This window comes from Lactuca virosa, chromosome 6 (genome assembly GCF_052849685.1).
Source record: "Lactuca virosa cultivar CGN04683 chromosome 6, Lactuca_virosa_CGN04683_v6, whole genome shotgun sequence".
NCBI lineage: Eukaryota > Viridiplantae > Streptophyta > Magnoliopsida > Asterales > Asteraceae > Lactuca > Lactuca virosa.
The window spans coordinates 182715002-182787090 of NC_136431.1; the positions used below are offsets into that span (position 1 = coordinate 182715002).

At 38.5% G+C, this 72089-nt stretch overlaps 2 protein-coding genes and 1 pseudogene across 2 annotated transcripts; 2 read left to right on the plus strand and 1 right to left on the minus strand.

Moving 5' to 3' along the window:
- Positions 1-10694: 10694 nt before the first annotated feature.
- LOC145121057 (protein LOL1-like) lies at positions 10695-13104 on the plus strand. The gene is made up of 6 exons (XM_079056842.1): positions 10695-10852; positions 10933-11111; positions 11529-11642; positions 12368-12481; positions 12566-12675; positions 12879-13104. The coding sequence occupies exons 2-6, from the start codon at positions 11039-11041 to the stop codon at positions 12915-12917; spliced, it is 450 nt and encodes a 149-aa protein (XP_078912968.1). The 5' UTR covers positions 10695-10852; positions 10933-11038; the 3' UTR covers positions 12918-13104.
- Positions 13105-17197: 4093 nt separating this feature from the next.
- Positions 17198-24897, plus strand: LOC145122140 (abscisic acid 8'-hydroxylase 1-like; annotated as a pseudogene).
- A 765-nt stretch (positions 24898-25662) lies between these two features.
- On the minus strand, positions 25663-27351 carry FDC2 (2Fe-2S ferredoxin-like superfamily protein). Its single transcript, XM_079054492.1, has 6 exons — positions 26991-27351; positions 26630-26693; positions 26404-26492; positions 26207-26275; positions 26056-26100; positions 25663-25847 (listed from the first exon to the last, which is right to left on the minus strand). Exons 1-6 carry the CDS (start codon positions 27249-27251, stop codon positions 25803-25805), a joined length of 573 nt encoding a protein of 190 aa, XP_078910618.1. The 5' UTR covers positions 27252-27351; the 3' UTR covers positions 25663-25802.
- Between the last annotated feature and the right edge of the window lie 44738 nt (positions 27352-72089).

Genomic DNA, 72089 nt, shown 5'->3' on the forward strand with positions numbered 1-72089 from the left:
GTTTCGGTCCAATTGAACCTTGGGTGATGATAATCTTTCCTTATTTGGTAATATTAGACACTACCACAACCGAAAGAATCAAATCCATTTTTCCAATATTGCTATCAATGGAATCTTATAAGCAACAACTTTTCACAAATGCCATTGTAAGGATACTTAAAATAAATAAAATCAAAACCTTTTTCTTTTATTTTAAAACTTTGCGGAAAAACTTATCCTTACAATCCATATGAAAACCTTGTTGTTATCTATTCCTAAGCAATATAAATATCATAACTCTTAAGTAATAGCCTAAAATTCTGATCACCGAACCATGCGATTGAAATCCATCTTCGCGATCAGAATCAGCATGTACTTAATAGAGTTAGACAATGGACTTTACCTGAAGTAGAGCCTAACTTATTGACTTTAACATCCTTAGGTAAATTTGGCAGCTTCGTAACCAATGCCCCTTCCTTTGGCAATAGTTACCTATGGACCCTTGATAATGGGACTATCTCAGACTTCGCCTCTCTCTTTACCATTGGGTCAACCGAGTTGACTATGGCCGATCCCTTTCCATTGGGAAGAGAGAGCTTTACTGGATATCCAATGTCATCATTGTCAATGTCCGTAGCGTTTTAGGAAGTTGATCTTAGCAAATAGATAAGATCATTAAGGGTCTTGTCTTAGTCTGTTTCATAGGATTCCCAAAAGAACTCACTATGTGACTTAGAAAGTAGTTGAGCCACCAACTTTCTCAAGACTTTGACACCCAACTCTCCCGGCTTGTCAATATGTGACTACATCTCCAAGATGTGATCACACCTAGACCTTGCCTTGCCAATAGGGCTTGAGTGACCTTAAACTTTTTAGGAACTTGTGGGTTAGGGAGAATAATTGGAGGAGGTGAAAGAAGTATGATATCCATGGGACATCATCTTCATTTAGGAAAGCTTGTTTCAAGAGATTTGGGAAGATCATAAATGTCTAGACCAGACATCTTTTTGGGAGATATTCAAGATAGTTGATTTAAAGTCCTTAATATGACACCCAATATGAAATATTAAGGCTAGGACCCAACAAACTATTTTATAACTTAGAAGAGGGATGCCGTAATCCAAGCTATAAAATATTTGAAGGTAGGTGAATGACGATTCACCAATTTCCACCATGAAAAATGAAATAATTTATTAGGTTTTAATTGGATTTGAAAGTCCTAGATCTTTGAGATTCATTGAACTGTTCAAAGGCATGTTTCAATCTCGAGTGTGCCCTTCAGGTTTTGTGACTGGGATGCCGAGGATCACAAAACAAGGTGTGAATAACCATGCAAATATACTTGGTACCCTTAATATTTACCCCTTAATCAGTGTGCCGGTTAACCACACACGCTCCACCGATACTATGATAAATATAAAGTTACCCTTTGCCTACCTTGTTAAGTCCAGGTTAGTGTGCCGGTTAACCACACACGCTCCACTAACGACTTAAGCAAAGTGCAAAGTGTAATTTCATGGGTTAGCACCAAATTCACATTTTCCTAAGTAACTAAGATTGGGTATTAATAAGAGTTTAGTTACTTAGTATTTATCATTAATACTTTTAATGAAAGGAGAATTATAGTCCTTGTCCTACCCGTTCGGCTAACGACCATCCACCAGTCAAGGAAGCGGTGGGTGAGAGTGTACACCCATTAAACTGCCATTTTATAGGTAGTAACCTTATACCCCCCTTATAGACCGGCTTCGTGAATGAGGCATACTAACGGTAAGACTGACTTTACTCTTATACATATATATAAATATTATTAACTTATAATATTATAAAGTATAAGGGTTGAATTTTAACTTTTAAAATTCTAAGGGCTAACTTGGAATTAAAGTATTCATAAGTGAAAACTTTTCAAATTCCAAAACTTGAGGGCAAGTTTTGAAACTATTCAAAACTAATTAATTTCATAACTTATGAGTTTAAAGTAGTTTTAATTAAAAAAAAAAAGAAAAAAAAATTCTTCAAGTTCCATAACTTGAGGACAAGTTATGGAAGACTTTAAACTAATTAATAAAAAAAAGTTGTAACTTATGGAACTAATTAAGGTTACACTTTTTTTTTAATTTAATGAAGAGACTCTTGAACCTCCATAACTTGAGGACAAGTTATGGAGTCATAAAACTATTTAATTAGAACTAGACTCTTCATTTTGTAACCTTTGCCAACTTTTATGAGTTTTATGATTCTTACATGTGACTTTTCATATAACTTGAGGACAAGTTACAAAAACACACTTTGGAATCAACTCTTAGATTAAAATGGATTGAAAACAACTATTTCACACAACTTTTCTATTAATCTAAGAACCTCATAAGAACAAGATAATTCAAATCATCAATCTTCAAGAAATTAGCATGAACATACAAACTAATACAAATCTTGAAATTATGACAATTATCTTAGAAATTGGATTAGCATGAACATTACCACATCAAAAACAAGTTTATAAGTCCAAAAACATCTTAGGGTAATGTTCCTAGTCCAATTCCAGCCAAAACAATCGAATATATGCATCCAACTCGATTTTTCAGCTACTTTTGCAAGTATAACAAGAAAACAAGCCTTACTCTGATACCACTGTTGGGTTATGAGCATTCTAACACTCCTAAGTGTGCATGCAACCCTAAATACCTTGGATCTATGTTTTCTCTATTATACATACAATTATGAACATCCAAGGTATTATCCTAATCTAGCATACAAAATAATAAATATAACAAGATAGAATACATACCTCTTTGATGTAGAATGTCTTCATGAAGCTTGAGTGCCTAGTGCCCCAAGTGTGACACCTCAAATGGTTCACACAACACCAAATACACTTGGAATAACTTGAGAGAAACTTGAACACTCCTTGAAATCGTCTAGCCCTCACACTCACACATTAGTGCACGATTTCTTGAGCCATGGGATTCTTTTATATGGTGGCTATTAGGGTTACACCATGTAACTCATAACTTTACCCATTCCTTATGCTCCATGGATTTTAACCTCCATGGAGTATCCATGGGTCACCCCATGGACTTAGTCCAACATAAGGAATCTTGGATCACAAGCCCACATATATAAGAATGAATGATTTACACAATCAACCCATATATTTAATTAGTCTCCTTTTGATCAATTAATTAATTCCAAATTAATTCTTGATCAATACTAATTAAATAACCTTATTAATATATTAGAACTTATAATATATTAACCAACCTTAAGTGTTATTTCTCTCATTATAGTCTATCCAAATGCATGATGCCATGCAACCCAAATGGACCATGCCGGGTCGGGTCAAGTCTTACCAATTATAGTTATGGACTTAGACATTAATCCAACAGTTTCATCATTCCATCTTTATAGTCCTACATTAGTGTGCCGATTAACCATGCATGCTTCACTAACGACTCATAAAGAAACGATGTGCGTTTTCATGGATTAGCGTATAATTTCATATTTTCCTTAAGTAACTAGAGTGAGATTTTAAAAGAATGTTCTAGTACTTTATAACATTATACTTTTAATGTGATTATGTCCTGTCGAACCCATTCGGCTAACGACCCTCCACCACACAAAGAAGCGGTGGATGGAAAGGATACACATTCAACGTTCATTTTATAGGTCATTTCCTTATACCTCTCTTATAATGTAGCTTCGTGAATGAGGCCTACTATTGATTCGATTGGCTTTTGTTATACATATAATATTAAAGTTCTTATACATATGTATAAGGTGTATTTTAAACATTTTAAAAACTTCAAGGTTTAAAATTACTTTTAAATTAACTATTAATTAATTAATCTTTTAAACCAATTAACGATTTATCTTTATCTTTTAGTTAAACTATTAATTAAATTAATTAAATTAAATATTAAAATCTATGAGGATAATTCATTCAATTATCTTATAACCAAAAATTATGTTTCCATGTTTATCTCCTTAACTATCAAATTAGGGTTTTTAATCATATAAGGCAAGTAAAAATCGAATTTTAATAGAACCAGGACCATATAATGACTAAAAATAGCCTACTAATCAGATAAGGCAGGAAAAACGAGCAAAAAAATGGTGCGCCCTTTTCGATTTTTTTTGTTTGATTTGATTTATCTCATGCACAATCAATTGTTAGACCATTGGCTCTCATACCACTGATGGAATTTTAAGGTTACAAAACTATATACTTGCGGAAATTCTCTTAACACTTAAGGGTACATGCAGCCCAAGGATCTATGTCTTTACAATTAATAGCAACATATTATGAACTATAAAAACCCTAAGTTATAATCAAATTCATAAGTTAAGGTTACATACCTTGATATTATTATAGCAAATAATATCCTTGAATCCTTTCCTTTTGTTATCAGAAAGCAAGCACCAAAAGTATGATGCCTCTAATGGCTCCACCCAAACCCTAGAAACCCTAGCGTGAAGAGGAGAGAAAGCAATGAGAAGGAAATTTCGTTCATATGCTTATTGGGAATGTTATGAACGAAAAATGCAATCCAATGAGTCTTATTTATAGGTTTTGGTAACTCACAGATGAATCCAAATTTAAATTAATTACATAATAGATTTAATCTCAATTCAAATCATTTCCTCATCTGCAACCAAGAGGCTTCCATAAACCCTAGAACCTCCTCCAAAACCGTCCATACCATAGATGGTTCTAGAATTACTTATTTTGTTCAACTATTGAACAATTATAATTCACCCATTGCACCTTTAATTAATTCCAATTAATCTTGAATTAATTCTAGATTAATTCTGATTAATAATTAATTAATTCTTATTTATTTCTCATTAATTTATTAACCATATAAATTAAAAAATCAATTTTTTATTGATCTCATATTAATTCATTAATCACATAATAAATTAACAAATCAATTACCTATTTATAATTAATATATTATTCACATAATATATTAACAAATTATTTTCTCTCTCTCCTAATAGCATTTGTAACTATTTCTAGTTATGAGGGCAATCCAAAAAGGAATTTGCTTTTAATTAGAAGTATATACCAATTTAGTTATGTGCTTAGATACCTTAATCCAAAAAAATATGATTTGCATAATAGGGTAGTCATACCCCAAATAAATGTGTGTCTCAACTATTTGAGGGGTTTTCTATGCATCTATATACAAATTTTTGGCAACACAAATGATTAGTAATAACCCTAAATGTACATGCACCCTAGATTCAGGTTTTACTGTTATAGAAACCTACTTTCAAAACTACAAGATTAATGCTACAAGAGGGATAGGATTACTGACCCTTAAGAAAAACCGAATTTGCTCTTGACCACTTTTAGATCTCGAACTGCTTGTTGCTCTTGGAAGATCTAGCACCCGAAGTAGAGTGCCTCTAATGAATCACACCCAAAAGTCTAAACCTTATAAAATTAAGGAGAGATAAGAGGGATTACAATAATCGAATTCCCAACCTTGCAAGTGTCTAGGATTGGATTTCTGAAGGCCGGAGAGGTCTTCATATAGTTGAGGTAACTCGCAGATAAAACTGATTTGAATTAATTAAATAATCAAAATTAATCCTAATTCAAATTCTTACCTTATTAGCTACCAGGCCGATTTCCAGAAGACTTCTAAAGCCTCTCCAAAACCGTCCACTCCCTTGGGGATTCCAGAATGTTCCTTTTGCTCAACTACTGAATAATTAACATTCAATCCACGTACCTTTAAATAAATCCTGATTAATTCTAATTAATTCAATTTAATTCCAAATTAGTTCTAACTTGTTTCTTATTAATTTATCAACCTAAAATAAATTAATAAACTATTTCCTCACTCTCATAAAACATTTTCTAGTTATTTTAGCTCTTTCGGGCAACTCTAAAAAAGCCTTGTTATTATTCCTAAAATTATACCAATTACTCATCACATTTAACAAACATTTACAAAACTATTATCTATATAAGCCTTATCATCATATTATTTTGGATTTTGGCCCAAAGGCTCGCCATGTAGTTATGGATTAGAATTTTTGAGCAACAATAACCATGCATATTTACTGCATCCAACTATTTCCTTAGATGTAGCTTATCCTTTTATATTGTACTTTGAAGGTAAGTTATGACTCACTTCCACTTGATTGTTTTCAACATCGGACCCATTTCTGATTGACTACGAACGATTACACATCGAATAATTACCACTAGACTCAGTCCTGACAGCCGATCTATTTGCAATACAAAATATTTTCATCCTTAGAAGCAAAGAAAGAACGGTTTCAAAATATCTTCCACCATGAGAATGTCAAAAAAAAAAAAAAAAAAAAAGGTGTCTGAAAATTAGATTTCATATTAAAAAATGTCCGATTTTCGAACACGATGGCTTTTTTCAGGATTTTCGGTTTATAAAGTTAATATGTAATACTTCGTTTCTCATTGCGGTTATTGGGGATGAATATCTCACAAATAAATAAAATGGATATCCGCCTAAAAAACCAAATCTCATAAAGAGATATTACATATTAACCACAATTTTTTTTTTTTTCCAAAAGCTATCATATATCCAAAAAATTTGAAAAGTTACGATTATTGAATTACTTCTTTGACAAAAAATAAGTTCAAAAATTAATTATTCAGAATATGTAGTTCGAAATTCCAAACTTTTTTTTTGGGCGTTTCAAAAATCCATGTATAGTTCGCAAGTTCATGTCCAGTTTGAAAATTCTAAACTTGTTCATGATTTTCGAACTTATTCTTCATGTTTTTTGAGTTGAGTTCGAAACTAATTTATAAATTTCGAACTTGTGCTTTTGTTTCAAACTAGTTTTCATGTTAGATTTACATTAAAATTACGTAGTAGAGAGGTTAGCGGAGAAAACAAATCAAATTTCTTCATTAAAAAATGAAAAAAAAAAAAAAAAAGGAGAGAGAGAGAGAGAGAGTATTCAAAAAATACAATTTTAAGATAGATGGTTGTGTACATAAAGTTAAAATATAAGGTTATTACTTATTTCCTAAAATCATTGAGAAAAATGTTATTCGGACGAATATACCTAAATAAAATGATGATGGCACGTGTGGTCCATGCTTGGTTGCTTTCTAACTTCCAATGCATTTTCCTTTTGGTCCTATCTTTTTTTTGCCTTTCATTTTCATAAATTTCATGGGCTAGTTACCTGCTTTTGATTGTACATTTGTGGTATTAAGTATAAATTCAAATTTTCATTTTACTTCGTAGAAAATCATCTTGTAAGATGTTTACAAACTTACTAGCAACATTTGGAAAAGATTTCATAGTTTCATATATTTGACTATATGCACATAATATGTGTTAAATGCCTTTGATACATCCATGAAGAGCAGAAGAGGTAATGATGTTATTTATGTCTTTGTATAATTGTATTAAAGCAAAATGTGTTGATCTATCTATGTCCACCTAAAGCAAAGTGACCTTTGGTTCACGTGCTATTTGCCCCCCTTAGAGTGTAAATTACTCTATCATGGTCATTTTCAGATTCTAGGGCCATATATATTAATAGTCTAGCATAAATCATACCATTATTTATTCTATTTTGACCATTTTTATGTATACCTATATAAATCATATATAAATCATGAATGAGAAATTAAAAATTCTTTTATATTTTATTTCTACTATCATTCTACTCATATTAAATTGTGACAAATGAACTAAAATATTATCATTTTCGTTAAATGTGTTATTAAATGTGACACATATCTACATTTGATATGGTTGGAGGATATTTAATTTCTCATCGTGAATATAATGACAAAATGGAAGCCGTCTGATTCATTTACATCATGTATGATATAAAAAAAGAAGAACAAATTTAACCTGGAAATAATTAACACAAGTGATTTTCATATGAATTTGTTGTTTTGTCTATTTGAATTTTTAAGAAATTTTATAGTAATATGTCCGACCAAAATTAAATGTATATTCATAAATGAATTATACGGTTCTCTTTATATATAAAATTTTACAAATCTATTCATATATCAATAAAATTATATTTATATAGTTTAATTTATATATTGATATTCGTACAATTATAATGAATATGACTAAATTCATAAATGTATTCATAAATAAATCCAACTTTATTCAAACAAAAATTAAATCGAAACAAATCAAACATGTTTAATTCAAAAGGCCACACCTAAAATTTTAAAAGAAAATCATATACATATCAACTTCATAAACATAAAATTCACAAACCATCGATTAAAAGAAACAATTCAATAAAGTAAAAAACCAATAATTCAATATATTTTTGTTTGATTTTGCCAACATTTCCATTACTATAATTTTTTGTTTGATCTTCTTTTGCTTCAATTTGATCTTGCATCGTCTCAATTGCGTGAACGAAATTCGATACCTTGGCCAGTAAGACAAATGGATAATGTCATGAAGACGAGATGAATAATATGTGAACATTAAAATCGATAAACAGTAACCATGAGGTATTGTGTTAATGATCTTATGAAGACGAGATATGGTTGTCATTTGATGTGTGAATGAAAAGCGGACGCAAGGTACAAGATGTAAGAATCATATGTTAAAATGTAGAGTGTGATTTTAGGAGTTGATAAAATTAAGATTATGAATAACTGTTGTATGGTTGAAATGAATTTACAAATGAAAATTTTATTTGAATTTTTGAGATGTTACACTCATGTTCGAACTCTCCCTTCTTATTTGGACAACTTTTTACTATATCTCATAACCTTAATCCTCCCCTATCTATCTCTCTCACATGTTCTCTGTTCATTTATTTGAACCATTTTTTATTGTGATTGTTTATAAAGTAAAAAAAAAAGTCTTTTATCGCTCTTACTCATAACCCTGTCCCTATATCATTTAGGGTTGTTTGTTTTTTTAAGAAAAATCATTTTGACTAATTCTGGCTGCGGTGCTCAGCACATGCACAACATTTGTTCTTTCGCAGTTGTTTGTCTTTTAGAAGACTTATGACTTAAAAACTGTTACGCGTGTGCCGCACACGCAATACAACACTGGACCCTCATCTTCAAACTACTTCTCATATTACTTTAAGTTATATTACTAAACATAGATTTGTTTAATTTTTTTTCAACATGTTTCTTATTATAAGAATATTATGAATGATATTATAAACAATGCAAGTATGTTTTACATAATTTCAAAACCATTTGGTAAATTTCATATAAATATTTTTTTGTGTTACATTGTCTATAACCAAATATTAATATATTATAAAGTTAATCATTAAAATTACCATATTTACTGAAGCTAACCAGCAAAATAATCAACGTTTTCGAAAATTTAACAAAATGAACATGTTGTTCATTAAATTAACAATTTTATTTATTTTTATTTAGTAAATATTATGTTTGATTATTTTATATAAATATTTTTAAAAATCATATCATCACAATAATCTTTATATTTGATTGTATATCATCAAACTAAATAAAATTTTGATACAAAACTTATTAGCGCATATGAAAAAACTTATTAGCACAATGTGACTTTTAACAAACAATTTTTTCTAAACTCTATTTTAATACCACCACATAAAGTAACAAACAATCCCAACTGCGCCGTCAAAAGTCGGCCTGTTAAAAAAAGTTTAGTAAAATTTACCAAAAGTAGCAATAAATTTGTGGCCAAGGTTTTTCTTATAATAAGACAAAAGTAAACTTCCCCAATATGGGGCAACGGCTTTTTTTCATTGAGTCAAAGGGTAAATTTCGATTCCAAATTGCACATTACACCCTAAACTTTGGGGAAACTATACCATTATTACAATTTGAATGTCACTATAAGTCAACTAACTACAAAAGAATAGTCCCAAGGTCAAAACTTTTTACTTATTTTAGAAAAATTCATTCACAATAAGTCAATAATTAACCACAAAAGAATAGTCCCAAGGTCAAAACTTCTTAGTTATTTTAGAAAAATTCATTCACAATACATCAATGATTTTTATATCACTATATGTTACATATCGAATGTTGGGCCATGAAAACATAAAGAGCAACAAGACCAATGTTTTTATCAGAATCCATTTTTAAATTGTTAGTTGACATATGATATAGCTACTCTGAGATATAATTGATATAATTTAAACAAACAAAAACTTGGAGCTAATCGGAAACTACAGAAAGTATATATATAAATCTTCTTGTAAACTACTAAAAACGTGTATTACAGTTTTATCATTTAAAAATATATATATGAGACAGTTGATGTCAGTCAACAAATGGTGTTAGCATTTTCATATTAGATGTATAAATATACAGTCGACCAAAGTTCCAATCATACCATATAGACTTCAACTTTAGTATCATGCTCTTCAAAAAGAAATTGCACAAGTATGGTATTTATATCCCAAATGTTAGGGACCAATTGTGCATTTTTCACAATAAAGAGGTGTGTATTGGCAAATTTCATTGTCATACTACGTGGACAAAAAGTACCCACTCAATGTTGGCTTAAGAAGAACGTGTGGCTTTGGAATGTCTTTGTTTTAATTTTCTATAAAACACATATCAAGGGAAACATCAATTATAGCATATTGTAATTCTTTTATGTTAAACCAAATAAAACATTAATTTTTGGATAATTTATATAAAAAAATATTTGTTTTAAAAGTTAAATCATTTTTGTATTTAATTGGAAGTCGACGCGTGGGAATGAATGCAAGTTGATAGCCTAATAACAAAGGTGATGCCCCCTCAAAAACTACCAAAGTATGTGCTTGCCCTACTCCAAGAATAATTGAAGTCCATTTCATATCATAAAGATATGCCACTAAATTACTCTACAATGGCTTCTTAAACACAAATCTTCATGTGGGTGTTTCAAATTTCACTACTTTATGCATTATTATAACACTTTACAATCTCCATGATTTGTTTCTTGAATTTCACAGGTAGATGTTGAGAATGGAAGTGAAAAGGTTGGACTCCATGTTTCCAAAGTAGTAATCTTTGACTATTGAGAACTTGAAGTAGAAATTTGAGTTTGACTTTTTATTCATGAGATTCACAATGCCAGTTCCTTTAGCCCCATATCCAACTCCTCATGTACCCTTTACACCACCTGCAACTGGTACGATAGCTTTATTTTCATCTTGATTTTTATAACTCACTTCTTTTTATTGATTTTCAAGGACATAAAAATATCAACAAGTTTAATCTTGCCAAAAAATCTGTTGGTCTTGATGTATAAAGTTGACTAGTTCAAGAAAAGCTATTGTATAAAGATTCTACATTTCTTGTTATAAACTGAACTTGATTCAACTTTTGATCTTGAAAAGTCAAAGTCATACTCAGTACTATCAAATTATAAATCAAGATTTGTGTTTTCATGGTTCTAAATAAAATTTTCTCAGTTTCAAATTATATATGGGTTTTCTTTTTTCAAAACTAGAAAAAAGTTGTATGGATTTTGTAACTGAAATCAAGTTTGGTTGAATCTGAAAAGTCAAAGATAGTAAAAAAGAGCACAATGTTTTTTTATGAACAGGTTCTGAAAGCCAACTTGTGTGTTCTGGATGTCGAAATCTTCTTCTTTATCCAATTGGAGCAACTTCAGTTTGTTGTGCTGTTTGCAATTCTGTCACTGCTGTTCCTCTTCCTGGTATGCATAAAAAAGTTGGAAGTTTTCTGTATATTTTTTTATAAATGAAATTTTTATCTGGTTAATGTCATATATGAATAACGAACTATATATTTTTTCACAAAACACAATTTTTTTAAAGGATATTATAAGAAAGTATTCTACTTGAACATCTTTTTCTTCATAAAATATCATTCAAATAAGGTATTTCGTTAACAAAACGTTGTTCAATTGCTTACATTCTGAAAATATTTTTAAAAAACCAATGGTGGTGTTTGAACATGTTAAGTAGTTTGTTAGCCACTTAATTTATACTTTTTTATTGTTCTTTAATAGATTTCCCCTAGTATAAGATTATGTCTTCTATACATTATGACAAATTTATAATATTTGTCACTACTAGGGATGCTGAATATGTTTAGCTTCAAGTATATACAACACATTTTTTTTCCTGGGACACTGCAATTTATCTCTCTATATTGGTCATGTGATTGGCTTTTAGCATTTTAAAAATGTATATGCAACCCTGATGTCTTCACCAACCGGTCCCACGACTAACACGGGAAACATAAATCGCAATGTCCTCAAAATAAGAAGTAGGATGACTAGACATGAACTTAATACCTTAAATTTACAATGAAAACTAGATAGAAAATGTATAAAATTCAAAAATTCATATCGATACCCAACATTTTTGTTATCTAGGTTTGTCTTTTTATAGTCGGTTAATCCCTATATTTATGTAGGTACCGAAATGGCACAATTGGTATGCGGAGGTTGCCACACTTTACTCATGTACATTCGTGGGGCTGCAAGTGTACAATGTTCGTGTTGTCACACCATTAATTTGGCATTAGAAGGTATCGATACCCCCCCCCCCCCTACTTAACGGTCATTAAAAGAAGTTCTTAAAACGTTTAAAAAAATGGTTAACAACATTTCAGGAAATCAAGTAGCACATGTCAATTGCGGGAATTGTAAGATGCTATTGATGTACCCGTATGGTGCACGATCCGTGAAATGTGCGGTTTGCCAATTCATTACATCTATTGGGGTAAGCAAGAATCTTAACTTTTCTATTTCTTAACAATATTTAACGTAGTTGAAGTTGCAAACTTATATGAACAATAATGTAGTATGTTGTTACCATTTAAGTTTGCAACTTGTCTTTGTTAATATTGAGGTTGTTGATACTACAATCTCAATATTAACCAAACAGTAACGTATAGTTTTGATCTATTGTTGTCATAAACACAGGCTTCAACAAGCACTGTAGAACAGAAGCTCGTCACCTAAAACTTTGCTATGACGTTACACCTATAGAGTTATAAAATTTCTCGTACGAGAGATTAACGTTATTATTAATAACCGTTGTTTTATTGTTAATGTTGAATAAATTAACTTCGAAAGAATTTGTATATATATCTAAATGTATATTGCTTCCAAACCACAAATAAAATGGTAAGAAGTTCGGATTGGGTGATTTTGTCTTGTTTTTCGTGAATATTTTTGTTTTTTTTTAATAGTTGAAAACGTCTTGCAACTTAAAGATTTTATATTCGTATTTTTTTGTCTTCATATTTCTTTTAAAGCTTCTACACTATTCTTAACGATCTTTCTCGAGTTCTCTTTTGTGTCTATCTTTGTATTCAACATAATTATTCATCATATATAATTTGTATTTGATGATAAATATAAATTCATATAAAGCTTTAGTCCCTAAAACAAAACTTGATTTTTTTCATCAGTATAATATTTAGATGGGATAATGACTTGAAAGGGTAACGAACTTTCGACTTTGTTCACATTTAGTCACTAAACTTTTTTTCGTTATCTATTTGCCATTGAACTATTGAAACTGTTCACATTTTACCCATATGACCGGCTGTTACCGGTCATAAGGGTAAAATGTGAACAGTTTCAATAGTTTAGTGGCAAATAGATAACGAAAAAAAGTTTAGTGACTAAATGTGAACAAAATCGAAAGTTTGTTTCCTTCTAAAAAGTTCAATGACTAAATGTGAACAAACTTCCTCTTGTATTATGTTTTAACAAATTATTTATTTTTGTTAAATTGTAGCAACATTTGTTGATGAAGAAATCTATGAAATAAAAAAAAAAAACAAAACCCCGAAAAATATATTAAAAAAAACGAAAAACCGAAACCGAAATAAAAACCAATGGTTTGGTATTTTCCAAAATAAAAAATCACAATTTTCCAATCTGATTTTGGTTTTACAAAAATTCAACTTTCAGATTTCTATATCTAAATCCCTCCCCCTTTTTATAATCGACAAATGATTATAAAACCAAAAAGGGAATGAGAAAGCGCTCAATTCAGAATTTTCTATCCAAAACTTCCCCTTTATGACATGAGAGTTAGAGAGAGAGACATGTAAACACATCTATATAAGGTGGGTTCATACCACATGTAGAGGTGTGCTTGAGAGATGTAAAATTGAGAGTGTTAGTGTGTGTTAATTATGTGGATTTAGATCTAGATCCTTTTTTGTAAACACCTTTCATAATCGAATGCATCTCTTAAACACCCAAATCACTGTGTTCTTTGTGTGTTCTTTAATTCCGCATGCCAAACAAATGGTCATAATTCACATCAGTGAGAATGATTCATTTTTTTTGTAAAACCAAAATCAGATTGGAAATTTTGCTTTTTTATTTTGGAAAATGTCAAACCATTGGTTTTTTATTTCGGTTTCGATTTTTTGTTTTTTTTTAAATATATTTTCAGGGTTTTGTTTTTTTTTATTTCATAGATTTCTTCATCAACAAATGTTGCTACAATTTAACAAAAATAAATAATTTGCTAAAACATAATACAAGAGAAAGTTTGTTCACATTTAGTCATTGAACTTTTTAGAGGGAAACGAACTTTCGATTTTGTTCACATTTAGTCACTAAACTTTTTTTCGTTATCTATTTGCCACTAAACTATTGAAACTGTTCACATTTTACCCTTATGACCGGTAACAGCCGGTCATAAAGGTAAAATGTGAACAGTTTCAATAGTTCAATGGCAAATAGATAACGAAAAAAAGTTTAGTGACTAAATGTGAATAAAGTTGAAAGTTCGTTACCCTTTCAAGTCATTATCCCTATTTATATTTTTAAAAAACATCAAAAAGTATAAAAGGGAATCAAATTAAACTCAATTTCTGAGTTTAGTCAATGTTTCAAACTTCAAACTTGAAAGGATTCATGTTTGAAAAATATATGGTTTACATTAAAGTAGAATCCTATAAAGTAGAAAATGACTATTCAGACAAAAACAGATAAGCATCCAGTGAAAAGTTGAATCAAAGCATCGTGAATCATGGGACCTTTCCTTTTTTAGAATAAAGTTTACTTTTTTCACTTGATGATAAAATGCATGAAGTAGGAATATTACCCCTCTTGATACAAACGATTTATTATTTAAACAATATGTTTCCTATGTAAACTCACCAAATAATCTGTTTTCCTAATAATAAGAAGAAGATAAACAAAAGTAACAGACCAATCGACAACTATTTTAACTCTAGATGCATGTTTTCTAGGTGTTATGTGAAATTGTTTGCCTCATTATATGTAACATATACGATTAGTATAACTATTCCCGAATAAACAGATAACCATAGAATAAGTCTGCTATCTTAATAAAAAAAAGTCTGGATAACGAATTTATGATGATGAAAACGACATAAATAATAGCATCTATAATTTGAATATGATTCCGCTAGCCAGGGAAAAAAAAAGTCTAACCGGTGTCGGTATTTTTTTTCAATGTTAGAGTGAAGAACGTTTATTTTTCAATGATAAAATACTAATGTTTTAAAAACCAATTTTTTAATAGAACTCGTATGATGACGTGTTTCCTGTTTCCAGTTCGACCGCCGGATCTGTTGGATCAAAAATATGGTTTATACTTTGCTTTTCTAGTTGATTGTAATTTTCTGTAATATTATATGTGTTTACGGTCAGGTTTACGGCCAGGTAGTGTTTACGGCTGTAAACATGTTTACGACCGTAAACCCTGTTTACGGCCCAATGGGTGTTTACGACCGTAAACTCCGTTTACGGCCGTAAACCCAGTTTGCTGCCCAGTCAAGTATATATAGGGGTGAGGGGTGTGAGGAATAGATTGATGAACAGTAGAGAGTGTACGGTAGAGAGAAGAACAAGTGTGTGTTGTGTGTGAATCTTGTAAGGGAACTCCATTCTAATCAATTCAAACAAGATTCATATTATTCTTCTTCTCCTTCTCTTCTATTTGATCTGGCATCATCCAATTGATTGGGTTTCCGCACCATCAATTGGATCTGATTGATACACAAGCATTTTGGGGAGTTACAATTGGTATCAGAGCTTGGTTGTATCAGTCAATTTTGTCAGATTTGGAGCATTATTTGATCTTATTTTCGAAATATTCTTGCGTTTTTGGATAGATCTATGAAAAATAAGGGGGGTTTGTTCTTCGTGTTTTTCATAAAAAATGGTTTTTGATCAAGTTTTGGAGCTTCAAAGTCGAAAAATCGGTGTTTTTGGTCGAAACCTGCGAGGGTGTGGCGGAGTTTGCGGCCGGCGGCTAGGGTTTCGGAGTTCACGGCCCGAGGTTCACGGTCCGAGCTTGCGGCCTCGGAGTTTACGGCCGGTCCGAGTTTGCGGTCTTCGGTTTACGGCCTCGCAAGCAGCAGCCTCGCAAAGCATCTTAATTAAAAAAAGGGGGACGCGATTTTGAGGGTGCAGGGGATTGAACCCGCGACCTCCAGCTCAACAATTCAGCGCCTTATCCAACTCGGCTAACAGACTATTTATGTCTTTCCTTCGAAATTTAAATTATAACCCGTTATTCTCGGTTCAACTTTCAAAATTTGACACTTTTAACCCAAAATTCAATTACTTTTATTTTTAAAACCTCTCTTTCAATTAAAAATTAAAAAAAATAAAAAATAAAAAATAATAATAAAAATAATAATAAAAATAAAAAATTAAATAATAATAAAAAAAATTAAAAAATTATTAACTTTTGATTATTTTATTATTTTTAACTTTTAACCTTAAATTTTGACTTTGATGCTTTGAAGTGTGGAAATAAAATGAGTTCTACAAATATCCCGGTCAATGAAGCTTCATGCTCTCAAGCTTGCAGTGATTATGTTAAATCTCTCATTGAGAAAATTGAAACCCTACGTAGTGAAGTAGAGGACCTTAGGTATGAGGGTTACCAACTTAGAAAAGGACAGAAACCCCTAAAGGCCCAATTAGAAACAAAGATAAAGGACTTTAGAAGACTTCAGGAAGACTACAGTAATAAATGTGAGAATTATGACTACATAAAGAGACAGAACGCTGAATTAATTGCTGAACTTGACACATTAAGGAGCAAATTTGAGACTGCTGATTTTGATTTTAGAAAATTTGATGTATCAAGTGAATTAGTTGCCAACATGATAGACCATTGCATGCAATTTAAGCATAATCAGTCAAAGGGTCTAGGGTATGACAAAGTGCCTCCTTCTTTCAACCATTCATATCAGTTTCAACCTTTGTCCAAGGAGGAGATTGCCAATGAACCATTCATGGTTTATGGCAAGCCATCTGGATTTGTTTCAGGAGGTATTTAAGTTGAAGATTCTTATGTTTCTACTTCCAATGCAGATTCGTTAGTAAGCAAGGGAAAGGAAAAGGATGAAAAGATTGTGTCTGATAATGAGACTATGTCAAAGACTGATGACTTGTTTGATAATCCTGATGCTCCTGATGTTTCTGTTACATGTGCAGGTAATGTAGCAGAAGATGCGAACAAGGAGAACACTACTGAACAAACCAATGACTCCTTGAACTCAGAATCTGTTGCTTCGAATTCTGTTACTCCTAACAAACCTGCCGTTGAGAAATACAGGCCACCAATTCCAGTGAAACAGAGTGCCTGTTATAATTGTGCATGTGGGAGCAATACGAGACAAGGCAAGGATACGCCACCAGGGGCAGGAAGAAACAACTTCACAGTGAAGAAAAAGACATGTTTTCACTGTGGAACACCTGGACATATTGCCAAAAATTGTCCTAATCGCGCATACGTTCCTTACTATGCACAAGGCTGGCAGAACGCGCCAAGAGGGAGATACTTCAAAAGAAAACCCTCAAGGTCACGTTCAGACCATGATGACTGGAACGCGCAGAAGGCCAAGAATCAAACCTACAAGGCCAAGAATCTGAATCCCAAGGACAAGAAGGGAATGTCGGCCAAGAAGCCCAATCCAAGAGATGCTCCCGTGAAGCCAAAATCAAAGTCATCTCAACGGCCGACATCAAGATCAAAAGCAAGTACTGAGCCACCCATCAGATCGAAAAAGAAATGGGTTAAACCCAACTACAAATGGGTTCCAAAGGCTCACTCTCCTAAATCAACTAATGACTCTAATATTTCTTCATCTTCTGTTTGTGATAAACAGGATATGGCATGGGAGAGAGTACCATGCAAGGATGACAAAGGTCGACCCAGTTTCAAAATGGACTGGGTTCCAAAGACCAACTAATCCCGCTCTGTGTCGGAGTAGCTATGGAGGCATATCATCAGACTTCGGTTTGTTGGTAGTGGCTGTTCCAGGCACATGATAGGGGACATCTCTCAACTGTACAACATTCAGATCTTTGTTTGAGAGTATGTGTCCTTTGCGGGAAGGGAAGAAAGGAAGGGATCACAAATGGGGTTAGTGCTTAATGACATGGAGAATTTTTGGATCTGTTCTGAGACTACGCGTGCTGTTCTCAGACCTTCTGGATGCAAATTCAATCGGTGACTTATGGTTTGAGTTTTCTTCTCTATACTCCTGAGTTTTTCGTAAGCTGATTCGCTTTAAAGACTAATTTTTTTGTTTTAGGATAGTTTAAATTTGCGCATTTTCTTTCGTTTCTCTTCTATGCACAAATTTAGGGGGAGAAATAAAAACAAAACAAAAATTAGAAAAGTTTAAAAAAATCCAAAAACATTAGAAAATCAAAAAATCAAAAAAAAATATGTTGGTTAATGAAATGAGTTTGAGTGAGATGTTTTGGGAAGTGATATTATCAAGTGATAACAGGCAATCTGAGTCTGCGTAATGTACCCAAAATTGAATTGTCTATGCTCTGGGTTTGATGCGTCGGTAGGCACGAAAGATTCTAAATGGACTTGACTAGGCAGAGTTGAACTTAAGGAATTCATAGACTTAACAAATCTTGACCTAGTTAGATCCTTTTAGCCTGACAACACGACGCTTGGATAGGTTGAGCAGGGAGATATATATGAGAATCTACTCGGCACATTAAATGAACCCGTACTTGGAACCGTGGATTAACTTTTCCTCGATGTGCGGATTCTGTCCTTAATTCCGGTATTGATGGGGCGACTGGTAAATTCCGATGAGTTAGGTCTGTAGAAAATCGTTTTCTTTCTCTTCCTATCTGTCAGTCATATGTTGCATCCTTTGCGTGATTGGAAGAGATCCGACCTGGACAGCAACATATGCAAATCTATTTCTCTGCATATTATTTCTGTGAAACTCTTCCTATCTGTTAGCCATATATTGTCTCCTTTGCGTGACTCATAATCTGACCTGGTACACAGTATATGCACCATTCTACTTCTCAATCCCTCTAAGAGCTATAATTAATAATAATCTGAATCCATTCTCTCTCTTAATGATTGTCTGCTCACCCGATGTAAGGAGTACTCTGGAAGTTCTTGATTACTGGAGCATATCAGGAAGCGGGAAACATGTTCCAGTACAATTAAAATTGAACACTCAAAGATTGTCTATAGATCTCGCTGCTCAATTTAGGTGGACAACAATATCCCTGGTCGTCGTCAGCTGAATGGTCCTTAAGAAATAGTTTCTAGAAACTAAGGATCACTTTTGTCTCATAGTTAATAGTATGTCCTAATTTTGTCATAATTTTTCGTGTTTAAGTGGACCACAATACCGGCGATCGACCAGACAAAGACGTGAAGATAAAAGGTACCGACAAGCGGATAAAGGCTGTCTAAAAACTTTGATCCCAAATCACTCTTAAAGTTAGATATCATTTTATTTTTGTTAAATTTGTTCATAGTTTCTTCTAATTTAAATATTAGGAGAGAATTAAAAATTTTGAAAAACCAAACAAAAATCAGAAAATTAAAAATCCAAAAATAGTGTTATTTATGTTTTATTTCTTTTTCAGAAAATATGAAAAATCCAAAAATATTGTGTGCTAAATTTTTCTTTTAGTTTTGTTTTGTCTTGAAAAGTGAATTCAGGTGAAGATGAAACTCATGGAGTTTGTGTCGAAGATTTCTGAGCCAAGGCTTCATCTGTGATCATCGAAGAATTCTCATTCGAAGGAGCAAGAAATGAAGATTATTCTTTCGACATTCAATCTTTCAACCCCAGAAGCAAGGTGAAGCTGAAATTGAAGATTATGTGACGGATTGCATTGAAGCCTCCTCAATCAGTCTGCTGCTATCTATGAACCTGCTGAAGTGATCCAGAAGATTAGTTCTCTCTGATATTCTCTCTGAAGATTCTCAAGCTGAAAGCGCTATCTTTCAAGAATCTTATCAAAAATCCTCCTCACCCAACGTACGTTCAAAGCCAAATTCTGAAGAAAAGCCCAACTACTCAAGATGGAGTCATTCATTGAAGATTCATATGTTCATCTTGAAGTCATGAAGATATCGAAGATTAAAGCTGAAGCCAAAGCTCCCAATGAAGATTAACAAGAAAAGCCAGCTACTTTTTAGGGAGAGCTTGTTGAGTCAATTTAAGAAAAGAAAAGAAAGCTATAAACCAAGGGGGAGATTGTTGGGTCAAAAATATGGTTTATACTTAGCTTTTCTAGTTGATTGTAATTTTCTGTAATATTATATGTGTTTACGGTCAGGTTTACGGCCAGGTAGTGTTTACGGCCGTAAACAGGTTTACGACCGTAAACCCTGTTTACGGCCCAATGGGTGTTTACGACCGTAAACTCCGTTTACGACCGTAAACCCAGTTTGCTGCCCAGTCAAGTATATATAGGGGTGAGGGGTGTGAGGAATAGATTGATGAACAGTAGAGAGTATACGGTAGAGAGAAGAACAAGTGTGTGTTGTGTGTGAATCTTGTAAGGGAACTTCATTCTAATCAATTCAAACAAGATTCATATTATTCTTCTTCTCATTCTCTTCTATTTGATCTGACATCATCCAATTGATTGGGTTTCCGCACCATCAATTGGATCTGATTGATACACAAGCATTTTGGGGACTTACAGGATCAAACCGTTTTCTAGCAATCATTTTCATGTTTTTCTTATTTTGGCACACATACATACATACACCACCACACACATGCACCAAAAGGAAAATAAATTCTAATACTGAAACAAAATATAAATTTAAATGAATACAAATGCATCAAAAAGCTTTATAATATTTACATGTGTTTTTATTTAATTTAAAAGATATATATTTAAAAAAATATGAAAAGACCACCAAAGTTTGTTATACAAAATGCTTATTTTCAATGTGTTTTTATTCAAATTAATCGGTTGAACTGGGTTTTTTTTTTAAACTGGCCGGTTCGTTTCAGTCCAAAAATAAACATAAAGTTGGTGCTAGTTAAACCGCTCTCTTTTCCGGTTCCCGGTCAAATCGGTTTGACCGGTCGGTTCGAACCGGGTTTTAAAACATTGATAAATATTTAAATGGATCTAACTAGAATATATACATATAGGCAAGCCTACATTAAATACACCTTAATTAACAGCATGTGCGGCTCACACTATGATCGGGAGGTCAATGACGAACGTTCAAACTGAAACGAAACTATGTGAATTGAAATACTGAGAGTTCGAGGTGAAGTTGTCAACAAACGGTAAACTAGAACGAACATGAAGAACCTGTCGTGCTTTTTCACAGACGAAATGAATATCTATCTCAATGATCAATGAGCAGGGCCGACCTTATGTTCAAATAAACAAAGTTAGGGCTTAGGGCCTCACTTTTAAGGGGCCCCATTTAACCCAAATTCCAAGTCCATATTCCACAAAAAATTGATGAATCGATGCACGCCTCAAAACGTAAAATTATGTCTTCATTCAAGCGATTAACAAGTAGTGGCATCGACGATTAAACTTTTGCCTCGTGTCTTCTTCTTCTCCATTTTTTTTACTCTGAAATCTGAATAACGATTCTAGGATTCTTCTTATTTATTCTACGATTCTTCTTCTGCCTTCTGTTCTTTTTGGTATCGCTCCATTGTCGGCTTCTTCCTTGTCCATTGAAGGCTGTTAGAGCACTGTTACAACACACTAAGACGCAAAAACGATAATATATGTGCAATTTTTTCACTTTCGGTTCTTATTTTTCCATTAAAGGCTCTAAAAAACGATAAATGATATCATGTGATATTCTGATTTAGTGATAATCTAATTAGGGTTAATACTTTTTAGTTTTCTACTTTTTTATTCAATTGTTAATTGCTTACAACATATTACAAATATACAATCAGTGAATCGGGTTGGAAGAAATTTGTTTTCAGTTTTCCAAATTTGAGTTTTCCATTATCATAGATGCGGTATAATTCTAAATTTTTAATCCATATCTTATGTACTTATAATTGTTGTCTTGGTGATTGTTCATTGTTATTATTAATCAAATAATTAATAATCATGTCAAAAAGAAAATACGAATCAGAGGCTTCAAAAAGGAAAATTAATTTTATGTCTTAAATATATTCATAAAAAAATATACATAATTTTTTTGAACTCCGCAATTTATAAAATTTTTAGTTTATTATTGTCGGTCTCAAGCCGGATAAAAGAGGAGTGTATAATTTATAAAGTTAAGTATAGTTCTGCCAAAGGGCCCCAAATTTTTGGTCGCTTAGAGCCCTCAAATTGGTTGAGCCGCACCTGTCAATGAGCATTGTCTGTTTATGTTAAATTGGATTGGTGGGAACGCAGAGAGTTGGGGAGCCAGCTAGTTAGAAGTGGGGTGCAATGACCCCGCTTTCAAGTGACTCCCACAAAATATATTACTAGAAACACCTTTGAAATATCTTTTTTTTACTAAAAAAAACCCTCCTTGGCACCCACTCTTGCATCTTGCAGGAAAAGCCCATATTTGACATTTTGTTTTGTTTAAAAAATCTAAAAATATCCCAAATTTTCATAATTTTATACTTTGTATGTTTTTGTATTTATAATGGACCCTTGTTAACTTGCATCTTGGATATGCCACTGAACACAAACCGTACTAACATTGTCACAACATACAATGGTAGTTTTGGTAAGAAGAGAGTGAAGATCACAAAGCAAGTTATGTGTCAAAACATGTTTGTGTTTGCCACCCCTCGATATTCGGCTTCAAGTGTCGGCTGAATTGTCACTAGTACAAAAAACTTCGTGTGAAAGTGTAACCAACCCCCCTCCCCCGGGTGGTTCAACCCTTATGTGTATGAATGGGTTGATCATTACTAGTAAAAGCTTATTCATATCATTATTAATGAATTCTATATGATTATATTATATGTGTAAAAAAGTGTATATTATGTACATAAGTTTGGACAACATATGTCAAGTTAGGGAAGTGAATGTGAGATAATGCAAAGTGCCGACAAGACAAAGATACAAGGTCGAGTCCGCAACAGGAGGGTTGTAGGGGCCATGTTTTGAGGAGGGTTGTAGGGGCCAAGTTTTGAACACACCAGATGGTAGGGAAGGATTGCAATTGAGCATATTGGTTTCCTCAAAGGTGTGGCTTATTTCATTAATAAAGAAATACATTATCTTTGTTCCGAGTAGCCAAAATTCCTAGAAAGTAGTTCGGGCTTGAAATATAATTACAATTTTTGAATGTAATTATCTTAACGAAGAAATACATTATCTTGCAGGGTTATGGCCTCGTTATCCCAAAAAAAATATAATTACAATTTCTAAGGTATTTCTTAACAATTTATATACATAGCGAAAATGACGCAACGGCCTATTATATATTTTGACTTTACCCTTTAAGTCTTTTAAGTTATTTTCGAGCCTTTTGAGGGAACAAGGTTAGTTTTCACATACTTATTTAGCCCATTTTACCTACTATATTGTCAGTTTCATGTACATATAACTCTTAGTTAATTCAAATAAATATATTAAAGACACCTCGCCTCTTCACTTTTTTTCCACGTATCCCTCCTCACCTCTCTCTCTCTCTCTCTCTCACACACACACACACACACACAAATACACACCCACTCAATGGTCAAAATCTCCCTCTCCCGCCAGGCACCTCAGATGGCCATATACTCGTCGAACTCTACTCCCAAAACCCAAATGTCTTCTTCACCTCAATAGTCTTCCACCTCATCGATTTATAGTTAACTTCTTTCATTTTCACTAATCAAATAAACCAAAATCTTGAATTTTACTTGTAGGTATGGTTCAATCTTTAAAACCCACATATTAGGCTGTCGTTGCGTCATGATTTAAAGCCATGCGGTTGCTAAACTCGTGCTTGTAATCAATTCCCATCTCTATAAGCCCGCATTTCCAACGAGTAAAGAAAGAATGATCATAAAACAAGCGATTTTCTTTCATCAGGGTGATTATCATTTCAAGTTAAGACGTCTTGTTCTTAGAGTATTCATGTCGTAATCAATCAAACACATGGTTTCCGATACTAAATCCATCACCATTGATGCCCTCCAATCATGGAAAAACAGATTAATCAAACACTTTTCAAGAAATGAAAACAGTAAGTAAAATATTCTCAAAACAGGGAATTGATAAATGACAATTTGACATCGACCAATACTCAGTTTTCTAATTGAAATATTCTTTTCACCTCCGGTTTACATTTAATGTCACATTGCTTTCATTGTTGGGAAACCATGAAGTGCTCGACAGGGATGATCTCAAAAGATGCTATTACATACTCGAAAAAAAGGTATAATTCAATGTCGATTAATCTTCCTAGAATACTGTTTCACAAATCAGTGAAAGCTAGAAAGGACTCATGAAGATCATAGCCAAAATTATATCGTGTTGAAGGGAAACAAAGGAACAAGATAACGACTTGTTGGGTTCTTTCATGGAAGACAAAGAAGAACTCATCGACGACCATATCGCCGATAACATCATTGAGGTTAAACGAACCAGTGGGGAGTTATACGTGAGCGGGTTGAGTTTAACTATTAAGGACATACGGTGGCGGAGCAGCAGAAAACAAGGTACATATATCTTCTTCAACCACATGTACAACATTCAAAGCGTTGGGTACACATAGAGGTTTATCCGGTTGTAGGTTTTGATTATTGTAATCAATATTGATCTTGTATTTCATTTACCAATTATGTTTGGACCGAAAGGTCGTTGAAGATGGGAAGGGAGGGAGACGTTGACAAGAGGTAAAGATGTACGATGGATTTAATTTATTTATTTTAATTAAGTAAAAGACATATGGACATGAAACTGGCAATAATAGGTGAGAGGGACTAAATAAACAGGTGAAAACCAACCTTGTTCCCTCAAAAGGCTCGAAAATAACTTAAGGAACTAAAATGGTAAAGTCAAAATACATAATATGGCCTTGCGTCATTTTCCCACATATATATCCTCATGCATGTAAAATGTCTTTTAAAACTTTCTTCTAATATGTCCATTTTCAAACACGAGTTATATTTCTCCATGAAAAATACTTTTAAAGACCTAAATATTTAAAAAATGCAAAATGATACATGATATTTCCCTTCTATTCTTTGTTTTTAAAGGTACTCTTACATATCAAAACCGCTTGTTACACATGGCATAACAAGTTGAAATGTGTTTGGTGTGCATGGGACCGGACTATGACCAAAGTCAATAAGACAAAAGTAGCAATTTTTTCCATGCAAAAAGGCGTGGGACATGAGCTAGGTATGATCTCCCGTATATGAAAAAGACATGTATACCCTTCTCATCTTCATCATAAAAAAAACCTGTAGTTCCTATTTAATGTAACAAACGCAACCTAACCCTACAACAAGATTCTATTGAATATGCAAGATCAAGAGGCCAAATGTGTCATGTATATATATAAGTACAAAGCTTCTCAAATATCCTAACAATATAAAGTTTGTTAAAAAAAGATAGGAATAACAAAAGAAAATTAACTAATGGTTTTTGCTTATAATTTACAACTTAATTAGGAGCTTACTCATCACCCATGGCTAGTTCAAGTGCATAGTCATCCCTTTCCTGCAACAATCATCCATGAGACATGTAAGAAGCTCCTCAAAAAAACATAAAAGTAAATCCAACTTTACTCTTGCTACCAATATAGTCAATGTACTTTTATGGGGTAAAAGATGTAAATACATTACTATTATGGGGTAAAAGATTTAAGTAAATTGTTACTATGGGTAAAAAGAGTAAAACTTTATGTATAATTTATTTATAAACTTACAATAGGTCCTCGTGCAAAATATCGTCCAAATTGAAGCCAATATACCTGTAAAAGCCATGGATGAAGTAGGTTATATGCCAAAAATCTGGATTTTAATGAAAAATAAAAGATACAGAAAGTTGTTCACTTGTTCTATCAAAGTGTAATGTACCTCATCCTCATCTTGTGTTTCAACTTCAACATCAGAAGTTGGGAAACCAACACAAAGGAGTGCATAACCCTAAAAAAATGTAAAAGGATATATGAATTTGCATTTAAAGTGATTAGATTGAATCATATGAAGATACAAAGATGTAACATTTGAAATGAAGAGTGGAGGAGTGGAAGAGAAGTAGAGAAGCAACATGCCTTAGCTTTCAGTTCTGCTGATATCCCTAATGCTTCAGGCTGTCTAAGTCCTCCTGATTTTATACGAACAGCACAACTAGTGCAACAACCTGCAGGAAGATAGCTTTCAAGTTTCAACTTTGAGCTAGTTATCAATGCATTTGAAGCGAATTTTATGAAGCTAGATATCTTATGATCTTATGGATAAATGGCATTACATAAAGGAATGTGAATGATGGAACAATACCGTGCCTGCAAGCAAATGGAAGTGATATGTCCTGTGCTTCAGCTGTGTGTAATATGTATTGATCCTGCAAATTTAACCAATACATTATAACATCAGTGATTCAAATCATAAAATCGCATAAGTCGATCTCCATAAAACAATCGAAGAACCCTAGATTTCGGTGTAAATATTTGAGCAAAAACTATTCCATTACAAAATCAAACCCAAATTACTTGACGATTCAAAAAGAATAATATCTCTTCAAATCGACGCATACATACAAGTGTAAAAAAGAAGTATCCATTGATTATCGCGAATTTGATGAATTGGTTGCTATTTATTAATTTAAGATTAGTCCTATCAGGTTACAATTAGCAAGTACCTCTGGAACATAGAATTCGTGAACAACATCTCGTTGTCTGTCGTGAACGGTGACTTTATGTCTCGGAGCAGACGACGCTACAGAAATGCGTTGGGAACGGGGTACTTCGGGTGAAACTTGAAGCTCCGACGACGTCGTACTACGGCGATATTTATTCGCGGCGTAGCTGACTGTATTTCTAGACGGGGAGCATTGCCGGAAGAGTGACGGACTCCAGTGATATGAGGTAGAGAAAACGTTGCAGGGCGGTTGAAGGTCCATCGAATTTTCGTTGGTGGAAGGTCCGATGACTGGTTTGAGTGGTTATCTTTTATGCTCTTATCTGATTAATCCTGCTCATTATTTTGGTTTGAAACTGAAAAATAATGAAAAAGAAAAGAAAAATTGCTTCATTTGGAACTTTTTATTTTCGAACAATTAAAATAAAGTTATATTTTCGTGTCGATATTTCAGTACACTAAAATAGCAAACTAATATTTTGTTTTGTCTATTTATTTATTTATTTATTTTTTTGTGATCTAATACACACACAAAAAAAAAAAAAAAGGAATAGTTTTTTTTTTCTATGCTAAATGACTGTATTTTCGTTTCTCTATGGAATCAAGTTGTCTCTGTGGAATGCCATGGAATCCTAGGTTTTAAATATTGTTGTAAACTATCGTGCGATAAACCAAATGTAGGAGCATTGTGTTCATTCTTCCAGCGAAAGAATCACTATCTCATGCATACACGATATTTACCTCTTACTTTGTATAAGACCAAGGGGAATCGGACCTTACATAGTACATCGCCCATTCCACAAAGCCATTGTAAATTATCAAACATTTATAAAATTAACATAAAATATGAAATGTTAAACATGCACATGTTGTTGGGTTATGATGATTCACACACATAATTAGCAACGAAAGCAATAATTTTTTCTGATCATCATAACTTGCCAATGATCTTGTTGTAGTGAACGTGTAGCAACAAAAACTATACATAGCATATGTATCGAATGTACCTTTCAATATGAAGTGGTTGAACCAATTTTATCCCGATGACCAAGATCCAAACTAGAATCTCTCTAATGAAGTCACATCAAGACCATGATCTAACAATAAGGACTAGGGATGAGCATTAGAACCGCCGGAACCGGAACCGGAACCGGAACCGGAATTGGTAATAAGGTCCGGTTACCGGTTCTCCATTTTTATGAAAACCGGTACCGGTTCTAAAAACCGGAACCGGTTTGACATTTTTCACATTTTTTAAAATGTGCATAACTCACTCATATGAAGTCGGAATTACTTGATTTTTTTTTCAACATGTTATTTGGAGTTTGTAGTTCTATTTTTAACTGTACAAACATATATTTTGGTTAGATATTGAATCAGAAACATGTCCCGAAAGAAAGAATATTTATGCTGCGTTTTTTATATTTCAGCACTTTTTTTGTTTTTCTAAATCTGTCCCATTTTTTTAAATGTGCATAACTCATTCATATGACGTCGGAATTACTTCATTTTTTTTCCAGCATGTAATTTGGTGTTTGTACTTCATTTTAGACTGTACAAACACATATTTTGGTTAGATATTGAATCAGTTATAGACCTCAGAAGACAGCATATCAATGCTGCGTATTTTCTGTTTCAGCATTTTGTTTTTATTTTTTGGAATCTGTCCTGCTTTTAAAATGCGCATAACTCACTCATATGAAGTCGGAATTACTTGATTCTTTTTTTCATCATGTAATTTAGTGTTTGTACTTCAATTTAGAATGTAAAAAAGTCATAATTTGGTTCAATATTGAATCATTTATAGGTTCCGAAAGATAACATATCATCTATAACATTTTAACCGGTTCTAGTTTTAAAAATAACCGAAAAACCGGGACCGGAACCGGAACCGGTGCTAGAACCGACGGTCCGGTTCCCGGTTCTTATAATATAGGGAAACCAATTCCGGTTCCGAACCGGTCCGATTCTAAAGCTCATCCCTAATAAGGACTTGTTTCTTTTCTTATTTTATGGCAAAACACAAACCCTAGCACCACGTGGAGGAGAGGGTCGAGAGCTTGAGAAATTGAGCGGGAGGAGGATGGAAAAAGAAAAGGGTGGTCGGTCACTTGTGAACCATGGTTAAGGTTAAGGGTATTTATACCCTTATTCATCTTGAGTGTTATCCTTATCTCCTTATTTGAACCAGAGATAATTACACTTAAACCCTTTTACTATTAAGTTTCTAGTTAACTCGCCTTATAATGACAATTTAATAAACTAGTCCCTTCTAAATTCTCTTTTGTCATATTATGGTCAAAGCATGTCTTGCGTGTAACTCACAAGATCATGCTAAATTTGGAAAGTCACAAACTTGTTATTACCGTAGATATATTTCCAACACATGTATCATCAGAAAAAGGAAATAGTTAAACCAAACAGATAATTATCAAATTCACTAAAAAGTACTAAAACTCCTCAATATCACCATCAATACAAAATTTTTATTTGTAATTGTAACTCAATCTCTCTTCGTATGAGGTGTGGATGAATCTTACATATGATCCAATTCCAATTTACATTCATCATCTACCAAACTTTCAACATCAGTTACATTGTTCTAATGCCAATTTGCAAGTACACGAGCTCGTTTGCTTCCTTTGCTAGCTCTAGAAAAAGAGAAAGGTAATTGGATAGAAAGTATAATAATGACTTAGAAATATAAAAGTTAGAATACCTCGGAACTTATTTTACGTGCCAAAACAGACTATTAAGGTTCAAAAGGTTACCCATAACTTATATTTCAACACTAAAATCATATTTTATATGTCGTTCCTACACCATTGCCATAAATTTCAGTTAAAAAGAAATTTGCAATAAAAAATCGTACAATATCATTATACCGTATGAAGATCATGGCATGCTTCTTCCTTATCCATGTCTTTCTTAACCTTTATCATCATCATCAATTATATTCCAAATAACCAGAAAATGAAGAAAATATATTAAATTCAAAAGAATTAAGATTGGAGTAAACATGTTTGAAAAAAAATTATCCTTTTCTACTTCGGTCGACTCCTGGATTGGTTGTAACCAAACGTGATATATAGATTCCATCGTTGAAAGTTCTTCGTCATCCATGAATTTGATAACCTCATATATCATTGTAAATTCCACACCAAATAAATGGAAGGTGAAGAAAAATAGATAAAGTTGAGAACAATTGAGAATGGAAGGAAAACGTTTGAAAAGTTTACCTTTTCTACTTCAGCCGGCTGTTTGAGTGGATCAAGTTAAACATGTTGATATTCAACTTCGTTGAAATCAACCACCAGTTGAAGTTCTTATTCCAATTTATATTGGTGAATATCATAATTGATATACACATCAATGATGATTTTTGGTGGTACTATGTAGATTCGATGGTGTAGATTTAGACGAGTTATGATCGAATAGTAGCCATAAAATCAATAATTATATATCAAGGGTTGGTCTCGAGGAGTTAACTGACACAATTTTAGAAGTCGGGGGTTAAAGTGTAAGTTTCAGATTAGTTTCGTAAATATTTATGAAGGCAGGGACTAATTGGTGAATTATTGGGACTCAAATTAAAGAGATTTTGGAAGCTTAAGGGCTGAATGGTAACATATGGACTTCCTTTGAGAACAATATGTAGAAGAGGGGCTGATTGGTAAATTTTGTACTTTATTGGTAATGGATTTCAGAAGATGGGGTTAAAAAGGTAAAATATGGACTGAATTTTAAAGAAATGGGAAAGGAGGGACTATATTTGCCATTATGGAAACTAGCTTAAGGCGTCGGGTATATAACCCTTACGGGAACCCTAACCCTAATAGAAGCAATCAGCCGCCACCACCACCTTATACCTCCATTCCGGCGCCGCACCACCTTATGTCTCCCACCACCGGCCGCCACCCTACTTTCTTGTTCTTCCGACCACAGAAGCCACCACCGCAAACCGTGGATGTCGGCTAGAATACTCACTGCCGTATCCTCCTTGCCACCGACGACGAGACAGCCGCCTCGTGCCCCATCGTATTCACTCACTCCTCCTCCCTCTTCTGTTCGTTGGCATTGCGTCGTCTCCAGTGGGAGTTGCCCACCCTCGCTGCCGCTGTTAGTCGCTGCTGCTGTCGTTCTCACGATTGCTACGTTCCATCCACGAGTCGTCGCCGCCTTTGCAATCCCCTTGCTGCTCTGGTCACTGTTTACCACCCCGAAGGGCTACTGTGTTCGTGTTTGCGAAGTGTGTGCATGTGGTTGCTCGGCTGGGAATCAAAAGAATCGCCACCACCACCGTGAGGTGGTGGCTGGCATCCCAAATCTGTTGTTGTCGCCGCCGTGAGCCACCAGGTGGGTGGGTGGAGTGTATACTGCTATATGAAGTGTGTGTATGTGTATTTTGTCTGGCTAGAACACCAAGGAAGTCACCACCACCACCGTGAGGTGGTGGCTGCCGCCATGCGCCACCGCCAGCCACCACTACGGTGGCTGTGTGTGTTTATCTAGTGTGTGTGTTATTTTTTTTGGGTTAAATCATTGTAAATTGGAATTAGTGGCAAGTATAATGAAAAGAAACTCATAACCACCACTGTGAGGTGGTGGCTGCCGCCACCAACCGCCGTGTTGGGTGGCGATGTGCTTTGCATGTGTTTGGATTACTTTTGGCATGCTTGGACTCGATTGGATTAGAACCCTAACCGCCACCGTGAGGTGGTGGCCGTCGCCGTGAGCCGCCGTTGACCACCACTACCCGAGGTGGTAGTGGGTGGTGCCCGACTAGCGAAACCCTAATGGGCCTAGTGAAACCCTAATGGGCCTAATGAAACCCTAATGGATCTAAGGACTTACCTTTTGGGCCTATTCGGTTGAGATTGGGTTGGAAACCCTAATTAGGGTTTAGAAAACCCTAATTTTGGAATCATTGGCTTGGACTTATCGGGACCCGCTATTTGGGCCATTGGAATTGGATTATGTATTAAGCCCGACCACACCATATGATTTATCTAGTAGAGTGATGAACTTAATGGATTAAGTCCTTAATGGGTTAAGTGAGAAACACTTAACCCTAATCGTCATTTTATGTGAAAACCCTAATTTCACTTAGGCCTTTGTAACACCTGGTTCGGGTATCGGAGGGAAGTTGCCAATTTGGGGAGGATTTATGCATGGACTCGGCGAGTTGGGAGATCAACTCATCGAGTAGGGTCGTGTTGGGCATCTGTCTGATGTATTAATCTGCTACCTTAAGCTTTGATTTCTTTGTGGAGGTTATGGCCAACCTTGAGGAGATGGAAGAAAACTTAGATCTGGACCTATCACAAGGATATGATTCCAGATCTGGACCTCCTTAGGTCCCAAATATCATAAAGTTGCACCTTTTATTAAGCTTATTCCCTCTCCAAGCATGAAAACCTTGTTTGAAGGTTAGTCTTGGTGTTATGGCCATGTGAGGCCTTGCATGCACGTAAAGTTTGCAACTTTACGTGTTATCTACACTAGTAGAGGACAGATCTGAAGTTTGGGACCTTAAGTCCCACTGGAAAAGGCCGTAAACATAATGGACTAAGGGGACTCGGCGAGTCGTGCAAGAGACTCGGCGAGTCGAGAGGGTTTCCTCGTTCACGGCCAATGGTTCACGGCCAAGGGTTCACGGTCAAGAGTGTTCGGTTGGGAGTTTACGGCCGTAAACATCAAGGAACTCGATGAGTCTCTCGGATGACTCGGCGAGTCGATGAGTTAAGTAGGGAACCTGATGAGTGGCTGATTGCACTCGACGAGTCAAGGTCAATATGGACTGTTGAACTTGACTACAGACCTAGACTTTGACCAGGTTTGACTCAGAGGAGCCTTAAGGGCTGAGTTAAGATTATTTACTTGTTGGTTATAGGCAGGTTGGGAGGAGCAGCATAGGACATACCTGAATTCAGTTGCCGATTCAGCTTTGTGAGGTGAGTCTTCTCACCATACCAATGGGTCTAAGGCACCAAGGCCGGCCCATTTTATGATAAGTTGGTATACTTGCTATGTAGAGGTGTGTGATATGTATGGATGTGTGATATGCGGTAGAGATAGCCTTTATGGCTGATGGTAGATATAGCCTTGTGGCTAATGGTAGAGACAGCCTTTATGGCTGATGGTAGAGATATCCTTGTGGCTAATGGTAGAGATAACCTTTGTGGCTAACGGTAGAGATAGCTTGTATAGCTAATTGATATGTGCCAATGGTAGAGATAGCTTTTATAGCTATTTGTTATGTGATTCGTGGTAGAGTAGCTTTTATCGCTGATTGATATGTGATAACGGTAGAGATAGCTTTACAGCTAATACGATATGTGTTATGTGGATTGTGTGTGTGGGGTATGCTCTGGGGGACTCACTAAGCTATGTGCTTACGGTTTACAGTTTTGGTTTCAGGTATCATCGATTTGGAAATGAAGGGCTCGGATTGATCGCAGTGCACACACCTATGATTTCCGCAATGAATGATTTTGGGACGAACTCTGATAAATGTTTCTGATTAACACTGTTTTGGAATGTTTGGAATAAATGGTATCTATGTTTGGGTTGGATTAAAAATCAATTTTTTACCCTGGATTTTTGGGTCGTTACAAGTTGGTATCAGAGCCTTGGTTTGAGGGATTCAGACATACTTTCGGGTGAGTCTGAACTCAAACTGAGGATCTGTAAAGTTTTCAAAAGAAAAATGTTTTTAAGTAAAGATTTACTAAGACAAGAAAGGGTGTGGTGCATGCATTCAGCCGAGCTCAAGTAAGTTTCCCCAGAATTCCCACATTTGTTATCTGTTATGATCTGATTATGAATCTGTGAATCGCATGCTAGTTAGGGCTAGGGGAGATGCATGTATATGTTGTATGAACTGGTAGACTTGCATGCTAGAGCTGAGTAGTCAGCAATAGGTTGGCCTGATATGTGGTGCTTTTAGCCTTGGGAATATTTGATGCCATGCTAGAATGAGAATGATAATTGGTATTTGTAACTGCAACGTGTATGCTTTTAAAATTGTATACGGTTAGGATCTTATAGCCTTAGAATAATTGATTTGGCCTTATTTCCTGTTCCTTGTCTGGTTGTGGTCCTAGGGTAGAGTCTACTATTCGACAGTCTATTAGATCCTGTTCTGTGTATAATTTGCATGCATACAGCAGCCGACAGTGAAAATGGATGGATGTGGATAGCGCGGGTTGCGATATGTGGGTGGAATGTTCTATGGCAGTTCTTTGGATCAGAGTGTTTCTGCACGAATGTTGCTTGCTTCGTGCTTTGTGGAACTCTTGAGTGATGGGAGTCACCAACTAAGTGGATATGACGATATCCAGGAGGTGGATGGTTGGCATCATGAGGAGTTCCTCAGCAGCTGATGGCAGGGTGAGGTTGGGAACCTAGGAAAGCCTAGGATATGCTCCAGTGAGTTAGTGGGGCGGTTCGGTGAGGTTAGGGAGCCTAGGGGAGCCTAGGAGGTGCTTCGGTGGATATTGTGTTGCGGTATAGCGGATATTCGATGCATCAAGGGGGTAGGTGACTTATAGTATTCGGGAGGATTGCTGGGGAAAGTATGGATAGGTGTGGAAGGTAGTATGGGCCCGTACTACTGAAAGCACAGGATCCATACTCGAATCAGTGAGAGTCTTGGAGAATCTAAGAAGCCTGGGAAAGAGAATTTTTGATTATGATTGAACTGTGGGGATAGCTGCCGTGCAGAATGTGGATGAGCACGCAAGGAGAAGTACTAGGGTTTGGTCTCGACTCCGGTGGCGAGCCAGTTAGCGGAAGGACTGCCAGGATTTTGATTTCGCCTAGGATCAGGCTGCAAGGATTGTGCGCTCTAGTGCACATTCGGGATTGGAGACCAAGTCTCAGGGATAGTTTGTAGCCCGGTTTAGAGCAGAGGTTGCTCCATTTATTGCAGTGTAGTCGTAACGATTGAGCTAGTGAGTGGGTCAGGGTGCGAGACCCGGGATGATATGGATTCCAGAGCCCGAGGGCGGAAGATTGATTAGGAGTACCTCGAGCAGAGAGGTTCAGGTCATGTGAATTTAGTGGAGGATCTCGGGAAGAGATCCAGAAGTTCGGATCAACTTTTGAGAGGCCATTGGGGCCGGATTCGGTGCAACGCTTGCGGAAACTGTGCGATGAAGTTTCGCTCCAAGGGTTTAGATTTTCATTAGGATCGGAATAAAGTATTACATCATGTTCTCAGGAGGAGGTGGTCAGGATTCCTCCAGATGTTTGCGGATATGCTATCTTCGGCCAATTCCGGTGGATAGCGGGGATTTGGATCGCTTGGGAATCGTGATAAGTTGGATCTCGGCCATTTCCGGTGGATAGCGGGGATTTGGAATCGTGATAAGTTATAGTTATTAGACTTATCCAAGTGGGAGACTGTTGGATTAGGTGTCTAAGTTTATAACTATTTCTGGAATGTACTTGACCCGATTAGCATGGTCCATTTGGGTTGCATGGCATCGTGCATTTGGATAGACTAAAATGAGAGAAATAACACTTAAGGTTTATTAATATATTATAAGTTGTAATATATTAATAGTATTATTTAGTTAGTATTGATCAAGAATTAATTTGGAATTAATTAAGTGATCAAAAGAAGACTAATTAAATATATGGGTTGATTGTGTAAATCACTCATACTTGTATAGTGGACTAATGCTCCATGGATTATCAAGTTGGGCTAAAACCCATAGGATGCTCCATGGTGTTTATAGAACCCATGGGTCATGGAAATGAAAGGTCATGACAATTAGGGTTTACATGGTGTAACCCTAATTATAACACACTATATAAGGATCCATATGTTCACCAAAATTGGCACTTAAGCAAGAAAGAAGAGGGCTAGCCGATTTCAAGTAGTGTGACATTTCTCTCAAGTTTATTCCAAGTGCATTTGGTGTTGTGTGAGACATTTGAGGCATCACACTTGAGGTGCTAGGCTCACAAGGTTTCAAGGAATCCAAACTACTACAAGGTATGTTTTCTAGCTAACTTTTATGTTCAAAAAGTTCCCCATGTATGCTAGATAGGATTATGAACATTGGAAAAATCATTTTGCATGTATCTTAGTCAAAACCCTTCAGTGGTATCAGAGCCTAGGCTTGTTTGTTTGATACTTGATGCAAAATTGTGAAAAAAAACTCGTTTTTATGCATTCTGAAGCATGAACTCACCGAGTCCATGGGGGGACTCAACGAGTCCATGACCAAATTCATCCTACTCGTCGAGTAGGTTCTTGCACTCGACGAGTAGGAGCCCCTGAGTGCAGTTTTTCGAGTTTTGCTGCTGGAAATGGACTAGAAACATTAACCTAAACTGTTTTGGTGTTTTAAAACTTGTTTTAGATGGTGTAATGTTTGTTCTAATCCATTCACAATGGCTAATATCAAAATTCCATGTTTATATGTGTTTATATGTTCTTGAAATTTTGATATGAATATTCATGTTCTTATGAGTTCTTGATAGATCATAGGAATTACTTGTTAAATTGGTTAATGTTTAATTCATGATCATTATGTGTTTTAATGGAATCCATAATTTGTCCTCAAGTTATGGATTACCAAAAGTCTTTCTTTTAAAGTCCATTATCAAACACATAAGTTACATAAAATGAAAATTTACTCATTTTATTACATCATTAACTCATAAGTTATGAAAGATGAAAAGTTTTGAAAGTTCCAAAACTTGCCCTCAAGTTTTGGAACATGTAAAGTCACTTTATAAACTTTAGTTCCAACCCCTAGAATTTTAAAAGTTAAAATTCAACCCTTATACTTTATAATATTATAATTTTAATAATATATATATATATATATATATATATATATATATATATATATATATATATATATATATATATATATATATATATAAGATCAAGTCGTTTTACCGTTAGTAGGCCTCATTCACGAAGCCGGTCTATAAGGGGGGTATAAGGTTGTTGCCTATAAAATGGCAGCTTAATGGGTGTCCACTCTCACCCACCGCTTCCTTGACTGGTGGAGGGTCGTTAGCCGAACGGGTAGGACAAGGACTTATAAATTCTCATTAAAAGTATGATGAATATAAAGTAACTAAATGTTTTTTATAAATTCCCAATCTTAGTTACTTTAGGAAAATGTGAATAAGGTGCTAACCGATGAAATTACACTTTGCACTTTGATTAAGTCGTTAGTGGAGCGTGTGTGGTTAACCGGCACACTAACCTGGACTTAAAAAGGTAGGCAAAGGGTAACTTAATATTTATCATAGTATTGGTGGAGCGCGTGTGGTTAATCGGCACATCGATTGAGGGGTAAATATTGAGGGTACCAAGTAATTTGCATGGTTACTTCACACCTTGTTTTGTGATCCTCGGCATCCCAGTCACAAAACCTGAAGGGCACACTCGAGATTGAAAAATGCCATTGAAAAGTTCAATGAATCTCAAAGAATCTAGGAGTTTCAAACACCAATTAAAACCTAATAATTCATTTCGTTTTTCATGGTCGAAATTGGTGAATCGTCATTCACCTACCTTCAAATATTTTATAGCTTGGATTACGACATCCCTCTTCTAAGTTATAAAATATTGTGTTGGGTCCTAGCCTTAATATTACATTTGGGTGTTTTATTAAGGACTATCTTTATATCTAATCTAAACTTGTCTTTCTTATTTTCAGATGTCTTCCAACAATGCTGCTTCTGGCTCAAACCCTACCAGCTCCTTCTCTCTCATGAACCTTTGTGGGAGAGTCATCTTTGATGGATCCAACTTTGTGGATTGGATCAGGAACATCAGGATGGTCACTCGGTATGAGGACAAGGAATATGTCCTCGACAAGGAGCTTAAAGAACTCAAGCCAACTGCTACTCCTGAGGAGATCGCTGAATATCAGGCCCATGAAAGAGATGCTACCAAAGTGGCATGCATCATGTTGGCCATTATGACAGCCGAGCTCCAAAAGTCCTATGAGGACTACTATCCTTTTGAGATGCACCAGGATTTGATGGACCGCTACCATCAGAGTGCTTGTCAAGAGCGATATGAGATCATCTCCTCCATGATAACAACCATGATGAAGGATGGTGAACCCATCATTGGCTACATGCAGAAAATGCAAAGGTATGTGGACCGTTTGCTGAAAATGAATGTGAACTTCCCCGAGGAGTTAGCAATAGATATCATTTTGCACTCCTTACCTTCGTGTTATGATCAATTCCGCATGACATACCACATGAACAAGGAGGAAGTTACACTCAGCAAACTTTAAGGACTTTTGAAGACCGCGGAAAGTGGTCTTAAAGGTAAGTCGGTTGTTACTCCTACTCCTACCTCGGCCCCTGTCTTGGCAATCGGGCAAGGCAAAGGAAAGAAGAGGAAGAGCCCTTCGAAGGGTACCAACGGAAAGTCCCTTGATGGCTCCTCTTCAAGTGGAACCAAGAAAGGTTTTGTCACTCCTTCTGCTAACCCTAAAGAGGCTGAATGCTTCTATTGTCATGAAAAGTCGCACTGGAAGCGAAACTGCCCAAAGTACCAGCAAGATGTTAAGGATGGGAAAGTAAAACCCAACCATGCAGGTATTTACACTATATTGTCTAATAACTCACCCTATTCTAACTCTTGGGTCCTTGATACCGGTTGTGGTATTCACATATGTTGTGATTTGTAGGGACTAAGAAGAAGTGAGAATGTGGAGCATGGGAAGATAAACTTGATCATGGGAAATAGGAAAGTTACACCTGTCACCAAGATTGGAGTTTATTCTTTATTGCTAAGTAGTGGGTTAACATTAGATTTGAATAAATGTTGTTATTCGCCTGAAATGGCAAGAAATATTATTTCCTTTCATGCTTTGTACAAACAAGGTTTTACCTTTTCATTTGATAATGATAGTGGTGGTATTTATGCTTTCTTTAATAATAATGTTCTTTATTTTAAAGCATTACCATGTGATGGTGTGTATGAAGCTGTGTCGGTTGTAGACAATCTAGGAAATAATGTGTTGTGTATTGATTCTTCTAATAATAACTTGGATAAAGCATCATTATGGCATTATCGTCTTGGACATGTAAGCAAGAAACGTATAGGCCAACTCCAAAAGGATGGAGTTTTGGAGTCATTTGATCTAAAATCAGATGATAGTTGTGAATCTTGTTTGCTTGGGAAAATGACAAAGTCACCCTTCACTGGTACATGTGCTAGGGGTGAAGGTTTGTTAGATCTTGTACACACTGATGTGTGTGGACCCTTCAAAACAGCCACAAGGGATGCTAACCGTTATTATGTGACTTTTACTGATGATTTTAGTAGATATGGTTATGTCTACTTAATCAAGCATAAGTCAGAGACCTTTGTAAGATTCAAAGAGTTCAAACAGGAAGTGGAGAATCAGTTGGGCAGGAACATGAAGATGCTTCGATCCGATCGAGGTGGTGAGTATCTTAGTATAGAGTTCCTTGACTATCTTAAGGAATGTGGGATTATCTCACAATTAACACCTCCCAGGACACCACAGTTGAATGGTGTGGCTGAGAGGCGCAATCGAACCTTGTTGGATATGGTTCGTTCCATGATGAGTCGAGCTTCTCTACCAATATCATTCTGGAGGTATGCCTTAGAGACTGCCGCCCATATCCTTAATCTAGTCCCTACAAAGAGGGTTGCCAAAACACCTCATGAGATGTGGACCGGAAAAGTTCCCAATCTGGAACACATCAAGATTTGGGGTTGCGAGGATTTTATGAGGCGTGAGTCTCACGATAATCTCGAACCTCGAAGTGAGAGGTGTATTTTCATCGGCTACCCATAGAGATCCTTTGGTTACCTCTTCTACAGACCCAATGATAATGTGGTCTTTGTAGCAAGGAGAGAAGTCTTTCGAGAGAGAGAATTTAAAAGCCAAGGAAACAGTGGGAGGCAAATTGACCTTGAAGAAATTCAAGAGTCAAGTGGTGAAGGAACCTCAAACCCTAGCAATCAACCTGAGGAGGAAACTCCTGTTGATCCGACAGAAGAGTCTGTACCTCTGAGGCGTTCCACGAGAGTTAGGAATGCACCTGAGCATTACTATGGTTTCCATATTACTGCGGAAGGTGATACACTTATCAGTGATAGCACACTGGTGAGTCTGGATGAACCTAACAGCTACACGGAAGCCATGGCAGGCCCTGAGGCTGCTAAATGGAAAGAGGCTATGGACAGCGAGATACAATCCATGTATGACAATCAAGTTTGGAACTTGGTTGACAATGTACCAAGTCGTAAGACAGTTGGGTGCAAATGGATATTCAAGAAGAAGACCGACATGGATGGTAATGTACACACTTATAAGGCGCGACTAGTTGCAAAGGGCTTTTCTAAAACTCCGGGAGTTGATTATGATGAGACCTTTTCACCAGTAGCCAAGATTAAGTCTATTAGGGTTATGTTAGCCATTGCTGCATTTCATGACTATGAAATATGGTAAATGGATGTCAAAACCGCTTTCCTTAATGGAAAGTTGGCTGAGGATGTTTACATGAGTCAGCTAGAGGGTTTTATCAGTGCAGAGTACCCTAATAGAGTGTGTAAGCGTGAGAAATCCATCTATGGATTGAAACAAGCACCTCGCAGATGGAATCTTTGTTTCGATGAGAAAGTCAAAGAGTTTGGCTTTTCGAGGAGTGAAGATGAGTCCTGTGTATATGTCAAGGCTAGTGGGAGTATAGTTAGCTTTTTGGTACTGTATGTGGATGACATACTACTCATAGGAAATGACATCCCAACTCTACAGGAAGTGAAGTCCTGGCTTGGGAAGTGTTTCGCTATGAAGGATCTTGGTGAAGCTGCCTATATCTTAGGGATAAGGATTTTGAGAGACAGGAGTAAAAGACTAATTGGACTTAGTCAGAGTACCTACTTGGAGAAGGTGCTGAATAGATTCAGCATGCAGAACTCCAAGAAAGGAGAGTTACCGATCCAGAGTAACGCCGAACTGAGTAAAACTCAGAGTCCGAGTACAGAGGCTGAGATAGCTGAGATGAGTCGAGTACCTTATGCTTCCGCTGTAGGCTCGATCATGTGTGCTATGACTTGTACTCGTCCTGATGTGGCCTTTGCACTGAGCATGGTCAGCAGATATCAGGGGAACCTTGGGAAGGCTCACTGGACTGCGGTAAAGAACATTCTCAAGTACCTGCGGAGGACTAAGGACTGGGTCCTTACCCTCGGTGGGAGTGATGACTTAAGAGTATTAGGGTATAGTGATGCTAGCTTCCAGACTGATAGGGATAATTTCCGCTCTCAGTCAGGCTGAGTCTTTACCTTATACGGAGGAGCAATTTCTTGGAAAAGTTCCAAACAGGACACAGTGGCTGATTCAACTTGCGAATCAGAGTATATAGCGGCAAGCGAGGCAGTAAAGGAGGTTATATGGCTAAAGAATTTCATTGGAGACCTTGGAGTTGTACCAGCTATTAAGGAGCCGATAGATATTTTCTGTGATAGTGAAAGTGCAGTTGCCTTAGCAAAGGAACCAAGGGATCACGGGAGATCCAGACACATCGACAGAAAATACCATTTCATCAGACATCGAATAGAAGAAGGACTCCTCGTGGCAAAGAGGGTATCATCGGATGAGAACCCGGCAAATCCCCTCACGAAGGGACTGGCCAGGGTTAAGCATCTCCAGCATACAAGGGGCATAGGGCTGAAGGATGATATTAGTTTTAGTAGTTAGATAGTTTTGAAATGTGTAAAGTGTAATTGACATTTGATGATGAATAAAAGTTGTATTTATTTATGAGTAAAGTGTTGCTATCTTTTGTCAATCGTTTACTATCGTTTCATTTTGCATGTTTTGACTTCCAGAATAATTATGTTTGGTATATGTAACACCGCAAATTTTCAAACAAAATTGTCATTTTTAAATCACAAAAATTCTCATGATCCTGAGAAGTACCTGAAATACAAAACACATAACACGGTAAGCACGAACCTTAGTGAGTTCCCCAAAATACCACATGTAACACATAATAGCCACTCGAGGCTGTAACTCTGTGGACCCTCCGGTCCTAACTCTATGGACCCTCCGGTCCTAACTCTGTGGACCATCTGGTCCTAACTCTGTGAACCTTCCGGTTCTAACTATGTAAACTCTGGAACATACACGGCATGAATTACATAGAAATAATGCAGTGTATCACAATCACATAATAGCATACAAGATACCCTGTCACATAACTCTAATTACCACTCTAGGTAAAGTATAGTGAGAAGACTCACCTCGGGTGGCGAACAGATCCTATAAATGTTGCTGCTGTACTCCGGCTTCTAACACTGAGCCAAACCCACAATTAACCCCATTAGGATTTAAGACCAACCTTCACGTATTAGGTCTAAATGTGGTCCACCAATTCGGTCCATAAATAACTCAAGCCCATTGGGCCCACCAAGGCCCAATACCAAATAGGTCCACAAAAGTCCACTAATGGCCCAACTATGGCCCAATTTTCCAAATTGGGCCCAAACCCTCATTTGGGCCTTAACCCAAAGCCCATCTAAATACTCTAGTCCACATGATTGTTCTTGGATGGCCCATCAACAGCCCAATCATCAAAGCCTAATAGAAGGCTAAATTCAAGGCCCAAACCCTAATTACGGTTTCCACATGAAATGACGATTAGGGTTAGGTATTCTCACTTAACCCATTAAGGACTTGACCCATTAAGTCCATTTTTCCCACTAAGTCATCAAACAATAGAGTCAGCATGAGTCATAACTTCAGTTCACTAGTCCAGACGCGGGTCCCACTAGGCCCAAACCAACAAACCCAAAATTAGGGTTTTCCAAACCCTAATTAGGGGTTCTAGCCCAATAACCATCCAACAAGCCCAGTTCAAGCATTTGGGCCGATTAGGGTTCACTATGCCAAGCACCACCCACTACCACCCGAGGTAGTGGTGGTCATCGGCGGCTCATGGCGGCGGCCACCGCCTCACGGTGGTGGTGGGGGGTTTTCCGTCCATAAAAACGCCCAATCAACCTCATAATTTCTGAAAACAATAGCTACATTCAAGCACAAACTCATGAACACACTCGCAGCCACCTCCTATGGCGGCTGGTGGTGGTGACTTGGCAGCAGGAGGCGGCAGCCACCATGGTGGGTTTTTCTCGCCAAACTCGCATACATAATTCCCAAGAACGCAACAATCAGCAAGTATAATCGAATGCTCAATCATACAGACACCGCCTAGGCGGCTAAAGTCGTCGGAAAACGCACATAGCGCCCCCCCCCCCCACGGCCACCGACGTCAACATCGACGTTTCCGGCATCGGCACCCACAGAAAGCAGCGAGGGAGAGAAGAATAATGGATTGCTGATGGGCTTACCACGCATTTCCGGTGACTCACGACCTGAACAACGACGCACAACGATTTTCGCCCGGTCCTCGGCGTTTCTCCGGCAGCATATGTCACAATGGCGACTTTCGGTGGTCTCGTGGCAGCGACGTCGGAGCAGCGACGGAAGGATGGGTGGCGGATGGAGCTATAAGTGGCAGCTGGAGTCTTTGTCTAGGTTTAGGGTTACCAATCTCACATGGTGACGGGTTAAGAGCACCGGCTATACCCGTGTTTCATTACATTTCTAGACTTTTACAAGATCAGCCCCTCCTCACCATATATTTTTCAACTTTAACCCAAAATTTCCCTTTTAACCCCCTGAATCCATAAATTCATTACAATACAGGTCCTACAAATTACCAAATAACCCCTGACCTCAGAAATCTTTACGAATTGAATCCGAAAATTACCCTTTAGCCCTTGATTCCAAAAATATACTCGATTTAAGGCTATTACTCATTTATTAATTTCACATATTGATTTATTTAATAAACGGAATGTTACAATTCTCCCCCACTTAAATTAGATTTCGTCCTCGAAATCTTTCCTCGCCATCCCTGACACGCCCAACAACTTGAACGTCATGGCCACAAGCCCGAGCATAACCCCAACCGTTCAATACGATAGAGCTATCTCAACCAACTACATGTACAAATCACTATGCTCGCTTTGCTCCAATCTTTATTACAGCTGATCTATAGCCCCACATAATTTCCAACCTCTGTCGTCTAATACTCGCTAACTCCATACATGTTGCGGTCATTCTCAAACCAGTCGAACCGACCCTCCCAGGTCTAGAACATCAGATGCAACCCAAAACCACCACAACCGAAAACCATCAGGAATCTAAAATCTAAACTCATCTATCCTATACGCCAATAGGGCCAAACCCCAACTCGCGAGTCTTATTCGACAGCAGAATTAGAATCACTCATATCCAATCTGATACTTAACCCACGACCCGTGTTCTGCGCATCTACGCATACATTACTCTCTAATTCCTTCCGAATTATGACAACCTCTTCCCAATTCGAGATATAACGGATCCCGACCATCATGGAGACCCCAGTCTCGCTCCTGGTCCGGCCACCAGGTTCCCAAGGACTCAGTCGTCAAGGCTATTTAAGCCTAAGAACTCCTCTGTGTCAGGCTCTGACTAATGAATAACGCGGTTCCTCGCAGCACTACGACACCCTCTCACCGACTAGTGAGTACTACGACTCCCCGCAGCATCACAACACCCTCTCTGACTAGTGAGTACTACGGCTCCCCGCAGTATCACAACACCTTCTCTGACTAGTGAGTACTATGGCTCCCCGCAGTATCACCACACCCTCTCTCACTGACTGGTGAGTACTACGGCTCCCCTTAGTATCACCACACCTTGTCTCACTGACTGGTGAGTACCACGGCTCCCCGTAGTATCACCACACCTTTTTCTTGCTGCAATCCACATTCTTAAATAATCTCACTTGCTGTCACTAGCCGAAGGGCTCCCACTGGAATCATAGATACTTGATACTCCACTTACTATCTCATAATTCAAGCCTCAAAATAACCCGATAATCATGGCATCATGCTCGGATACCTCGGTACTCCATCACCGAACCTCACGAAGTCTTTCCTCACCCACCGATCTCCTATATACGGTATCATACCCTAATACCGCAAAGCATCCTTTCAAAGTCTCGCAACTGATCTTCCTCTCGCACCACTCATAACTCCGAAATATTCCAACTCTCAATTGGAACATGGAGGAGTCGTCAGTGACTCAGAACACATAGACGACAACCTGAAACTTCCTCCTCTATTGCTCAAAACTCATGCAGGAATACTCATAACGACCCTGAAGTTGGTTACCCAATCAACTTCTTCCCTTTCCATACTGCATATAATAGCCCATACCTTGAATCAAAAATTCTCAACCGCCGAACTAACCTTACAAGCCAACCACCTCGAATTCACCATTATAACCTTGAAGGATTCCTAACCACCACAAGGTCTCCGACCAACTGCCACTTGCCGTGGAGACACTCATCCTTTCTCAAACACGTACCACATGCACTATCTCGCTCTGCACCTCGTCTTGACCACCAATAACCCTGGTCTCAGGAATCCGCATCGCATGTCTCTATATCCAGTTCTCTAACCGCTCTTGAACAAATCTCCGATCTCCTCAAAAAGTACCCGGTTCTCCCCCACTCAGGGGTCGAACCATCACCAATTGGTTTGCCAACAATCTATCCCGCAGACTGTTTTTACCAGTAACATCGCACCTACTCTTGGAAGGTGATACGCCATGCTCGATGATCTCCCCGATGGAGATCAAGCAACTCCAAGTACCCCGAATCTCAGATGAAATCCTCAGAAACTTCTCATCATGACTGCCTCTAGTCATTCAGAACCTCGTACCATCCCACTACCGGACATCTCAACTGTCCAGTAGTACCCTGACTCTCCGTCTGAAAATAAGGAACTAACATACTCCTCATCCTCGACTCCTCAACCAACGTCCCATCACGTGAATTATCTTAAGAGCAGAGACCTCATTTCCACACTCGATACCCATAATAGACAATAGGAGCCACCGCTCCGATATAATCCTCTTGATCGTCCGTTGCTGCAGCTAACACATGCCCTACCATGCTCAAATAGGGTGTATCCTGGTCCTTGATCATCTCAGTCCCCACTGACAACCTGCTCATGCTATAACCTTACCTTGCGGCAGACGTACTGCCCAGATACTGCTACCCCACAGGGCTCACCCCCAACCTCGAAAACCAAAAATCTCAATACTTCTCCTGTTTCCCACATGAACAGAAATAGCACCGCTCAAGTCACAGAAAATGACATCTCCACTATCGGTCGGTCGCTTAGCCCAGACCGTATTCTCCCATAACACACCATCCCTACTCATCCCTGAGTCTTGCGACTCCAACTGACATTTCACCAACAATCCCTCGGAGCTAACTCGATTTCCCTCTCAAGGGATGCTCCACTAAAACTCGTTCATCATGGCCCTCTGGCCCATACTCTTTCACATCTGATCTCAGTCTAGACAATCACCAAATAAAATAACCGGTAAAACCAGAAGCACTATCTGCCACGTGTCATGGTACTCAAACCATGTGACCACCTCTCGATCTGCTATGAATTATAGTACCTGAACCATGTTATCTCCTCTTGATCTGCTACGAATCATGGTACTTGAACCATGTTCTCTCTTCTCAATCCGCCTCAAATCATGGTACTCGAACCATGACATCACATATTGATCTGCTACAAATCATGGTACTCGAACCATGACTTCACCTCTTGATCTGCTACAAATCATGGTACTCGAACCATGACATCACCTCTCAATTCTCTACAAATTATGGTACTCGAACCATGACACCACCTCTCGATCTGCTACAAATCATGGTACTCGAACCATGACATCACCTCTTGATCTGCTACAAATCATGGTACTCGAACCATGACATCACCTCTCGATTCTCTACTTAGATCCTCCGGTATACTCCCTGCATCGAGTATGGGTCCTCTGCTTTTAGTAGTACGGGCCCATACTACCTGCCACATCTACCCATACTCTCTACACAGACCATCCCAGAGTCGCTAAGTAGTTGTTCAACCCTCGCAATCACCAATCCCGACACGCGTGCTCGCTTCCCAGCGAAATGCTCTACTCTGTCAGCGTACTCATCTGACTAAGGTCACTTCCTAGGCTCCTCCTAGGTTCTCACACTTCTCCGCCATCAGCTGCTGAGAAACTACTTATGGTGCCAGTCATCTACCTCCTGAATATCGTCACATTCACTTGGTAGCTGACTCCCATCATCGAGAGTTCCACAAAGCACGAAGCAAGCAGCATTCGGGCATCGAATAAACACGCAAAACCCACTCTAGGTGATAACCCCACTTGCTCTACTCATACTCAAAAGATATCATTGAACTCAGCAACTCTACCCCTCGCGGGTAGCTAACTACTCTCTCAGTAGGTCCCACAAATGCTCATCTAGGTATCTCTCTAAGATTTCTCCTCTACTCAAATCCCTCTCTAAAAGGAATCCTGTTGGATACTCTTACTCAGCACATACTCAGAAGCTCATCACAGATAATAGCAACTCCTAGGCTAAGGCATCACAAATCAGGCCACTCTAGTCCTAAAATATGAAATACCTAGCCTATCTCTAGCATGCATAATACCTCATAACATATCTCATAATATAAAAGTAATGGTATTTTAGGAAATCACCGTTCGGGCTCTGGCTGATTGTACACACTGTTCTTCCTTGTTTTCTCTTAGAAACTCTTGTTCACTCTAGGAAAATCATTTCTTTGAGAATTTTTCTCAAATCCTTAGTTTGAGTCCAAATTTACACGAAGGTGCATCCGAATCCCTCAAACCAAGGCTCTGATACCAACTTGTAACACCGCGAATTTTCAAACAAAATTGTCATTTTTAAATCACAAAAATTCTCATAATACATTACACAAAAATCCCCAATTATCAAATTAACAAAACACAAACCCATAATTGTTTGATTAATAATCCAAGATCCTCCAAAACATAACTCTTTATCTCGTGTGTACAATCGAGCCGTCGCCTTCCCGTGATCTTGAGAAGTACCTGAAATACAAAACACATAACACGGTAAGCACGAAGCTTAGTGAGTTCCCCAAAATACCACATGTAACACATAATAGCCACTCGAGGCTGTAACTCTGTGGACCCTCCGGTCCTAACTCTGTGGACCCTCCGGTCCTAACTCTATGGACCATCTGGTCCTAACTTTGTGAACCTTCCGGTTCTAACTCTGTAAACTCTGGAACATACACGACATGAATCACATAGAAATAATGCAGTGTATCACAATCACATAATAGCATACAAGATACCCTGTCACATAACTCTAATTACCACTCTAGGTAAAGTATAGTGAGAAGACTCACCTCGGGTGGCGAACAGATCCTATAAATGTTGCTGCTGTACTCCGGCTTCTAACACTGAGCCAAACCCACAATTAACCCCATTAGGATTTAAGACCAACCTTCACATATTAGGTCTAAATATGGTCCACCAATTCGGTCCATAAATAACTCAAGCCCATTGGGCCTACCAAGGCCCAATACCAAATAGGTCCACAAAAGTCCACTAATGGCCCAACTATGGCCCAATTTTCCAAATTGGGCCCAAACCCTCATTTGGGCCTTAACCCAAAGCCCATATAAATACTCTAGTCCACATGATTGTTCTTGGATGGCCCATCAATTGCCCAATCATAAAAGCCTCATAGAAGGCTAAAATCAAGGCCCAAACCCTAATTACGGTTTCTACATGAAATGACGATTAGGGTTAGGTATTCTCACTTAACCCATTAAGGACTTGACCCATTAAGTCCATTTTTCCCACTAAGTCATCAAACAAAAGAGTCAGCATGAGTCATAACTTCAGTTCACTAGTCCAGACGCGGGTCCCAATAGGCCCAAACCAACAAACCCAAAATTAGGGTTTTCCAAACCCTAATTAGGGGTTCTAGCCCAATAACCATCCAACAAGCCCAGTTCAAGCATTTGGGCCGATTAGGGTTCACTATGCCAAGCACCACCCACTACCACCCGAGGTAGTGGTGGTCATCGGCGGCTCATGGCGGCGGCCACCGCCTCACGGTGGTGGTGGGGGGTTTTCCGGCCATAAAAACGCCCAATCAACCTCATAATTTCTGAAAACAATAGCTACATTCAAGCACAAACTCATGAACACACCCGCATCCACCTCCTATGGTGGCTGGTGGTGGTGACTTGGCAGCAGGAGGCGGCAGCCACCATGGTTGGCAACCATGATGGGTTTTTCTCGCCAAACTCGCATACATAATTCCCAAGAACGCAACAATCAGCAAGTATAATCGAATGCTCAATCATACAGCCACCGGCTAGGCGGCTAAAGTCGTCGGAAAACGCACATAGTGCCCCCCCACGGCCACCGACGTCAACATCGACGTTTCCGGCATCGGCACCCACAGAAAGCAGCGAGGGAGAGAAGAATAATGGATTGCTGATGGGCTTACCACATATTTCCGGTGACTCACGGCCTGCACAACGACGCACAATGATTTTATCCCGGTCCTCGGCGTTTCTCCGGCATCATATGTCGCAATGGCGACGTTCGGTGGTCTCGTGGCAGCGACGTCGGAGCAGCGATGGAAGGATGGGTGGCGGCTGGAGCTATAAGTGGCGGCTGGAGTCTTTGTCTAGGTTTAGGGTTACCAATCGCACATGGTGACGAGTTAAGAGCACCGGCTATACCCGTGTTTCATTACATTTCTAGACTTTTACAAGATCAGCCCCTCCTCACCATATATTTTTCAACTTTAACCCAAAATTTCCCTTTTAACCCCCTGAATCCATAAATTCATTACAATACAGGTCCTACAAATTACCAAATAACCCCTGACCTCAGAAATCTTTACGAATTGAATCCGGAAATTACCCTTTAGCCCTTGATTCCAAAAATATACTCGATTTAAGGCTATTACTCATTTATTAATTTCACATATTGATTTATTTAATAAACGGAATGTTATAGTATATCATATTATTCGAATTCTCCACAGTCGGTCTAAGATGTTGGACATGGCTACAACACTCATGAGTGCTCATAAGTTCTGAGTATTGGATTCAAACCACACTCGCTGGTATTACTTCATGGAATTTATCTCGAGTGATCGCGAGACGGTAATATCATATAAGTCTTCAAACCTAAAGATATGACTTGTTGCCTATGAGTTGGTTATGCATTGATTGTACGAAAACGCATTGGTAACTTGATGTTATAAAACGTGCCTTTGTGTATGATTCAACAAGTAGTAGAACAAGCATATGAGTCGAAGTTTATCTGTTCCTTCTTGTATTAGAAGCGATATCTAGGCCCCTCGATGATTTTGTGTTGACCCATGTACCGGGCCCGGTCAGAACTAAGTTGATGTGTTCAATTAAGTTCTATGTCAAACAAATCGGAAGTCGGGAAACAAACTGCTGGACAATAAGTAAGACATTGTTCCATGTATTTGTCCGGCTGATATCTAGAACAGAGGATTATATGATCACTTATCTTAAATGGCGTATCATCATCATCTCAGTTCCGAGAGACCTTGAAAGAGCTACGATTGCTGATCGGTTCCTGAAGTCATTCTTGCCGTTATAGTTATTAGACTTATCCAAGTGGGAGACTGTTCGATTAGGTGTCTAAGTTCATAACTATTTCTGGAATGTACTTGGCCCGATTAGCATGGTCCATTTAGGTTGCATGGCATCATGCATTTGGATAGACTAAAATGAGAGAAATAACACTTAAGGTTTATTAATATATTATAAGTTCTAATATATTAATAGTATTATTTAGTTAGTATCGATCAAGAATTAATTTGGAATTAATTAAGTGATCAAAAGAAGACTAATTAAATATATGGGTTGATTGTGTAAATCACTCATACTTGTATAGTTGACTAATGCTCCATGGATTATCAAGTTGGGCTAAAACCCATAGGATGCTCCATGGATGTTCCATGGTGTTTATAGAACCCATGGGTCATGGAAATGAAAGGTCATGACAATTAGGTTTACATGGTGTAACCCTAATTGTAACACACTATATAAGGATCCATATGTTCACCAAAATCGGCACTTAAGCAAGAAAGAATAGGGCTAGCCAATTTCAAGTAGTGTGACATTTCTCTCAAGTTTAATCCAAGTGCATTTGGTGTTGTGTGAGACATTTGAGGCATCACACTTGAGGTGCTAGGCTCACAAGGTTACAAGGAATCCAAACTACTATAAGGTATGTTTTCTAGCTAACTTTTATGTTCAAAAAGTTCCCCCTGTATGCTAGATAGGATAATGAACTTTGGAAAAATCATTTTGCATGTATCTTAGTCAAACATAGATCCAAGGTTTCTAGGGTTGCATGTACACCTTATGTAACGCCCGTGTTTCTAGGCTAGGCATTAATATTGACGTTATAGTCTAGGTTAACCTTTGTAACTCATTTTGAAGAAATGAAAAGGGATTATGTGAATATTATGTGTTTTATGTTTAATTATTAGGGTTTAATTAATTAAGAATAAAAATGAGCGTCGAAAATAAATATTAGATAAAGCCGATATCTATTAAGAAAGTTGTAGTGGTCATGACAAGGATTACAAATATATAAAGAATACCAAAATCCGAGTTATAACGAAGAAGTTATGACCTGTCGAAGTTTCGCGACAAAACCGACACGGTGCCGAATGTCGTAAAAAGTGAGTTTTTGATAAACTACTTTTTAGCCTTAGTGATATAAACGAAAGTCGTAGTGTTCGTCAAACCGAGAGTATGTATAAAAAGAACGCCCAAATCTGACTTCGTATGAGGAAGTTATGATTTTTCTAAGTTTCAGCTTAGTCGACACAACCTAAACGAGAATCGAAGGTCTCATCAATAGTAGTACAACGGTAAAAAGACAGACGAAAACAGACGTCAGATGAAGAAATTATGAATTTTTAACGGATTTCCGGTCCCGGTCTGTTAAAAATAATAATATAAAAATTAAATTCAAAATGAGCCGACGAAGTCTAAACGAAAGTTGTAGAGCGTAATTTTACCTACGCGTGCATATAAAGAACGTCAACAACGGAGCCCGTATGCGAAAGTTATGGATTTTAGAAGTTTTTGCACAAAAATCGAGAAAAAATGCCAAATCCGAGAAATTTCGCATGGGGGGAACTTCGGCCACATCACCCGGAATCTCGCATGCATGCCACGTGCTCGCTGCTGATTCGACCGAAGGGAGGCCCAACCGAAGCAGTCTGCCTGTCGCCTCGTGTCCGAAGGAGCTTAGTCATCGATGCGCTGTGCAGCCGAGAGTCCGACGTGTTCCTTTGCTTGACGTGTCCGAGCTTCGCACATAGCGCCACAACCGAACCCTCGGACCATAGACCTCGGTCCAATCAGGAGGCTACACCAGGACCCTCGCACGTGCGAGCCATGTGCTTCCGCTTCGGATCTGCTGACGCGTGGAGACTTCTCAGCCCTTGGATCAGAAGCCTACCCCTATAAATAGAAGGGTGCGAGACCTCCCGGGTATATTTTGCAAACTTGTCATTTTTAACCCCTTTTTCAATATTTCTTTCATTCCAACTTCCCCCAAAGCCCCGATATTATACCAAACAACCGAAATATGTCCCGAAGTGCCCGAGAAGCCCGAGAAATTTATCTTTTCGGTTTTGAAGCCCAACCATCGCAGAGCCCGGTTTCTCAATAAAACTCCCGGTTTTATTAGAAACGATCGTTTTAGGAAACGAAGTGCTGCCCGATTATCAGTAAATCGTGTGAGTGTGTACTCACCTTCATCTTACACCTAGATATGAAGTATTTTCTATAAAATACGTGCTATGTGTAATTATATTAATTATTTAATTGAGGTGACTGTTGAATAGATGTTTTATACAAGTTTTAAACTGTATATGTATTTTTATCTACAAATATGTTGGGTAAAACATGGGTATATAGTTGATGTGTGATGAAATAAAATGATGAGAGGCCTCGATGTGATAGTGATCCAGTCATCTAGCGGAGTATGGATGACAACCACGGACATTTTATAGACAGTCCAGTGGAACGCTGGCAGGCTCGCAACCTGTAGGTGTTAATGAGCTTGGGTGTTCATTTGCTGTACTCCATCCCCCTCATGGTTGCCTTAGGACATGTATGGCTGAGGAGTCCCCTTAGCAGTAGTGTCCATCCCGATGATATTCTTTAGGCTAGATCCCTTGTGATAAGTGTTTAGGGACGTAAAATGAGGATAACGAGAATGGGTAATCAGGGTTATTGTTGATTGATGAACTTAATAAGTTTGTTATTATTGTGGGTTGAAAACCCTATATGCTCACCAGGCTCCCAATCCTGACACACTCAGCTTTTTATGTTACAGGTAGTGTACCCCGAACATAGTCGGATGATGATGAGAGATTTTTGGATTATAGGCCAGTAGTTGTAAATAACTGTTGAAAGGCTTATAATGTCTTGTTTATGCTTTTGATCTGTATCGGAACATGACATCCCGAGGTTTTGATATGAAATGAAAATATATATTTCTTAAAGAAAGGCTTTGACAAACTTTTATCATGTTTTGTTTTGGGGACCAATTCCGCAACATCTTTTAAAAGGATTTCTCTGACTTTATTTTAAAAAGCATAAATTAAATCGGTCTTTTCTGGCCGAGAAATTAGGGGATGTCACAGTTGGTATCAGAGCATTAGTTTAAGCGAACTAAGAAATTGTAGGATTTCTAGACTTAAACTTAGAATGCTAAGTGATGATTGTGAGATGAGTGTCTACCATATTTTAGACACGAGCACTAGTTTATTTTAGGAAAGATGCCTAAAATGCTTTTATGTGCTAAATGTTATATGTTTTCCATATATGCCATTATTTGTTCGGATCTATGGTTTGTTGCCGACCGGATCTGGAAACCTTATGTGTGTAGGATTCTAAGCGTACAATTACGATATTAGAACTAACATGTAAACGTTTCGGAGTGATAAGGGAATTTAAATACCTATCGAGGATAAAGACCTAAATTCGCCTTATTTGGTATATAGATTATAATGGCAAGAACTCGCAGTGGAGTTGCAAATGCAAACGGAAACAGGAATCAACAATCTCAACCCCAAGTAGTTGAACAAGTACCTGTTGTAGGAGCTGCACCTGAGCCAATGACGATGGCTGGGGTACAAGAAATGATGCAGATGATGTTGGATCGCCAAATGGAGGAGACAAGGCGATTACTACAACAAAATGGGGAAGAAACTACGATACCTGTTGAACAGCCCGAATTGAATGAAGGGCAATCAGTAGGAGGGAACTACAGTAGGACTCTTGGTCAAGCCAACCCACCGATAGTTAGACAAAACAACCAGGATGGAGGAGTTGATGGACGCGGATGCAAATATAAAGATTTCATGGCATCCAAACCACTATGTCTATCTGGAAGTCCGACACCGGTGGAAGTCATGAATTGGATCTCCGAAATGGAGACAATGTTTGAAAGTTGTGAGTGCAGCAACAAACAGAAGACCGCACTTGCAATTCCTCTATTAAAATCTGGTGTATTGAGCTGGTGGAAGTTACTAGCTGATTCGATGCCCAAGGGAGAAGCTAGCAAGATGTCTTGGGAAGACTTTGTGGTACAACTGAAATTACAATACTGCTCTGAGCAGGATCTTCTGGAAATCAATAATGAGTTCCAGAATTTGAAGAAGGGAAAGATGAGCGTTACTGAATACGCTGCTAGTTTTACGGAAAAGATGAATCTTGTTCCTTATCTAGTTCCAACTGAACTCTCCAAGGTCAACAAGTTTGCCCTCGGATTACCAGCGGACTTTGGTCCAATGGTCAAGCAAGCAACCACTTTGAAAGCCGCCATCTGGGCTGCTAAGAATGTTGAGACTCAGATCAGAGAGAAAGGTCTGGAGAGGGCAGAAGTTGGCGAAAAGAGAAAGTTTGAAGGAACTTCAGGTTCCAACAAGAAAAGCAAATTTTCAAAGTCTAAGAAGTTTGGAGGAGGAGGAGGCGAAGTGAAATGGTGTGAGAAGTGCAAGAAAAAGCACTCTGGGAAATGTAGTGAGGGGGTGACTTGCTACAAATGTGGAAAGACTGGGCATTTTGCCTACGAGTGTCCATCCAACAAGAGGGTATGCTTTGGATGTAACGAAGAAGGGCACGTTTTGAAAGACTGTCCAAAGAAGAAGGATGCAGCAAAGCCCAATCTTCCACCAAAGCCGAAGGCGAGAGCCTTTCAGATGACACTCGAAGCTGCGAAAGAAGAAGTCGATGTCGCTTCAGATACCTTTCTCGTAAACGAATTTCCTGTCCAAAATTTGTTTGATTCTGGAGCCAATTACTCCTTTATTTCGCATGAATTTGGTAGAAAACTAGCTTTGCCTGTAGATAGACTAGTTAATGCTATAATAGTCGAGATTGTTAGTGGCAAGTTTGTACCTGTTAGCCATCGTATGAAAAACATCCTCATTGACTTGAATGGGAATAAGTTCCACGAGGAATTATTACCTATCGAGTTAAATGGTTTCGACATAGTTTTAGGAATGGATTGGCTTAGCGCCAATGATGCCGAAATATTGTGTAGGAAGAAGATAGTAAAAGTAAACCCGCCAGGGAAAGAGTCGTTTATGGTGTATGGAGACAAATGCAGAGTAAACTCTGAAATTATTTCCCTAATGAAAGCCAGAAAGTGTTTGGCCAAGGGATGTACATCATATCTAGCGTTCGTGATCGATGCTAAGAAGGAAAAGAAGGAGGTGCCGAATATTCTGGTGGTGTGTGATTATCCGGAAGTCTTTCCCGAAGATCTTCCCGGATTGCCCCCTGGTCGACAAGTAGAATTCTGTATCGACCTGTTACCAGGAATGACGCCAATAGCAAAAGCACCGTATCGATTAGCACCAACAGAGATGAAAGAACTTATGACACAACTTCAAGAGTTATTGGACAAAGGTTTTATTTGACCTAGTTCATCACCCTGGGGAGCCCCGGTGTTATTTGTAAAGAAGAAAGACGGGAGCATGAGAATGTGCATCGATTACAGAGAGTTGAATAAAGCAACAATAAAGAACAAGTACCCGTTGCCAAGGATCGATGATCTGTTCGATCAGTTGCAAGGTTCGAGCTATTTTTCGAAGATCGATCTTAGGTCAGGATACCATCAACTAAAGGTGAGAGAGCAGGATATCGAAAAGACTGCGTTCAGAACAAGATATGGACACTATGAATTTTTGGTTATGTCGTTCGGACTAGTCAATGCTCCAGCAGCTTTCATGGATTTGATGAACAGGGTTTGTAAACCATACCTTGATAAATCCATGATAGTATTCATAGATGATATCTTGATTTATTCAAAAAGCAAACAGGAGTATGATAAGCATCTGCGTGAAGTGCTAGAAGTTCTGAAAAAGGAGAAGCTGTATGCAAAGTTCTCCAAATGTGAATTTTGGATTCAAGAAGTCCAATTTTTAGGTCATGTGGTTAACCAAGAAGGAATAATGGTTGAACCAGCAAATATTGAAGCTATGATAAAGTGGGAACAACCAAAAAGTCCTACGGAGATTCGAAGCTTTTTAGGATTAGCTGGATATTATCGCCGATTTATCCAAGGCTTTTCTTCGATTGCGACTCCATTAACAGATTTGACCCACAAAGGAGCTACTTATACTTGGAATGAGAAGCATAAGGAAGCATTTAAGAAGTTGAAGAAGAGATTGTGTGAAGCACCGATTCTTTCGTTACCTGAAGGAGTTGATGACTTCGCACTTTATAGTGATGCCTCTGGAGTTGGGTTAGGTTGTGTTCTGACCCAAAGGGATAAAATGATAGCGTATGCATCGAGGCAATTGAAAGAGCATGAAAAGAACTACCCCACTCATGATCTGGAGTTGGCAGCGGTAGTATTCGCCTTAGAGATATGGAGGTGATGGGTTTGAGCCATAAGAACTTTCCTATGTGCACATGCAAACCCTAATGCTTGGATCTAGGTTTCTCTAATTGAGCATGCAATGTATCCAAGGCTTACAATGCTAGATCTAGTAAATACAATACAAACTTGACATATGAAATCAGATCTAGATTAATACCTTTAGTTGCTTGCTTAAATCTTCTTGTTCTTGGAGCTTAGAGTCACAATTGTCACTCCTCTAATGGCTTACAAACACCAACTAGCAAGAGGTTGATTTGGAGAGAGAGGAGGGATGTAGAAATCGGCTCTAGGGTTCCCAAGGAAGCAAGGTGGTCGATTTCTCCAACCCTAGGGGTCTATTTATACTATGAGCTACTAGGGTTACATCCTTAACCCTAATTGAATAACTTAGGCCCTAAGCAATCCAAGGATCCTTCTAGAGTAAGGCTTGGACGAATTCAATGAGCCCATACTCCTTAATTTCGGCCACCCTATATTCACAAGGATCCATAACCCAAAAACTAACTATCACACAATTGACAGTTTAAGCCCCTTTATTCAATTAACCTATTTTAGTCATCAAATTAATTCCTAATTAATTTATGACTAATATTAATTAAATAATATTATTATTCCTTTAATATATTATTCTCATAATATATTAATATAATAATATCTCTTCTCTCTTCATAAATCACCCTGTCAAGTTGCTATGGTGAAGGCAACCCAAAAGGACCATGCACAACCGGGTCAAGTACTTACCACATATAGTTACGGGCTTAGACACTAATCCAACAGTCTCCCACTTGGATAAGTCTAGTAACTACAAATGCAAGCCTAGTCCGATTAGCAATCGTAGCTCTCAAAGACGCTGTCAAACTCTGATCTTATCAGTAACCTGTCCTTTAGATAAGGGATCGTATAATCCTCTGTTTTAGATATCGTGCGGACAATCACATGGAACATTGTAATACTTATTGTCCAGCAATTGGTTTCTCGATCTCAGATTCATTTGACATAGAACTTAATTGAACACATCAATTCAGTCCTGACCGGGCCCGACACATAAGTCAAATCAAATCATCGAGGGGCCCTGATATCGCTTTTATCCTCTTAGGATAAAAGGAACAGATAAACTTTGACTTATATGCATTTATTATCCACTAATAAAATCATACACAACAATGTGTTTTATAACATCAAGTTACTGATGCGTTTACGCATTATCAATGCACAACCAATTAGCAAACAATAAACCATATATCTAGGTTTTAAGACCATATGATATTACCATCTTGCGATCACTCGTGATAAATTCCATGAAGTGATTCTAGCAAGTGTGGGTTTATTCCAATGCTCAAATCAAGTTCATAAGCACTCATGAACGTTGTAGCAAACCTCTGCTATGTATAATACACTTTATACAATCTACACACCAATTCATGACAGTCTTCATTCATATCTACTTCCAACATATGAACGACTGTGGACCGTTCGAATAATTCGATTATTATCAAATAATTCAATTATTCAGGAAGTCAAAACATGCAAAATGAAACAATAGGTAAATGATTAACATAAGACAGTAACATTACTAATAAATAATACTCTTTTATTTAATCATCAAATGTTAATAACAACTTATCCAATTACACGTTTCCAAACTATCTAATCTAAACTAATATCATCCTTCAGCGCAATGCTCCTAGCGTGCTGTAAGTGCTTAACCCTGCTCAGTCCCTTCATAAGCGGATCTGCTGGGTTATCCTCTGATGATACCCTCTTCACTACGAGGAGTCCTTCTTCCACCCGATGTCGAATAAAGTGATATTTTCTGTCGATATGTCGAGATCTACCGTGATCTCTTGGTTCCTTGGTCAAGGCAACCGCTCCTTCATTATCGCAGAAAATATCCATAGGCTCCTTTATGGCTGGCACAACTCCAAGGTCCCTAATGAAGTTCTTCAACCATATTGCCTCCTTTGACGCTTCGCTTGCTGCAATGTACTCTGATTCGCACGTTGAATCAGCTACGGTTCCCTGTTTGGAACTCTTCCAAGTCACTGCTCCTCCATTGAGGGTAAAGACCCAGCCCGACTGCGAACGATAGTTGTCCTTGTCGGTCTGAAAGTTGGCGTCACTGTACCCTCGCACCTTTAAGTCATCACTCCCACCGAGGACTAGAAACCATTCCTTGGTCCTCCGAACGTACTTAAGAATATTCTTGACCGCGATCCAATGCGCTCTGCCAGGGTTCCCTTGATATCTGCTGACCATGCTCAAAGCGAAGGCCACATCAGGGCGAGTACAAGTCATAGCATACATGAACGAGCCAACTGCGAAAGCGTAAGGTACTCAGCTCATCTCTGGTATCTCAACTTCAGTACTCGGACTTTGAGTCTTACTCAACTTGTCATTACTTTGGATTGGTAACTCCCCTTTCTTCGAATTCTCCATACAAAAACGTTTTAGTACCTTGTCCAAGTAAGTATTCTGACTAAGTCCTATTAGTCTCTTACTTCTGTCTCTCATTATCCTTATTCCAAGAATACAGGAAGCCTCTCCAAGGTCTTTCATAGTGAAGCACTTCCCGAGCCAGGACTTAACCTCCTGCAGTGTCAGGATGTCGTTTCCTATGAGTAGTATGTCATCGACATACAATACGAGAAAGCTTACTATACTCCCACTGGCTTTGACATATACACACGATTCATCTTCGCTTCGCAGAAAACCAAACTCTTTGACCTTCTCGTCAAAACAAAGATTCCATCTGCGAGACGCTTACTTAAGTCCATAAATGGACTTATCAAGCTTACACACTCTATTGGGATGCTTCGCATTGACAAAACCCTCTGGCTGAGCCATGTAAACATCCTCAGCCAACTTCCCATTAAGGAAAGCGGTTTTGACATCCATCTGCCATATTTCATAGTCATGAAATGCAGCAATGGCCAGCATCACCCTGATAGACTTTATCTTCACAACTGGTGAGAAGGTTTCGTCGTAGTCAACTCCAGGAGTTTGAGTGAAACCCTTCGCAACCAAACGTGCCTTGTAAGTGTGCACATTTCCATCCACGTCAGTCTTCTTCTTGAAGATCCATTTGCACCCGACCGTCTTACGACCTGGTACATTGTCAACCAAATTCCAAACTTGGTTGTCATACATGGACTGAATCTCGCTGTCCATAGCCTCCTTCCATTTCGTAGACTCTGGGCCTGCCATGGCTTCCTTATAGCTGTTAGGTTCGTCCATATTCACTAGTGTACTATCACTAATGAACGTATCCCCTTCCATAGTAATATGAAAACCATAAAACTAGGGTGGAACACTAACTATTTCGGAACGTCTAAGAGGTAAGGACTTGTCAATCGGATCAACCGGAGTTTCCTCCTCGGGTTGAGCGCCAGTGTTAGAGGTTCCTTCATCGCTCGACTCTTGAAGCTCTTAAAGATCGATTTACCTCCCACTGTCTCCTTGGCTTATGAGTTCTCGCTCTCGGAAAACCCCTCTCCTCGCAACGAAAACAACATTGTCACTCGGTCTGTAGAAGATATATCCAAAGGATTTCTGTGGGTAGCCGATGAAAATACATCGCTCACTACGAGGTTTGAGCTTGTCATGAGTTTCTCGTCTTACGAAAACCTCGCAACCCCAAACCGTGATATGTGCCAACGAGGGAGCCTTCCCTGTCCACATTTTGTAAGGTGTTTTGGCAACCTTCTTCGTAGGTACTAAGTTAAGGATATGGGCGGCAATCTCTAAGGCATACCCCTAGAATGAGATAGGTAGTGAAGCACGACTCATCATGGAACGAACCATGTCTAGCAAGGTTCGATTACGCCTCTCGGCTACACCATTCAATTGTGGTGTCCTAGGTGGCGTCAATTGCGAAACTATTCCACATTCCTTGCGGTAGTCGTGGAATTCAAGACTTAGGTACTCTCCACCTCGATCTGATCGAAGCATCTTGATTTTCCTGCCCAACTGATTCTCCACTTCTTTTTTGAACTCTTTGAACTTTTCAAATGTTTCTGACTTGTGCTTGATTAAGTAGATATACCCATATCTGCTATAATCGTCTGTGAAAGTCACATAGAAGCGATTCGCATCCCTTGTGATGGATCTAAATGGTCCACATACATCTATATGTATGAGATCCAATAAACCCTCACCCCTCGCACAAGTGCCAATGAAGGGTGACTTGGTCATCTTTCCAAGTAAACAAGACTCGCACACGTCATCGTCCCTAAGGTCGAATGACTCCAACACTCCATCCTTTTGGAGTTGGGCTATGAGTTTCTTGTTGACATGTCCAAGACGACAATGCCACAAGCATGCTTTATCCATACTATTGGAAGAATCCACACACAACACATCATTTCCTAAGTTATCTACAACCATCACAGTTTCATATATTCCATTACAAGGCAATGCTTCAAAATATAAAACATTATTAAAATAAGCATAAATAGAACCCTTTTCATTATCAAATGAATATCTAAAACCTTTTCTATATAAACCATGAAATGAAATGATGTTTCTAGCCATATCTGGCAAACAACAACAATTATTCAAATTTAAATCTAAACCATTACTAAGCACTAAGGAATAAACTCCAATCTTGGTCACAGGCGACGATCTTCTATTTCCCATGATCAGATTCATCCTTCCATGCTCGACATCCCTATTTCTTTTTAGTCCCTGCAAATCAGAACATATATGAAAACCACATCCTGTATCAAGAACCCAAGAAGTAGCATGTGATAAACTATTAGATTTAATTGTGTAAATACCTGCGAAAGATGGATTGATCTTTCCATCCTTGATGGCCTGCAGATATTCTGGGCAGCTTCTCTTCCAATGCCCTATCTTGTGGCAGTGGTGGCACTCTGCCTCCTTGGGGTTTGAGTTGGGTTTAGCAGAACCAACTTTGGTTCCACTAGAAGAGGTGTCATCATGGGACTTTCCCTTGTGGTGGCCCCTTGAAGAGGCCTTCCTCTTCTTTCCCTTCCCTTGCCCTATTGCCAAGACAGGGGCAGCAGCAGGAGTTGGAGTTGATGCAACAGATTTATCCTTGAGGTTGCTCTCAGCAGTCCTCAACAAGCCCTGAAGCTTACTCAAGAAGACCTCTTCCTTATTCATGTGGTAGGTCATGCGGAACTGGCTATAGCAGGAAGGCGATGAGTGAAGGATGATGTCAATAGCCAGCTCTTCATCGAAGTTCATATTCAACTTCAGCAGGCGATCAACATATCTCTTCATCTTTTGCAGATGAGTGGTAAGGGACTCTCCATTACCCATTTTGGTAGTGATCATCGAAGTGATGATCCCGTACCTCTCTTGCCTAGCGTTCTGGTGGTAGCGTTCCAGCAGATCCTGATGCATCTCGTAGGGGTACTTGTCCTCATAGGACTTCTGGAGTTCAACAGTCATAGTCACTAGCATGATGCAATGGACTTTCATGGCATCACGCTCGTGGGCCTCATAGGCCGCGATCTCTTCGGCGGTAGCAGTGCCGATGTCAATCTCCTTTAGCTTCTCATCGAGGACATACTCTTTGTCCTCGTAGCGAGTGACCATGCGAATGTTGCGGATCCAATTACTGAAATTGGTCCCATCAAAGATCACTTTCCCACACAAATTCATGAGTGAGAATGAACCAGAGGAGTTTGACCCAGAAGCATTGTCGTTTGCGTTCGACATCTGAAAAGGAAAAAGAACAAAGTTGATTAGATCCGATCGAGGTGGTGAGTATCTTAGTACAGAGTTCCTTGACTATCTTAAGGAATGTGGGATTATCTCACAATTGACACCTCCCAGGACACCGCAGTTGAATGGTGTGGCTGAGAGGCGCAATCGAACCTTGTTGGATATGGTTCGTTCCATGATGAGTCGAGCTTCTCTACCAATCTCATTATGGGGGTATGCCTTAGAGACTGCCGCCCATATCCTTAATCTAGTCCTTACAAAGAAGGTTGCCAAAACACCTCATGAGACGTGGACCGGAAAAGTTCCCAATCTGGACCACATCAAGATTTGGGGTTGCGAGGATTTTGTGAGGCGTGAGTCTCACGATAATCTCGAACCTCGAAGTGAGAGGTGTATTTTCATTGGCTACCCACAGAGATCCTTTGGTTACCTCTTCTACAGACCCAGTGATAATGTGGTCTTTGTAGCAAGGAGAGGAGTCTTTCGAGAGAGAGAATTTATAAGCCAAGGAAACAGTGGGAGGCAAATTGACCTTGAAGAAATTCAAGAGTCAAGTGGTGAAGGAACCTTAAACCCTAGCAATCAACCTGAGGAGGAAACTCCTGTTGATCCGACAGAAGAGTCTGTACCTCTGAGGCATTCCACGAGAGTTAGGAATGCACCTGAGCATTACTATGGTTTCCATATTACTGCGGAAGGTGATACACTTATCAGTGATAGCACACTGGTGAGTCTGGATGAACCTAACAGCTACACGGAAGCCATGGCAGGCCCTGAGGCTGCTAAATGGAAAGAGGCTATGGACAGCGAGATACAATCCATGTATGACAATCAAGTTTGGAACTTGGTTGACAATGTACCAGGTCGTAAGACAGTTGGGTGCAAATGGATCTTCAAGAAGAAGACCGACATGGATGGTAATGTACACACTTATAAGGCGCGACTGGTTGCAAAGGGATTTTCTAAAACTCCGGGAGTTGATTATGATGAGACCTTTTCACCAGTAGCCAAGATTAAGTCTATTAGGGTTATGCTAGCCATTGTTGCATTTCATGACTATGAAATATGGAAAATGGATGTCAAAACCGCTTTCCTTAATGGAAAGTTGGCTGAGGATGTTTACATGAGTCAGCTAGAGGGTTTTGTCAGTGCAGAGTACCCTAATAGAGTGTGTAAGCTTGAGAAATCCATCTATGGATTGAAACAAGCACCTCGCAGATGGAATCTTTGTTTCGATGAGAAAGTCAAAGAGTTTGGCTTTTCGAGGAGTGAAGATGAGTCCTGTGTATATGTCAAGGCTAGTAGGAGTATAGTTAGCTTTTTGGTACTGTATGTGGATGACATACTACTCATAGGAAATGACATCCCAACTCTGCAGGAAGTGAAGTCCTGGCTTGGGAAGTGTTTCGCTATGAAGGACCTTGGTGAAGCTGCCTATATCTTAGGGATAAGGATTTTGAGAGACAGGAGTAAAAGACTAATTGGACTTAGTCAGAGTACTTACTTGGAGAAGGTGCTGAATAGATTCAGCATGCAGAACTCCAAGAAAGGAGAGTTACCGATCCAGAGTAACGCCGGACTGAGTAAAACTCAGAGTCCGAGTACAGAGGTTGAGATAGCTGAGATGAGTCGAGTACCTTATGCTTCCGCTGTATGCTCGATCATGTATGCTATGACTTGTACTCGTCCTGATGTGGCCTTTGCACTGAGCATGGTCAGCAGATATCAGGGGAACACTGGGAAGGCTCACTGGACTGCGGTAAAGAACATTCTCAAGTACCTGCGGAGGACTAAGGACTGGGTCCTTACCCTCGGTGGGAGTGATGACTTAAGAGTATTAGGGTATAGTGATGCTAGCTTCCAGACTGATAGGGATAATTTCCGCTCTCAGTCAGGCTGGGTCTTTACCTTATACGGAGGAGCAATTTCTTGGAAAAGTTCCAAACAGGAGACAGTGGCTGATTCAACTTGCGAATCAGAGTATATAGCGGCAAGCGAGGCAGTAAAGGAGGTTATATGGCTAAAGAACTTCATTGGAGACCTTGGAGTTGTACCACCTATTAAGGAGCCGATAGAGATTTTCTGTGATAGTGAAAGTGCAGTTGCCTTAGCCAAGGAACCAAGGGATCACGGAAGATTCAAACACATCGACAGAAAATACCATTTCATCAGACATCGAATAGAAGAAGGACTCCTCGTGGCAAAGAGGGTATCATCGGATGAGAACCCGACAGATCCCCTCACGAAGGGACTGGGCAGGGTTAAGCATCTCCAGCATGCAAGACGCATAGGGCTGAAGGATGATATTAGTTTTAGTAGTTAGATAGTTTTGAAATGTGTAAAGTGTAATTGACATTTGATTATGAATAAAAGTTGTATTTATTTATGAGTAAAGTGTTGCTATCTTTTGTCAATCGTTTACTATCGTTTCATTTTGCATGTTTTGACTTCCAGAATAATTATGTTTGGTATATCATATTATTCGAATTCTCCACAGTCGGTCATATGTGTGAAGTAGGTATGAATCAAGACTGTCATGAGTTGGTTGTAGAGGTCTAAGATGTTGGACATGGCTACAACACTCATGAGTGCTCATATGTTCTGGGTATTGAATTCAACCCACGCTCGCTGGTATCACTTCATGGAATTTATCTCGAGTGATCGCGAGACGGTAATATCATATAAGTCTTCAAACCTAGAGATATGACTTGTTGCCTATGAGTTGGTTATGCATTGATTGTACGAAAACGCATTGGTAACTCGATGTTATAAAACGTGCCTTTATGTATGATTCTACAAGTAGTAGAACATGCATATGAGTCGAAGTTTATCTGTTTCTTCTTGTATAAGAAGCGATATCTAGGCCCCTCGATGATTTTGTGTTGACCCATGTACCGGGCCCGGTCAGAACTAAGTTGATGTGTTCAATTAAGTTCTATGTCAAACAAATCGGAAGTCGGGAAACAAACTGCTGGACAATAAGTAAGACATTGTTCCATGTATTTGTCCGGCTGATATCTAGAAAAGAGGATTATATGATCACTTATCTTAAATGGCGTATCATCATCATCTCAGTTCCGAGAGACCTTGAAAGAGCTACGATTGCTGATCGGTTCCTGAAGTCATTCTTGCCGTTATAGTTATTAGACTTATCCAAGTGGGAGACTGTTCGATTAGGTGTCTAAGTTCATAACTATTTCTGGAATGTACTTGGCCCGATTAGCATGGTCCATTTAGGTTGCATGGCATCATGCATTTGGATAGACTAAAATGAGAGAAATAACACTTAAGGTTTATTAATATATTATATGTTCTAATATATTAATAGTATTATTTAGTTAGTATTGATCAAGAATTAATTTGGAATTAATTAAGTGATCAAAAGAAGGCTAATTAAATATATGGGTTGATTGTGTAAATCACTCATACTTGTATAGTGGACTAATGCTCCATGGATTATCAAGTTGGGCTAAAACCCATAGGATGCTCCATGGATGTTCCATGGTGTTTATAGAACCCATGGGTCATGGAAATGAAAGGTCATGACAATTAGGTTTACATGGTGTAACCGTAATTGTAACACACTATATAAGGATCCATATGTTCAGCAAAATCGGCACTTAAGCAAGAAAGAATAGGGCTAGCCAATTTCAAGTAGTGTGACATTTCTCTCAAGTTTATTCCAAGTGCATTTTTGGTGTTGTGTGAGACATTTGAGGCATCACACTTGAGGTGCTAGGCTCACAAGGTTTCATGGAATCCAAACTACTACAAGGTATGTTTTCTAGCTAACTTTTATGTTCAAAAAGTTCCCCATGTATGTTAGATAGGATTATGAACCTTGGAAAAATCATTTTGCATGTATTTTAGTCAAACATAGATCCAAGGTTTCTAGGGTTGCATGTACACCTTATGTAACGCCCGTGTTTCAAGGCTAGGCATTAATATTGACGTTATAGTTTAGGTTAACCTTTGTAACTCATTTTTAAGAAATGAAAAGGAATTATGTGAATATTATGTGAAAATTATGTGTTTTATGCTTAATTATTAGGGTTTAATTAATTAAGAATAAAAATGAGCGTTGAAATTAAATATTAGATAAAGCCTATATCTATTAAGAAAGTTGTAGTGGTCGTGACAAGGATTACGGATATATAAAGAATACCGAAATCCGAGTTATAACGAAGAAGTTATGACATGTCGAAGTTTCGCGACAAAACCGGCACGGTGCCGAATGTCGTAAAAAGTGAGTTTTTGATAAACTACTTTTTAGCCTTAGTGATCTAAACGAAAGTCGTAGTGTTCGTCAAACCGAGAGTATGTATAAAAAGAACGCCCAAATCTGACTTCGTATGAGGAAGTTATGATTTTTCTAAGTTTCAGCTTAGCAGTAGACAGCTAAAAACTCGAATTTTAGATCGAGTGATTTTTAGCCGACACAACCTAAACGAGAATCGAAGGTCTCGTCAATAGTAGTACAACGGTAAAAAGACAGACGAAAACGGACGTCGGATGAAGAAGTTATGAAGGTTCACGGCGAGTCGTGCAAGAGACTCGGCGAGTCGTGCAAGAGACTCAGCGAGTCGAGAGGGTTTCGTCGTTCACGGCCAAAGGTTCACGGCCAAGGGTTCACGGTCAAGAGTGTTCGGTTGGGAGTTTACGGCCGTAAACATCAAGGAACTCGACGAGTCTCTCGGATAACTCGGCGAGTCGATAAGTTAAGCAGGGAACCTGATGAGTGGCTGATTGCACTCGACGAGTCAAGGTCAATATGGACTGTTGACCTTGACTACAGACCTAGAATTTGACCAGGTTTGACTCAGAGGAGCCTTAGGGGCTGAGTTTGGACTGGACCTAGAATTTGACCAGGCCATTAGAAATGCCAAATGTTTGGACTGGACTAAATAGTTGGGCCTTAGAATAAGACCATGTAAAGGTTTGGGCCCAATTTGGAAAATTGGGCCACATGTTGGGCTTTGACTCATAGGTTACTTTTGGGCCTTTGGATTGGGCCTTGGGCTTGAATCAAGCTAAGATAGGGGTAAAGCAGTCTTTTACCCCAAGCATGGATTTTATGGGTATATGTTGGAACCCAATTGTTAATTGGGTATTGTTTTGATGTTGACAGTTCGGGAATCTGCATCCAACAGTCCGGGTTTTCGTTTGCGGGACTTCAGCAGTGCGAGGTGAGTTACCTTCCAGTAGAAGTGGGTCTACGGCCACAATTTCGGCCCACTAGTAGGAGTTGTTTGATAGATGATTGTCTTTGTGATAATTATCTAGGTTTGCTACTACCTGATATGTTTTATGTGCTAGCATGATATGATGTTATGTGATAGTGGTAGTGGGGGGAATAGTCCCCGATTACCGGTCGATAGGGTCGAAGGGGTAGTTGAGTGCCCAGCTATGCTAGACAGATTATGATATATGTGATATGATATTATGTGGAAGTAGTAGGGGTGAAATAGTCCCCAGTTACCGGTCGCAGGACCGAAGGGTAGGTTGGGCACCCCGGTATGCCTAGCAGGGGTAGGTTGGGCACCCCGGTATGCTCAGCAGGGTAGGTCGGGCACACAAATATGCCTGACATGGGGTAGGTCGGGCACACCGGTATGCCTGACAGTATGTGATTTGTATGGTATGTGGTAGGATGGGGGAACTCACTAAGCTTTGTGCTTACGGTTTACAATTTTGGTTTCAGGTAATTCGTTTTTAAAAAGAAAGGATTCAGCTCGATCGTAGCGCATCACACTATGATTTTCCGCTCATGAGATCTTTAGGATTACACTCTGATATTATTTTATGATAACATGTTTTGATTATTGACACTTTGGTCCTGACACGTGACGATACTACGAATGTTTTTATACTATTGGTTTATGGATTGTTAAACTAAAAACGAAATTTTTGGTCTTGAATTTTGGTATGTTACAAGTTGGTATCAGAGCCTTGGTTTGAGGGATTCGGGCACACTCTCGGGTGTGTCTGAACTCAAACTAAGGACTTGATATGAAAATTTTCAAAAGAAAAATCATTTTTATAAAAAGAAATTTGAAAAGAATTTGAGAAGAGAAAAAGGAACTTTGAAAAAGAACAAGATGTGTGATGCGTGCAATCAGCCGAGCTCAAGTAAGTTTTCCCCAAGATACCCATACATGTTATGTTATGATATGATGTGATTATGAGAACTTCATGCTATATTAGGGCTAAGGATCTAGGAGTATGCCTTATATGCCTATTGTATGTGCTTGTAGACTTGCATGCTAGTACTGATCAGTCATTGATATGATAGCCTGTTTAGGTTATGCCTGATTGTATGAGCCTTTGAATTGCATGTACAGATTCCTGATTAGAGGATATAATGTTTTGATTGGAGTATGATGGTTAGATTTTCCATTGTCTGAATGTTGTTTGCTTTGTGCTTTGTGGGACTCTTAGTGATGTGAGTTAGCTACTAAGTGAATATGCTAAGTCACATGGGACACAGGCCGGATAATCTCAGAGTGATGGGCTTGACCCTATTACGCAACTCTTGTTTGAGTCCAACCGTTCTAGGGATGGGTCTTTTACTCGAAGGATAATCTGATCTCTGTTGCATGTGGCTATATTCATGAGGTAGCTAGTTGACATTACTGGGAATCTTTCAGCAGTTGAGGAATGGGTGGGTTCGAGAACCTAGGAAAGCTTAGGATATGTTTCAGTGGGTTAGTAGTGAGGTTTAGTGAGACTTGGATGTATTGGTTTGGGAAAGTGACTTGGAGGATTCGGGAGGATTGCTGAGGAAAGTATGGATAGGTGTGGAAGGTAGTATTGGGCCCGTAATACTGAAAGCACAAGATTCATACTCAAATCGGCGAGAGTCTTGGAGAATCTGAGAAGCTTCGGGGAGGAGTTTGTGACTGTAACGACGTGAATTTTCAAAACAATTTTTTTTTTCATTTTTAAAACATAACATATCTCATAAAGTAATCTCAAAACTCAAATGTATCAAATGTTATCTCAGTAAAACATATCCCAGAATCTCAAATACATAATACATAATACTCTATCAGTGTGTACAGATCATGCCGGCGCCTTCCCGCGATCCTCGCTGGTACCTGAAACACATATCACATAACACGGTAAGCATAAATGCTTAGTGAGTTCCTCAAAATACCACATACAGCACATAAGCCACTCAAGGCTATAACTCGGTATGACCCTCAGGTCATTGTGTCTCAGCGGGACCCTCCAATCCCGTAGCTCGTTGGACCCTCCGGTCCGGTCTAGCTCGTTGGACCCTCCGGTCCGATCTAAATCGTTGGACCATCCGGTCCGGTCTACTCGAGGACCCTCTGGCCTCGTAAGTCGTTGGACCCTCCGGTCTGGTCTATATAACACATAGCATACATATATCACAATCCATATAATCTCAAACATACACATAACACATAAGACCCTCCGGTCTGCACATAGATACCACTCTAGGTAATATATAGTGAGAAGACTCACCTCGTATGATGTCTAGTAAACTCTTGTGCTAGATATCCCCGATCTAGCCTCCGCCTATCAAAATGATAATATCTCTAATCAATACTCTCCTTATATTCTCATCTCTAAAGAATGGGTAGAAGACCATTCTACCATTCCCTGAGCTCTCTTGAATCAGTTTGACCAAACCCTAAGGTCAACTGAAGTCAACTCCAGTCAACGGTCCAACTTTGACCAGACTCGTCGAGTGCACTCGGGTGACTCGGTGAGTCCATGCGTATCCTCTAAATTCTCCTAAGGCCTCACTCTACTCGTCGAGTTAACCTTTCACTCGACGGGTTACCACTGATCACGAATCGCGGGGCAACCCGATCCGACTCGTCGATTTCTCTCATGGACTCGGCGAGTTTCCTCCATGGCAATACTCATTTGACCTTCTGAGGTCAGATATGTTTCTCTAACTTATAGATCTGGCCTTCTAGCACCCAAAAGTCACGTAAAGGTTCAATCTTTACGTCCATACACCACACATCAAGCTCTATTTGATGAAATAGCTCTTATAATGACAACCTAGACTCAAAACTCCAATGGGACTGCATAAAGTTGGATGATTGAGACTCTCTGGACCTCTCAAGGTCCAGATCTAATGTCTTATGCCTCAATGGGACTCCCCATGCTCCATAATCTCAACAAAAAGGGGTAAAGAAACCCTAGATTCAAGAAATCTAATATACACACGAAAATAGGCATGGATTCTTACATCAAATAGGAGCCTTTGATGAAATAGAAGAAGTTCTGAGCCCCCTCCAATCAACCTAGCTTGAATCTCCGTTCCTTCCTTGCAAGAATGCACTATGGTGGTGTAATTAGCCCTCTTCCTCTCTCTCTAAGCTCTCTGGTTCGATAGGGTTCCTCAAGTGTGTGTGTGGCCGCCAATGAAGGCCATAAGGACCCTTAAATAGGGCACAGGCCCAAAGATTTAGGGTTTCTGTCCATAGCGCGGACTCGTCGAGTCGACTTGCCGACTCGTCGAGTCCATTCATTAATCCGAGTCATCAGTCGCGATCCTACTCGATGAATTTAGGCGTCAACTCATCGATTCCCTCTTCTTAACTCAAAATAAATACTTAAATTATGATACTTGGAAATCCGGATGTTACAATTCTCCCCCACTAGAATCAGACTTCGCCCTCGAAGTCTCACTCTACAAACAACTCTGGATGCTGCTCCCGCATCTCCGTCTCCGGCTCCCAAGTCAGCTCGGACCCTCTCCTATGTTGCCACTAGACCTGAACCAGGGGCACCTCTTTGTTCCTCAGAACCTTGATCTTCCGATCCAAGATCGCGATCGGCCTCTTAATGTAATTCAGGCTCGCATCCACCTGAATATCCTCTAGCAGCACTACCGCCGTCTCATCGGCTATACACTTCCTCAACTGGGATACGTGGAAGGTATCATGGATCTAGCTCAACTCCGCAGGTAGCTCTAAACGGTATGCTACCTTGCCCACTCTTGCGGTCACCCTGAAAGGACCAATGTATCGGGGCCCCAGCTTGCCCCTCTTCCTGAATCGGATCACTCCTTTCCAAGGAGATACCTTCAGGAGTACAAAGTCTCCAAACTGGAACTCGAGCTCGGATCGCCGCCTATCCGCATAAATCTTCTCGCGGCTCTGGGCTGTCAGTAACCTCTGTCTGACCTGCTGTATCTGCTCAGTCATCTTAAGCACTATCTCAGTGCTACCCATCACTCGCTGCCCTACCTCTCCCTTACAGATGGGAGTCTGACACCTCCTCCCATATAAAAGCTCAAAGGGAGGCATACCAATACTCGAATGGTGGCTGTTGTTGTAAGAAAACTCAGCCAAAGGTAGGTATGTGTCCCAACTTCCCCCGAAGTCCATAACACACGCTCGAAGCATGTCCTCGAGCATCTGTATCGTTCGCTCACTCTGCCATCCGTCTGTGGGTGGTAAGCAGTACTGAAGTGCAATCTCGTACCCAACTCCTCATGGAAC

Excerpts from the sequence above, each read along its gene's own strand:
- LOC145121057 (XM_079056842.1), top strand. The coding sequence starts at position 11,039 with ATGAGATTCACAATGCCAGTTCCTTTAGCCCCATATCCAACTCCTCAT. Across the intron at positions 11,643-12,367 it reads CACTGCTGTTCCTCTTCCTG|GTACCGAAATGGCACAATTG; the intron begins GTATGCATAAAA and ends ATATTTATGTAG. Across the intron at positions 12,676-12,878 it reads AATTCATTACATCTATTGGG|GCTTCAACAAGCACTGTAGA; the intron begins GTAAGCAAGAAT and ends TCATAAACACAG.
- FDC2 (XM_079054492.1), bottom strand. The coding sequence starts at position 27,251 with ATGGACCTTCAACCGCCCTGCAACGTTTTCTCTACCTCATATCACTGG. Across the intron at positions 26,276-26,403 it reads CAGCAGAACTGAAAGCTAAG|GGTTATGCACTCCTTTGTGT; the intron begins GCATGTTGCTTC and ends ACATTTTTTTAG. Across the intron at positions 25,848-26,055 it reads ATTTTGCACGAGGACCTATT|GAAAGGGATGACTATGCACT; the intron begins GTAAGTTTATAA and ends TGATTGTTGCAG.